Source organism: Suricata suricatta, chromosome 6 (genome assembly GCF_006229205.1).
Source record: "Suricata suricatta isolate VVHF042 chromosome 6, meerkat_22Aug2017_6uvM2_HiC, whole genome shotgun sequence".
Taxonomy (NCBI): domain Eukaryota; kingdom Metazoa; phylum Chordata; class Mammalia; order Carnivora; family Herpestidae; genus Suricata; species Suricata suricatta.
The window spans coordinates 112,550,043-112,622,131 of record NC_043705.1 but is presented as its reverse complement, the minus strand read 5'-3'; positions in this window follow the sequence as shown (position 1 = coordinate 112,622,131).

Here is a 72,089-nt window from a genome sequence, read left to right as displayed (position 1 = left end):
TTTATTTATTAAAAATGTTTTCTTGATTGAAAGTCATCTTTATTGCTAGTTAAATTAGATTTTTTTCATATAGTTTAGGTTTTCATATGACACCCAGTGCTCTTCCCCACAAGTGCCCTCCTCCATGCCCATCACCCCCTTCCCCTTTCCCCCTCCCCCTTCAGGCCTCAGTTGGTTTTCAGTATTCAAGAGTCTCTCATGATTTGCCTCCCTCCCTGTCCCTGACTCTTTTTCCCCCTTCCCCTCCCCATGGTCCTCTGTTAGGTTTCTCAACAGGAGTTCTGTTCTTAAGGAGATTCCATATTACCAAGAAAAAAAAAAGAAAGAAAAAAAAAGTTTTTCTTAAATAAAATTCCTGATTCCATTGATTTGTTCTGATTATATATATATACACACACACACACACACACACACACACACACACGTACTATTTGGGGTACATTTAGAAATGCTTTATCCTTATCTTATTCCTAATATTACCTGTAAAGTTTAGGTAGTGTAGCAAAACTTCACAAATTAAGATTTCATTCAAGTTCTATCATCTAATATGAATCTGCCTGTGAATAGACCTTTCTGAATTCTTCTTTTAGCCATTTATTCATCCATAAATTTTTTATCCTTTACCATGGGCTGGATCCTATTTTAAGTGCTGAAGATACAAAGCAAGTGGAGCCAAAAAAAACCGTGACTTTATGGAGCTGGTGTTCAGCCCAGTTTTGTAAGAAGGAACTACAAAAAAGAGGAAAGGCCATGGGAAGTGACATAAATCAAAGCCTCAGTGTCGTGGACAGATGAAGGAAAATGCTAATAATAATAATACTGCAATTTATTATTTCCCTCAAAAAGTGCACCTTTGCTTCAAATTTTATTACTGTCAAAGTATAAAAATGACATTAGAAAGGCAATACTTGAGATCAAGATGGGAATCTGTATTAAACTTTATAAAACAGTGGGACAGAAATGATTATATTTTAAAATTTCTAGTGAGTGATATTTCATTTTTTAATTCACATAATCCCAAGTACCTTCCAAGAAATGTGAATAATATACAGTCCATACTCATACCTCAGTGCACTCACCATAACTAATGTTTATTCACTGGGTTTTGTGAATGAATGACCTAGACTATTTCTTTCTCTTAAATTTAAATGAAATAGAATATTGTGATTTGTGCTTATGTCAAATTTCCTGGTAAGTTTTTTTTTTAATTCTCATGTATGTCCCTCCCTAGAGTACATTTTAATAATAAGGCTTATAACCATTAAATTTTTCTCTCATTCTTTTGTTTGGTTTGATTTTGTTTGTTTTTGCATGGAGATTTAAGAGTAGATTGGGTGTTTTTAGTTTTATTTATTTATTTTGAGAGAGAGCAAGTAGGAGAGGGGCAGAGAGAAGGAGAGAGAGAGAGGATCCCAAGCAGACTCTGCACTGTCAGCATGAAGCCCAATGTGGGGCTCAAGCCCATGAACCACCAGATTGTGACCCAAGCCAAAGCCAAGAGTTGGACGCTTAATCTACTGAATCACCGAATGCCCCAAGAGTAAATTAAAAAAAATTTTTTTAAATGTTTATTTATTTTTGAGAGACAGAGAGACAGAGCATGAGTAGGAGAAGGGCAGAGAGAAAAGGAGACACAGAATATGAAGCAGGCTCCAGGCTCTGGGCTGTTAGCACAGAGCCGGATGCAGGGCTTGAACTCGGGAACTGTGAGATTGTGACCTGAGCTGAAATCAGCCACTTCACTAACTGAGCCCCCCAGGCATCCCAAGTAGATTGTATTTTTAAAAGAGATACTGACAGGAAGCATCCCAAGAACTTCTATTGTACCAAGTGAGACTGTATTAGTCAGGGTTCTCCAGAGAAAAAGAACCAATAGAAGATATCTATGTATCTATGAAGTATATCTACATTTATCTCTTTGATATTAATAAATCTATATTAAATAGATAAATATAGATACAGATTTATACATATTTAGATATATGATTATTATAAGAAATTGGTTCATGAAATTATGGAAGCTGGAAAGTCCCAAGATCTGTAGGGGGAGTAAGCAAGTTAGGGATCTAGGTGAGAGGATAGCACAGTTCTAGTTCATAAACTGTAGGCTTGAGACCAAGGAGGATTCAATGTTTCCGTGCGAGTCTGAAAGTAGAAAAAAGCTGATTATCTCAGTTCAGAAGCAGTCATACAGAATGAGTTCCTTCTTACTCAGCCTTTTTGGTGTATTAGCCCTTCAACTGATTGGATGAGGCCCATCCACATTAAGGAGGGCAATCTACTTCACTCAGTCTACTGATTCAAATGTTAATCTCATCCAAACAGTCTTACAGGAACATCCAAAGTAATGTTTCATGAAATATTTGGGCACCTGTGACCCAATCAAGTTGACACATAGAATCAACCATCATAAGCGACTTTCATTAGTTTTCTTTGCTTTCTCAAGCTAACAGATAATGCCATTGCATTTAGAGGAAAGAGGAAAAAGTTGCTGGGATAATTTTGTTCAGCCTCAGAGTAATTTTCTTGTTTCTTAGTCCCAGGAAAAATAAACAAAACAACCACAAACATCTTTACATAGATTTTCCTTTTTTCCTCTTTGCTTTTATGCAGAGTTTAGTCATCTCTGGGCTGCATAAAAAATGTTTTTGAACTTTTACCAATATATTTCAAAAATGATATCCTATCTGGACTTCATACTTGATTGGATATTTTTAGTTTGTTTCTCTTAAAAAATACCTATCAAATGTGAAACAGTGTTCCCTCCTGCCATTGCAAGCTATTTTTAAATTGTCCAGGTGGTGCCTTCATCAGCATTTTGCCTGTTCATTATGCATATGTCATATTCATCGTTTTGTGTTTCTTACAAGCTTTATAATTTTTCCTAAAATACTGATATCCTGCTGAGATGCTTCAAGTATGGATACATGCTGCTTTAAAAAAACTTTTTAACCATCTGCTAATTATAAAAATCAAACTATAGCTAGAAGCAATACCTGTACATAGTAGGAATTTGGTAACTAATGAATGGAGGAATAAGTGAATGAATGAAGGTTAAATGCAGCAATGCAGGGGGGGAGGTATTGATTATACTTGTGGTTGATCCAAAAAAATTTCAAAAGATAAATATCTTTGGTAAGATATACCTTGTATCTTGGTCATCATCAAACTAGAACTACAAATAGAGTAGTGATGATTTTAAATTTGTATCACGTGATACATAAATCTATTCTCTGTGTAAAGATGTTTAAATATTGTAGATAAGATTAAGGTGCCATGAACACTACCCCACAGACAATAGTACAATATTGTTTTGTAGAACTGTGGATTTTTTTTTCCTCAGTGAACTCTGAGTAGATGTTTTATAACAGGAATGAGGGACAAAACGAGGGAAGACTATCCACATAGCAATAATAGAAATAGCTAATATCTACTAAATTCCAGTCATTTTTCTAAATACTGTGCTCACATTAACACACGCAAGCCTTTCAAGGACACATGCATGTCATTATTATGTACACTCCATTATTCCCATTGTGCCGATGAGTAAAGATCCATTTTCCCCCCCAATTTTCCATAATTTCTCCAGAATCATGGACTTGCATGTGGTGGAGCTGGGATTTGAACCTAAGTAGTGTGGCTCCTGTGCTTGCTCAAAACCACCACATAGTATAAAAAATAGGTAGAGAAAAAGGGAACCTGGGGTTGAGTACTATTGTACAACCATCTGCATGTGCCCTGGTACAAAGCAAACGCCCAGCCTGGTCCACTCATGTTTCTCACTTGACTACCAGATACTCTAGCAGACTCTCGGATTTATATTCTACTTTCTAAATCGCTGCTCTTCTCTTATATGGGAATCCCGCTTCAGTTCTCAAGTGTGGTTCTCGATAAGTAACTGAACTGAACTAACAAGTGAGGACTCGGATAACCCCAAGGTCTTCTCACTCCAACTTTGTGAATCAATATTAACATACTCTTCTTCAACATAGAGGGTCCCAACTAAGCATCATTTCCATTAAGCTGTGCAACCCGTGTTAGGTGCCTTCGCTGTGTCTTCTTTTGATAGTTTACATGTTAACACCTATTTATCCTTCAAACTCTTGCTAGGGTGCAATGGCCTCAGTGAAGCTTTCCTTATATGTATTATTTCCATCTATTTTGCCTTCTATCACTACTGCACTGTCAGTCTTCCTTAAAAAAGAGAAGAAGAATTCTACCAACTAAAGACCTTCACAAATATTGTAGTAGCAAATTTTATGTTATTTAAAATATTGCACCTTAGCAGTATAGAAGACAGAGGCTAATTTTACCAAAATGAGCTCACTAGCAATGGTTATTTCCTTTAAGGGATAATTTCTCTCTTCAAATAATTTTTCCTGACTATAAAGCTAGATAAAACTCTCATTTTTCACAGGGTAACTGACAGAGATAACTGGAAACCTTACCAAAGGTAATACCAAGATATGGCAGATAGAACAAACCAAACTTATTTTTAAATGCATAGCTAAATTTTCAACAAAGAGAGGAAAATTTGTCAGTTCCAGAAATAAAATAGAAACCGAAAACCAAAGGGTAAGCATGTGAGTGGAACCTGAGTGTGTCCTGTGATAGCCTTCTCTGTCTAGCACTTCAGGGACTCAAGTTCTATTTCCCACGTGAGAAAAGGGACGGGCCCGGCCCTACACGTGAAGAAAATTGGGACTAAGAGACCTGAACAGAGCTGGGACCCTCACCTGTCCATACATTTGGTGGATCATTTAAATTTTAAATTGTCTGGAGTCACAAAGAAACATGTCTGCTTCAGCTATGTTGGAAAAAAATAGAACCCCAAATAAAGTGAAGTTCTACTTTATTTCCACAGGCTACTGTGGGCTTGAGGATAAAATTAGCATATTGTTAACATTAACAATATGCACTATGTTGTTCTTGAGACCATGATTACCATTAGGCCACCTGGCAAAGCGAACGCAAAGCTGTTCCTTAAAGCCACTCCACAATATTATCTGAAAAATAAAGAGAGGAAGAAAGGCTCACTAAAATAGGCAATTAACAAGTAACAGCATGTATGGAAATCACAGAAATAAACCATCATGAATGAGACTAAGCACACAAGATAGGAGGATTACAGACTCAAGAACTTGAGACATAAAAAGGTAATCTAAAAAAGAATATACAATAAACAATATATATCAATATAAAAAGATTTTTTAATTACACAGAGGTAGAAACATGGCTGCATTGAACAGTGAAGGTGACAGGATCAGACCAGCTAGACAAGGAGAAAGTAGTATCCAAAGCAGTTAGGACATAGGGGACATGACTCGTGTGAGGGGAAACAGTGTAAAGGTGAAGAATGTAGTAAAAACAGCCTAATTTGGGGCATATTATAGAACTATGAAGGATGAGGTTGACTAGATAGAATGAGTCCATTTCTTTTTTTTTAATGTTTTTTTAAATTTATTTTTGATACAGAGAGAGACAGAGCATGAGAGTGGGAGGCGCAGAGAGAGAAGGAGACACAGAACCAGAAACAGGCTCCAGGCTCTGAGCCAGCGGTTAGCACAGAGCCTGATGGGGGGCTCGAACCCACAAAGGTGAGATCTGACCTGAGCCGAAGTCGGAGGCTTAACCGACTGAGCCACCCAGGCGCCCCAGAATGAGTCCATTTCAGTAAGTAGTACAGTTCATTTCCAAATGGATCCTATCATTTCCCTAATCAGTATTGTGTGATTTGGGAATCGAACTCAGTTTTGAGGGGGTCTGATTTGCCCACCGCTTTCCTCCCCAACCCATATCTGACCTACAACGCAACGCTTTAATTGTAAGGATTATGCCTGCCCACAACCCACTGCTACCCTGTGTCTCTGTAAATTCCCATGCTCTGCTTCTATCCATTTTGTTTTCCAGAATTTACAGTGTCCAACTGGACCAAAAAAAAAAAAAATAGCACAAATAAAAGATTTGAAAATGCCTGTTGGCTTAGAAACTGCAGTAGAGTAACCACCGTGTAGCGTTCTGATTGCTGCAATGGTGGGAAGGGAGCGGAGGTAGGATGAGTGCTGTGCTGACAAACGTTTAACAACTCGCGGGGGGAAATGGGCTGACTTGTAGCCTGGGATGATTTCTGTGATATAAATACTCCCACCAGGGCTGATTTCGAGCCTCAGTGGAACAACCATCCTGCAAAATCCCTGATAAAGTAATAGTTGTCTGTCTGGAGCCACTGTGAGCTGCTCCAGAACGCCACTGCTCCCAGCCCACCTTTAGAAGGCAGTGTTGCACCGTTTCATGTGCTCTTTCCAGGCAAGTCGGCCGCTGCCATTTTCTAGCTGGTTGTAGCAGCCTATGGATGCTAAACATTCTCAGGTTCTAGCAATCGCGGGGGTTATGGCCATTTAGGTGTTGATGGCAGTGTGGGCTTTGGTTTTTTCTTCATACATATTTTAATGAGGAGTTAGGGCAGAATAAACCAAACGCTATTTCAAATTGGAATCCCAGACTATAAAATGTTAACAATATTTCTAAATTTATTAGTCATTTATTCAATGAAAATGTATTAAGCACTTTCTTGGCACAGTTTGAGCTAGAAAGGATTGAGAAGTGAGGAAAAAGTACAATGATTAAAACCAAACAATTTCTTCTCCTCTGCTTTCCAAAAGTTCTTTCCTCATTCGGTTTTAAAATATTCCATTGCTTTCTTTTATGTAGTTGAATACAAACAGTATCTATATACAATGATCTTATTTTCAATGTATAAATTTTAGAAGTAAATAAATCTCAAACATAAAAACATGGCAAGCCCTGATAAAACATCTCCAAGTAGAATTAAAAAAATTTTTTTTATGTCTATTTTATTTTGAGAGAGAGAGAGAGAGGCAGAGAGCAAGTGGGGAAGGGGCAGAGAGAGAGGGAGACACAGAATCTGAAGCAGGCTCCAGGCTCTGAGCTAGCTGTCAGCACAGAGCCTGACATGAGGCCTGACCCCACAGACCGTGAGATCATGACCTGAGCTGAAGTCGAACGTCCAACCAATTGAGCCACCCAGGTGCCCCTCCAAGTAGAATTTTTATCTTAAACAAACCGCCTTAATTATGATAAGTCACAGGATCAAGAATCCACCTATTACAGAAAATAAAATAATTAATGGCAGCATGTTTTTGCAAGAGAAAAAAATTGAAAACATCTGAAATGCTCATTAATTGGAAAATAGACAAGTAAATTGTGACAGACTCATACAATGCAATGGTTTCATACTATGTTTTATTTTATTTTATTTTATTTGCTTTATTTTATTTTATTTTAAGAGAGAGAGAGAGAGAGAGAGCTAGAGAGAGCGCTGAAGAGAGTGTCAGAGGGAGAGAAAGAGAATCTTAAGTAGGCTCAACACAGAGCCCCACATGGGGCTTGATCCCATGATCCGGGGATCATGACCAGAACTGAAATCAAGAGTTGCATGCTCAACTGACTGAGCCACCCAAGCACCTCCATTTATTTATTTATTTTGAGAGAGAGAGAGAATGCACACACATGCTCATGTGTGTATGGGGGAGAGGGAGGAACAGAAAAAGAGGGAGAGAGAGAGACTCCCAAGCAGGCTCTGCACTGTCAGCACAGAGCCTGACTCAGGGCTGGATTTCACAAGCTGTGAGATCATGACCTGAGTCAAAACCAAGAGTCAGAGGTTTAACCTGAAGAGTCACCTCAGTGCCCCTATACAGTGAAATGTTACATAGCAGAGAAGATGAATAAATCCAAGCTCTACAAATCCAATGGGTGGACCTTACAAATTTAATGTTGAATAAAAACTGCCAAAAAATATATAGTATAATGCTTTTTAAATTTTTTTATGTTTTTTATTTATATTTGAGAGACAGAGAGAGGCAGCGGGAGCAGAGGAGGGTCAGAGAGAGAGGGAGACACAGAATTTGAAACAGGCTCCAGGCTCTGAGCTGTCAGCACAGAGCCCGACGCGGGGCTCAAACCCACAAACTGCAAGATCATGACCTGAGCCAAAGCCGGATGCTAACCGACTGAGCCACCCAGGCACCCCTAATGCTTTTTAAATAAAAATTGTAAAATGTTTTTATATACACATATATGTATGTGTGTATATATACATGCATATTTCTATCTTATGTGTATTTACACATATACATAAAATCTGCCAACATGGTAATAATAAACACCAAATTGCATGCAAGTAGTGATCTCAGAAGCTGAAGGAAATATGATGCTGTTAAAAAGAGATTCATAATCAGCTTTAACTATATCAGAATGTTTTATTTCTAAGCTGAGTCATGTATAGATTTTTGTTGACTTTTTGTTCCTTTGGAATTATGAAATATTCCATAATACATTTTAACAATTAAGAATTATAAACCCAGGGGCTCCTGGGTGGTTCAGTCAGTTAAGTTAAGCTTGGTCTCAGCTCAGATCTTAGCTCAGGGTTGTGAGTTCAAACCCCACACTGGCCATGGAGCTTACCTTAAAAAAAAATTAAAGTCATTGACTAAACATTTGTCACTTCACAAATATTTGTGTGATTTGAGCACTAGTCAAGAATATCTTGTACATAAACACCCTCATGAATCTTCCTGTTTTCAAGTTTGGGAATTACTTTCCTTGATATTTAATTATTAATATGTCACTAATGTTGTTAAGAACTTTCTACCCAACTTCAAATCATAACATGGAGAATAATACATGCACAAAAATTAGAATTAATATTTAGGAATAAGAGACAGATACCATCTCACCTGGAATAATTATAATAATGACACAAATTCAAATTCTATTAGCCATGTTTTGTCTCAGGAAGATCTTCCAGGTTTTTTATAATCATGAAAGTTTATGATGTGTGTGTGTGTGTGTGTGTGTGTGTGTGTGTGTGTCTGTGTGGGTACAAGCATGTGTGTGCACAAATGTATGTGTGCAGGCTTGAGTCTGACCTAGAAATACCTGTATTGCCAACCACAGAACTGAAATTATATATTGGATGTAAATACTGTTGACGTAGCTCTTAGTGAGGCTGAGGAGAATATTGCCTCTCCTTCTATTGAATTCTAAGGTGAGATCCAGGGAAAAATTGCCTTGTGATAGAATGGGCTGTTGGGAGAACAAAATATAGTTAGCCATAGAGTTTCAAAATTCTAGATCTCTTAAAAAGAATTCTAGATCTTTTTTGGTCACTGACTAGATTTTTTACCTTACTTCTCCTATCTTACTCTTCTGCATCTCTTTCTTTTCTCACTTGTATGAAATATCTGGCATTTTATGTGTCATTATGTAATCCATACCAATTATATTCATTTGCTACAAATAGTAGTAGAATTTGTTTTCCCAAAGCAACCCATGACTTAACATGTGCCCCAGAAATTCCCTCAGAGATAAAAGTTTCCTAGTACTACAAAAAATGAAACAAGATGTTTCCTCTGGTTTATTCTTGGTCAAAAAAGACGAACAAACCTAGATTACTTGGGACCTGAAAGATCCCAAAGTACGTGCAGATGTACTTTCCCCAAAATGGCAACAAATTTTGAGGAGAAATGGCAGAAAGGAGAAGAAACATTCAGGTTTTACTATGTTTGGGCTTTTCTTTTTTTTAAGTTTATATTTATTTTAGGAGAGAGCGAGAAAGAGAGAAGTGCGCGTGCACGCACACACAAATGGGGGAAGGGCAGAGAGAGAGAAGGAGAGAGAGAACCCCAAATTGACTCCATGCTGAGGGTATAGAGCCCAACACAAGGTTCAGTCACACGACCCTGGGATTATCACCTGAGGGGAAATCAAGAGCTGGATCCCCAACCAACTAAGCCACCCAGGTGCTCCCAAACTTTTCTACTTAGTTAGGGCCATGTAGTTTTTCTCAGGACTATATAAACTGACTTTACCAAATTCTAGCACAATTATATTTTAAGGAAGGAAACTATTTACAAGACTCTGCATGGATAAATTTTGATATGCAAAAATTATAAATTAAGTAGTATTTGTTTACTTTCAATTGGACTTAGCCTAATATTTAAAAATATTATTTAATTTATAAAAAGTAAATCTCCATTGAAACTTTAAGGTGAATATTTATTGCTTAAGGCAGTGTTCTGCTGCATTTGAAATAAAATTCATATTAATTCACATCGTGCATACATAAAATGATGTTATGGTAATTTTGTTTTGTTTTGTTTTCATTTTTAACTAAGGCTTGAGTTCCGAATGTGTTTGAAGCAAAATCTTAATACTGATCCTTGTTGATGAATATTCTGAAGTGTGCAACTTGGTAAGTTTAACGAACTAGTGTAGATAGGCTTATGGTGGAAATAAATTTTAATAGTAACATCTAAAGGAAATTTAACATGTCCCTTCATAGGCGATGTCAATTCTTTTTTTAAGACTTTAGTTTTAAGTAATCTCTAAAACCAGTGTGGGGCTCAAACTCACAACTCCTAGATCAAGAGTTGTATGTTCTTCAATTAAGCCAGCCAGGTGCCCATAGATGTCAATTCTTTTAAGGAAAAATACCTAGTTACCAAATATTATTAGTTTGAAGCAATAAAACTCTTTCCCAGAGTAATCCAGGAAGAAATTTTTTTCTTTCTTTCCTTAACACCACCACCAAATTTCCCCCAAACTTGGAAGGTAAATTATCCTACAGTTACAAATGTTCAATTGGCTTCTAGAGTTTTCCAACCCAGAGTATAGAACCCGCTTCATGTGCCTTCCCAGATTCCCACATTCACATCTGTCCTCCCAGACTTGAGCAGTTTGCTCATTAGAATGTTCCGCTGCCATCACCACTGGTGCGTGGTCTGCTCACACTGCCAGCTGTCTCAGCCCTGGTGGTGTCAGCGGACCCAGCCCAGCCTTCATGCTCTGTCCCCAAGGCCGCTGCAGCAGCCTCCGCTCCCAGGCCAAACCGAGAGGACTCGCAGTGGCTCTGGTTCTTCCCATCATGTCCACATTCAGATAAGTATCGTGCCATGGGAGGTGGAAGAGGGCTTCCCCAGCACCTAAGAATACAACTCAGAAGCGTGGAGGGTTCATGTCCTATGGACAATCTGAAACTAATAGAGTCAGGAAAATGGAAAGAGCCCTCAGTTAAATTCCGCTCTTTTCCTTCTCTCTTAGACTGTTCCAAGTGGCAAGGGTTTCCTAAGATACTCTTCAAAGACTTCCATACTGATGTGAGAAATATGTTGTGCTTTCAAAATTCTGACGCTGTGGCCTGTTGGGCCACATACCACCTACCTTCCTTCAGCTCCCTCTCTCTCCTTACTGTTGCTATCCTGGCATTAGATTTCCCAATAAAGTCTTATGACTTTGGCTTTGACTCAGGCTCTATTTTCATGGAACTTTAAGACATCCTCTTTGGGGCATATCTAATCTTAAGCCAGTAAGAAACCTCAAATGCTATGATAATAATATTAAAGCTTTCTGTAAGATTCCCTTGAATATCCATTGTTAACACTCTTTAACAACAACATGCCAAATTAAAACAAAATAATAATAATAATAGGGCAAAGATCTGAATGCCTATAAATTAATATAGTTCAGGAGATCACATTTTTTCAAAACTCTGTGCCATGTAATATAAAATACTAATAATAATTATTAAAAACTTACAAACAATAATGATGAACATTAATAAAAACAAATTTGTTCAGTTTCTTTTCAGTGGACTTATTGAGGTATAATTTATATACAATACAATGCACCCATTTTAAGTATACAGGCCAGTTGGTTCTGACAAATATCTGTACCAATATTACCACCATCACAATCAAGATTTGAAATATTTGCATCACCCCAAATAGATTCCTCATGACCCTTTGCAGCAAAAATTTCCCACTCTTAGCTTTGGGCAAGTGCTAGCCTCACCAGTTTTCACTTTCTGTCACCATAGAGTAATTTTGTCCCTTCTAGAATTTCTCATAAATAAAATCATCATATACACGTATCGTGTGGGTATGTGTATGCTAGGCTTCTTTCTCTCACCATGTTTTTGAGGTTCTTCTATCTAGTTGCATGTGTAAGTCGTTTATTCCTTTTTTCTTGCAGAGGATTATGCCATTTTATTGATATACCACATGTTAATGGACCTTTGCATTGTTTCCAATTTTTGCCTATTACTAATAAAACTGCTATGAATAGCTGTATGCAGGCTTTCTGTAGTTATATCTTTTCATGTATTTGGGTGAATGTTGAGTAATGGAATTGCTGTATCGAGGGTAAGTGTATATTTAACTTTACAAGAACCTACCGAATTATTTTCTAAAGTAGTTGTACCCATAAGCACACGCAAGGCTTCCAGCATTCCCTAGCCCTCTCAGAACTTGACATTATCAGTTTTCATCATTGTAGTCAGCTTAGTGGGCAGTGTTTTCTCCTGGTATTTTTAATTTGCACTTCCTTTTTTTTTTAAGTAGTTTATGGTCAAATTGGTTTCCATACAACACCCACAAGTGCCCTCCTCCATGCCCATTACCCCCTTCCCCTTTCCCCCTCCCCCTTCATCCCTCAGTTCCTTTTCAGTATTCAATAGTCTCTTGAGTTTTGCATCCCTCTCTCTCCCCAACTCTCTTTCCCTCTTCCCCTCCTCCTGGACCTCCATTAAATTTCTCCTGTTCTCCGGTTAGACCTATGAGAATTTGCACTTCCTTGCTGTATAATGGTATTGAGCATCTTTTCATGTGCTTATTTACCGTGTTCTATCCTTTTGTGAAAATCTTTTATTCATTTTTATTGGTTTTTGTCTCCTCATTCACTTTTAAACAGTGAAAAGCCTTCAGAATCCACTCAGGGGTCTTGTGGTTTGCAAATATGCCAGGGCATTTTAATTAAATTCAGGAAAAAAAGAACAATTAATTACCTCATTTTCTGCTTTTATCTTCCTTCCTCAGGAAGCTCCAGCTAGCCTAGCCTTCTACCTGTTCTTAGAACAGGCCTTGTTCTTATCCCCGCCTCACATTGCTCTAGCAATTAGCTCTGCTTGAAATTCTGCTTCCCTCCCCCCTCCTGAGACTGGATCCTTCTCATCCTTCAGCTCTAGGCTCAAATGTCACAGTCTTAGCAGTAACTTCCCGGACCACCCGATCTGAACTAAAGCCCTTTATGCCATTTCCGATCATAGCCCCTTGTTTCATCACTTAGCATCAGCAGTGAAAGGTTTTTATTTATTTGCTTACTTGCTTATTATCTTCCTTCATACTCACTTGTGCCCCCTTCAGAGTGGAGACCATGCCCAGCCTGGGTTGGGTTTCTGGGATCCCTCCAGCACACTGTGCAGAAAAAAATTCACATTGGAAGTTGAGTAAGTATTTGCTGCTCAACACATTAATACCTCAGCTCCCCATGAGTTGTTAAATTGGAAGGTCAGTATATGTAGAGAAATCATCTCCTACAGTTTCTGTTGAAGTCTGACACAGCTAGCAATGATTCACAAATGGGGATATCCTTGAAATCTTTCTATTTAACTCCTTACCAGAAGATTCCTAGGATAAAAGAGGTTTCATGAGCTTTCCTAGATGACTGTGAGCAACTATGGGAATTCCAAGAAGCCATAGTTAAGGGAGCCTGGATGGCTAAATGTCCACTTTCAGCTCAGGTCATGATCTCACGGTTCATGGCTTTGAGTACCATGTTGGGCTCTGTGTTGACAGCTCAGAGCCTGGAGCCTGCTTCAGATTCTGTTTCCTTCTCTCTCTCTGCCCTTCCCCTGCTCATCCTCTTTCTCTCTGTGTGTCTCAAAAATGAATAAACCTTAAAAAACATAAAAATTTTAAAAAAAAAGAAGCCACAATACAGTGCTTAGCTTTTGGGGACTCCATATCAATGCCGAAACTTTTCATAAGTTTACAGGTCTGAGAACTATCCTACAGATATGCTCAGAATAAACAGGCTTATCCAAGTTTTTAGGGCTACTTTGGGGTTCACTGAGAAGGTAGGCAAATCACACAATAAGTAAACCGTGCCCAATTGAAACAACAAGGAATAGTGGGTAGTTTGGTGAGCACCAAGTCCAGTTCAGTGTCTGAAATGCAGGACCCATTTTCCCCAATCTCATTTGTAAATGAATAAGTGAATGAAGACCTGAACTCACATATGGGCTCTGTCTCTTAGGAATCATATAAATATTGCCAAGTTACTTAATCTCCGTGTATTTTAGTTTCTTTATCTTTAAAGTAAGGATATAGTATCTAATTTATAAACTGTTTTCTGTATTAAGTAGAATGCTAATAGAGTTCTTGACATATATTAGAAATTTTATTTTTTTGTTTTTTATTTTAATTCCTTTCAGCTTACATATATTAGAAAGCACACATTTCCCAAAGACATACTGTATTCAGTTCTCTATTTAAATTGCTACTTAATAAATACTTACTGATAGCATTAGTGGGCATAGGAACAAATAGGTAGCAATTATATAATCTAGAGGCTGCCGCAGCAAATAAATGATAAATCTCATTATTAAAAAACAGGTGCCAAGGGGCATCTGGGGGGCTCAGTCTCTTAAGCATCTGACTTTGGCTCAGGTCATGATCTCACGGCTCATGTGTTCAAGCTCCACACCAGACTCTCTGCTGTCAGTGCAGAGTCCACTTCTGATCCTCTGTCCACCCCCCCTCCTGCTTCTCTCCTGGTTTCATGTTCTCTCTCTCTTTCTCTCAATAAAATAAAATAAAATAAAATAAAATAAAATAAAATAAAATAAACATTGAAAACAAAACAAACAAAACCCCCCAAAGACCCTAAATGCATGTTACTAACTGAAAGAAGCTAATCTGAGAAGGCACATACTGTATGATCCCAACATATCATGTTCTGGAAAAGGCAAAACCATGGAAACAATAAAAAGATCAGTGATTGCAAGGGTGAAGCAGGGAAAGGAGAGACGAACAGGTGGATCACTGGGGACTTTAGGGCAGTAAAAATACTCAGTGTGAAATTATAATCTTAGACATATGTCATTATATATTTTTGTCCAAACCCACAGAACATACAGCATCAAGAGTAAACCCTTGGGACGCCTGGGTGGCTCAGTTGGTTAAGTCTCCAACTTCAGCTCAGGTCAGATCTCATGTTTGTGGGTTCGAGCCCCGCATCAGGCTCTGTGCTGACAGTTAGCTCAGAGCCTGGAGCCTGCTTCCTGTTCTGTGTCTCCTTCTCTCTCTGCCCCTCCTACTCTCATGCTCTCTCTCTCTCTGTATCAAAAATAAATAAAACATTAAAAAAAAGTAAAAAAAAAAAGAATAAACACTTTGTGTGGTCAGCAATGGACTTTGTTGATCAGGATATATCTATTCTATGGACTTTGTGTGATTACAGTACACTGATGTAGGTTCATCCTTAGTTTAAAAAAATATCATTCTGGTAAGTGGTGTTAACTGTGGGAACTGGAGGCATACAAGAAATCTCTGGACCTCCTTCTAAATGTTGCAAGCCTAAGACTGCTCTAAAAATAGTCTTTAAAAAAAAGGAAAGGGGAGCAAAAGCAAAAATAAACATTTGGGACTACATCAAACTAAAATACTTTTGTATAGTGAAGGAATTCAGTGAAGGTGATATGCTGAATGGGAGAAGTTATTTATAAAGGATATATCTGATAAGGGGTTGATATCCAAAATATGTAAAGATTTCATACAATTCAATAACAAAAAACCTAATTAAAAAATGAACAGAGGACCTGAATAGATATTTTCCAAAGAAGACATACAGATGGCTAACAGACATGTGAAAAGATGCTCAACATCACTAATCATCAAAGAAATGCAAATCAAAACCACAATGAGATGCTACCTCCTACCTGTCAGAATGGCTACAGTTCAAAAGACTAGAAAAAACAAGTGCCAACAAGGATGTAAAGAAAAGGGAACCTACATGCACAGTTGGTGGGCATGTAAATTGATGCAGCCATTATGGGAAACAGTATGGAAGTTCCTCAAAAAATTAAAAATAGAACAACCAGAGGGGCACCTGATGGCTCAGTCAGTTAAGAATTTGACTCATGACTTTGGCTCAGGTCATAATCTCACAGTTCATGGGATCAAACCCTGCATCAGGCTCTGTGCTGACAGTGTGGAGCCTGCTTGGGATTCTCTCTTTTCCTGTCTTTCTGCCCCTGCCCCACTGGCTCATGCACACACATGCGTGTATTCTCTCTCTCTCTCTCTCTCTCTCTCTGTCTCTCTCTCTCAAAAATAAACATGAAAAAATAGAGCAACCATAAAAATCCAGTAATCTGTCTTCTGGGTATTTATCTGAACAAAACAAAACATTAATTCAAAAAGACATATGCAACTCCATGTTCACCTGTAGCATTATTTATAATAGCAAAGGTATGGAGGCAACCCAAGTGTCCATCAATAAATGAATTAGTAAAGAACATATTGCATATGTTTTTTATTGTATACTTATCTTTTTTATTGTATACTCTCACCTGCCCACGCACCCACACACACACTCACACATAACGAAGTATTATTAAACTAGAAAAAAGCAAATGAAAATTTGCCATTTGTGACAACATGGATAGATCTAGAGGGTAATACACTAAGTGAAATAAGTCAGACAGAGAAAAATAAATACTGTAAAGTTTCACTTATATGTGGAATTTAAAAAATAAAACAAATGAGCAAACAAAACCAAGATAGATTTATAGATACAGAGAATGAACTGGTGATTGCCAGAGAGGAGGGGAATGGGAGACAGGCAAAATAGGTAAAAGGGATTAAGAGATACAAACTTACAGTTATAAAATAAATAAATAATGAGGATATAATGTGCAGTATAGGAATATAGTCCGTAATGTTGTAATAACTCTGTATAGTAACCATGGCAACTTTCCCTGTTGAGATATTATCATTTCACAGTTGGGGCATCTGACTGACTTAGTCCGTTGAGCTTCTGACTCTTGATTTCAACTCAGGTCATGATCCCAGAGTCATGGGATCAAGCCCCACTCTGGGCTCCATACTGAGTTTGGAGCTTGCTTGAGATTCTCTCTCTCTCTTCCTCTGGCTCTCTCTCTTGCTCATGCTCTCGTCTCTCTCAAAAAGAAAAGAGAGAGAGAGATGATCATTTAAAGATATATAAAATATATATTAAAACAATATGTTGTACACCTGAAACTAATACTGTATATCTCTTATAATTTAATAAAAAAGAGAGAAGGGAGGAAGGAAGAAGGAAAGAAAGAATGAATGAATGAAAAATGAAAGAAGAAAAGAAAGGGAAAAACGAAGATAGAAAAGATGTACAATATTTCAAGGAAAAAAATTCATAATCAATTTAATAGAGCAGATTCAGACAAACTTGAAAAATAATTATTTCAAGATATTAAACATTCTCCAAAGAATAAGAAGATTATATAATTTGTGCTTGACTTAAGTTGAACACCACTTTTTTGGTAATATAATGGACATACATATTACATTTTACATTTATTCTCCAGATGTTCAAATCTTTCTCCACGAAATTTCCTTTTAAAATAACTTTGTCTCACATAAAATTAGAAATGCTGATGCAGGTATTATTACATAGCAACTGGTATCAGAGATTAAGCAACCTGTTCGAAGTTAAACAAATTCCATCTTAGATCTTTCAGGATAGGAAAGGAAAGAAAATTGACTAAATAAAATAAGTTCAAAAATCACATCTAAAATCAATGCATATATGACTGAAGTCAGCACTTGCATGCAAATGTGTTGAGTCCTTCTGATCACGTATATTCCATCTTCATGCTGACCATGTATATTTATATATCTTGTCACCGTAAACTCAGCAGCTTAGAAGAAATGTCTTTATCTCTGCAAAAAAGTTTCATTTTCTCAATCAAGATCCATTTTTATTTTCTCAATCATCAGGACAATCATTTACCTTTCATTCTTTATTTGATTTCAAACCTCATGCTTAACCAGTTACTAAGTTCTGACATTTTTCTATGAGATAAGAAGTATTGGTGGCTATTTCCTTTCTTAAGCCTCAACCCAGAAAGAGGAAAGGAAAGTCTAAATGTAACAACCGCAGTTCAACCATTTGCTTCTCATTGGAAGAAGGAGCCTCTGATTTTAAAAATAGCCCTTGCCTGGAGTCAAGTGATCAAAATGTATTCTTGTCTCAGCTACTAACTAGCCTTCCGACATCACAGAAGACACTTCCCCTCCTTGCTTCAGTTACCGGATCTTCAAAATGGGGGGGAAGTGGGTGGTATTCTAAAATACCTTTCCATTCTAAAATGTTGTGTAGTTCTCAATTTGTTTCTTTCTTTCCATTCCCACTGTAACCAGTCCACATATAGGCATTTATTACTTTGTAGATGTTTATATTACTTCAAAAACCATTGCAGCTCTTTGCCTAACATCTATCTTTGACCTTGCCGACAGATTTAACTTCCTAAAACAATTTTCTTTGTTATTGCCTTCCCTGAATTGGCTGGCCGTGTTAATTAGATAAAGTCATATGCCAGATCTTTCCAGTCACCTGCCACTGAAATTTCTTACTACACGAACCTCTCACATAATCAGCCTTTCTGCTTCAAGTCAACCCAGATCACTCATTAATAGAAAAACATGCACTAGACTTTCCCATTTCTACTCTTTTGTCCATTTTATGTGTACCAGTCTTCTCCACCTGGAATGTTCTCTTCATTTCTTGCTACCCACTGTAATTTTGCCCTGTTGATATTTCACATTCTCTAAAAAGTCTACTCTGATTACCCCAAACCAAAACAATCTGTCTTGCATGTGAACCCTCAGGTCAAATGAAAAGTGTTAAAAGATTGGGTGAAGGGGAGTTCTCAGACCCTCAGGGATAGAGAGCCTTCCCAAGATGGATGCCCGGGTTGTAGGGGGATCCCCATTGTGATTCTCCCTCCCTCCCTCCAGCGGAAGCATTTAAAAACAACAGCAACAACAATAAGTAGGTCCTCTAGTGTAGATTGTTGGGGCCCCGCATCACTCATCTGTATGATGCAAGTCAACAGCTGCTTACTGGAAGGACCTGGAATTCTCTAGCTGAGGACTGCCTTTGGCTCCTATGCAGAGTGGGGCCACAAGTTTCAGGGAACTAGTACCTCCAGGAGAAACCCTCCACAAATGAAGGATAAGAGTTTGTGGATACATATCTTAGTTTCATTGTTCCTCAACTGGCATAATTCTGAAACGTATTTCACACAGACTTTCAGAAGCCTTCAGGGAGACCAAGCCTCAATTACTGCTATTGGTAACCCATCCAGGATTGTTCTCACTTTGCCTTCACTTTCTACACGTCACCAGTGCTTTGGGAAGTCGACTCCTATACAAACTACTTGCGGCCAGATATTTGCCTTGAGGTCTGCTTTTGAGGGAAATGTATAGGCTTTCTATGTATTTTGTTTATCTTTTAAAATTTGCCTTGGTTTGATTTACATAATTCAATCTTTTGAGATAATTACAATTTCATTTATGGTTTCAGATTTGTTAATAATTACTTATTCATTATGTTATAAGTTAAAAAAACTTCTAATGTAGGTTCAGGTTATGTCTTTCTCCTTCTTAATGCTATGTGCTTTTATCCTCTAGTTCTATTTACCATTTTATAAGAGTATCTATTTTATTTGTCTTTTCAATGATCTGTTAGTTCTATTGATCATCATTTCTGATTTTTAGTTGTTATTCCTTCTGTTACTATTATTTTCTATTTTATTAATTTTTACTTTTTTTAAGTTTATTTATCTTGAGAGAGATTGAGCAAGCACAAGTGGGGCAGAGAGAGAGGGAGAGAGAGAGAGAGAGAGAGAGAGAAAGAGAGAGAGAGAGAGAATGCCAAGCAGGCCTCAAGCTGTCAGCACAGAGCCTGACTCTGGAATTGATCTTACCAACTGTGAGATTATGATCTGAGACAAAATCAAGCCATACCCTAACTGAGTGAGTCACTCAGACTCCCTTATTAATTTTTACTTTTATCTGTGGTGTTTCTTTGTCAACATTCTTTTGGCTTACTACAATTTTAACTCTTTGAGACAATTGCTAAATTTATTTACTCTCAATTTTGTCTTATCTTTTAATTAGTGGATGTGAAATTATACATTTCCATCCAAATATTGATTTTTGGACCACCAGTTTGGACACAATATACCTTTTCTGTTCATTTTATTTTTAATTTTTAAAATGTTTATTTTTGAGAGAGAGAGAGACAGAGTGTGAGCAAGAGAAGGGCAGAGAGAAGGAGACACAGAACCTGAAGCAGGCTCCAGGCTCTGAGCTGTTAGCACTGAGCCTGATATAGGGCTCAAACCCCCAAACCACGAGATCATGATCCGAGTCAAAGTCGGATGCTTAACCGACTGAGCCACCCAAGTCCCCCTTTGTTTATATTTTAAATATTTAAAAATCTTCATTGTTATTTTTCTAGCAGTGTGTATTATTTGGCAATGTGATATTTTATTTCCAAAATTATTCTCTTTTATTAGATGTGTTTGGTTGCTAATTTTAAATTTCATTTACTGTTTTTACTAAAGAGTTGTGGGCTGTTTAATATTTTTTCCTTAATTTCTTAAAACTTCTTTCTAAAGTAATCATTCATTTTATAAAAGTACAAAATATATGCTTAAAGGTACATAATACCACCTGGGTGACTCTGTCGGTTAAGCATCCAACATCAGTTCAGGTCATGATCTTGCAGTCCGTTTGTTTGAGACTTACATCAGGCTCTGTGCTGACAGCTGAGAGACCGGAGCCTCCTTCTGATTCTGTGTCTCCCTCTCTCTCTCTGCCTCTCCCCCACTCATATTCTGTCTCTCTCTCTCTCTTTTTCAAAAATAAATAAACATTAAAAATATTCATTCTGTATTAGGTGAATAGTTCTCCAAAATATCTATTGGTTAAAAATTATTAATCAGGTTTGAGTATTTCAAGAACCACTTTTTGCCTGCTTAATTTATCAGTTTATTAATTAGCTGGTTAAAGTATCCCACCCAAATTGTAGATATGGGATTTTTCCTCTTTAAATCTGTCAGTCTTGCTTTATATCCTGCAAAGCTCTGTTTCAGTGAACATACGTTTTAATTGTCATATTTTAGTGCATTGGTCATTTTATCATCATGAAATATTTTCATTTGTCACTTTTAATGCATTCCTTCTTCTGGCCTCAAAGATGTTTCCCAGTTCTGATTCCCCACTGTATGGAGGGCCCAGAAATGTGGCTTCTCTTCCTATGCAGGTGCCAACACCTTAGCCACTGTGGGTTTGCTAGGTGATGGTCACTCACTGCATGGGCCTAATGGCTTCAAATCTGGATTAGTGCTGTATGCCCCTTTTCTGTTTCTGGTATCTAAACATTTAGACACTTTATCTTTTTTTTTTTTTTTTTTTTTTTAGAGTGGGGGGGTAGAGAGTGTGCCTGAGCAGTGGAGAGGGATGGGAGAGAGAGAAACAATCTTATGCAGGCTCCACACTCAGCATAAAGCCGGGGTCAGGGCTTGATCCCATAACCTTGGGATTGTGACCTGAGCTGCAGTTAAGAGTCAGACACTCAATAGACTGAGGTCCCTGGAGCCCAGAGACTTTTCTTTTTTTATTCTGACATTGGAGATTCTATATCTATATCGATACCATTATCTATCTCCTGTTGTATATACATGCATATACATATACAGGTATACATAGCAGGAAGAGATGCACACATGCATGTGATATATTCAGAAAGAGAAAGCAAGAGAGCACACAAAAAGGGGAGTTTTAACATGTGTTTCTTCTGCCATCCTGAAGTTAAAGTATACCTAATCTTTCTTTTCTTTCTTTTTTTAAGTTTATCCATTACTTGTGAGAAAAAGAACCAGGAGGTTCGGGGGAGGGCAGCAGAGGGAGGATCCAAAGCTGTGCTGACAGCAGAGAGCTGGATGTGGGGCTCGTTATGACCTGAGCCAATGTTGGATGCTTAACTGACTGAGCTACTCAGGCACTGCCCTAATCTTTTCTTAAATAGAAAATGTGACTGATCGGCATTACTATTTAATTTCTTGAATTGCAGATGTGTCTCTTTCGTTTGGAATTAACTTTCCTGAGTAGTTTCATGAATAGCCTCATTGCTTTCCTGTGAAAGTTGTCCAAAGATTTCTGTAAAATCTGAGTCCTTTCACTGGATATGCATAGCTCCCCTCGAGCAATACTACTGAGGTATTTCTATAGAAGGCCTTGTTAAGTGCTTGCTGCTTTTAGAAAGAGCACCTGGGCTCATGCCCAAGCTTACATTAAGGAAATAGTATTAATGTGCCCTTAAAAAAACATCTTTTATAGCCTGGCAGGAAGAAAAATCACTTCACTTTCATAATTTGCTTTATGTATTGCTGTTATCATCACTAATTATAGTATCGCAATAAAGTATTTATTTACTAAGTCTCTTTAGTTTGCCTTCCTCTATTAGTAAAATTTATTTCCCTCTCTTAGTAGAATTTCTTGCTTCCTATTAAAATTTTAAGTCATTTGATTAGATAAAGAATATGGATGATGACCAAAATAATTAATGGCAGAGAGACTGGTTAAGTTAATGCTTTGTTTTCTTTTGTCATTCTATTTAGACTTAAAAATTCAAGCTTTCTTTCTCTTTAAACTCAAACAAGACTTAAGGAGTTCTAAATCTCATTTAGTCAGACACATCCACTTATATCTTTAACAATTTTGAATGTGTCTTGACAGATTTTCTTTCTTTCTTTGCCATGTACATTATAAGTTATGGTTTCATTTCACAGCAGTTAAATATTATAGTCATTTTCAGGAAGAGAAAAAAAGTTGCCATAATCTAGCTACCTTTATACTGTTACACATGAATCATTTAGAAAATTTTAGGAAGCTGTCCAACAGCATTTTCTCATAAAACAATGCCAAGACTTATCTCGGTGGAGCTTAGAAAATTGGGAAAATTGAGACAACTAAGTAAAACAAAAGAAATTAAATGAAGCACATTTTGCAGTACCATTGTGACCATGCAACTTGAACGAAGCCTACTAAAGAAAATTTTGTTCAAATGCAATGAGCAATAAAAATAATTACTTTGGTCATATCTTAGAACATATTGGTCTCTTCCAATTGTATCATTGACTCTCTTTGATCTTAAAATGTTAACAATATTCATAATTCCTTGAAAATATCATTGTGCTTCATTCTTTAGGCATGTTCCTTGTGTGGTGATTTCCTCACCAAGCCAAAAAGAGTAGATATAGCCAGACTTTCAGAAGTCTTCAGTGGAGCTCTATGTTTAAAGATATCTACATGCTCATTGTCTCTTCTTCAACTTTGACCCACTGTTTCATTTTGAGTCTTCTTACCCGCTGGACAATGATGTCCTATTACAGAGGGTGCTCATGAGTCAGTATTTCTTCATTGTCAAGAGAAAACCATTTGGAAGTATGGAACTCAATAAAGAAAATAGCACAGTGAACCACCCAGGCACCCCATAGTTTATTTAAAGTTACCTTATAGACTTATTGAAATAGTATAGCTTGTTTTTATTGTATTTTTATATGATTTACACAAATTTAAAAAGGGTTTTTTGGGGGTGCCTGGGTGGCTCAGGTGGCTCAGGTCATATCTCACGGTTTGAGAGAGCCATGTCAGGCTCTGCACTGGACAGCTCAGAGCCTGGAACCTGCTTTGGATTCTGTGTCTCCCTCTCTTTCTGCCCCTTACCCTCTAATTCTCTGTGTCTCTCCTTCCTTCAAAAATAAATAAAATATTTTAAAAAGGGTTTTGTGATTTAATGCACTAGACAATTTGGGTTATAGATAAGAAAACGTTTTCTGTTAGCATGTGTCCTGACACCTGACCTTGAAGTGTATCTAATCTTTTCTTCAGCAGAACAATGTGATTAATTGGCATTAGCCTTAAATTAACCTGATGAGATGGTTATTAGTCTACATATATTTTCTAATCTTTGTTTGTTATTTTTAATTTTTGCCTGGGCTTGATTAATTCATTCTCCTGAGAAAATTGTGACTTCCTGTATATTTTGAAGTTTACTGGCATATATTTACTCATTATGTTGTCTTATAATTTTTTTAATTGTTAATATACCTTTAGTTTATGTCTGTTTTTATTTGCAGTGGAAATGGTTATTATCATTTGCAATGAGCAATAAAAATAATTATTTTGGTCATATCTTAGAACATATTAATCTCTTCCAATTGTATCATTGACTTTCTTTGATCTTAAAATGTTAACAATTACCATCATCTTTTTTTACTATAAAATGCATTTACTGAAATTACTTTCCTGTTTACTAAATGCTCAAAGAGCTTCAGATGAAAAGATATTGCAGGAAATGGTTTCACTTTCAGTTCAACTAAAGTGTGGATTTCCTCTCATATTAGTAAAATTTCTGAATGCATTACTTATTTTTATCAGTGATTATTTTTCTTTATGCCAATATATTCCAAATTGCTTGAAAATGTCATTGTGCTATTTTCTTTATTGGAGTTTCGTACTTCCAAATGGTTTTCTCTTGACAACTAAGAAATACTGACTCATGAGCACCCTCTGTAATAGGACATCATTGTCCAGTGGGTAAGAAGACTCAAAATGAAACAGTGGGTCAAAGCTGAAGAGGAGACAATAAGCATATAGATATCTTTAAATATAGAGCTCCACTGAAGACTTCTGAAAGCCTGGCTATATCTACTCTTTTTGGCTCAGTGTGGAAATTACCACACAAGGAACGTGCCTAAAGAATGAAGGAGGAATTATGAATGGGATCAGTTTCTTGATTTCTCTTTCCTCTGCTTCATTATTGGTGAATAAGAATGCAGCTGATTTCTGTACATTGATTTTGTAACCCACAAATTTACTGAATTCATTGATCAGCTCTAGAAGGCTTTTGGGGGAGTAGATCGGGTTTTCCATGTAGAGTATCATGTCATCTGCGAAAAGTAAAAGTTTGACTTCTTCTTTGCTGATTCTGATGCCTTTTATTTCCTTTTGTTGTCTGATTGCTGATGCTAGGCCTTCTAGCACTGAGTACTAAATGGCAATAAGAAAGAATGAAATACGGCCATTTGTAGCAAAGTGGATGGACCTCGAGGGTGTCATGCTAAGTGAAATAAGTCAGGCGGAGAAGGACAGATACCATATGTTTGCATTCATAGGTCTAACAGGAGAGATCTAGTAGAGGACCATGGGGAAGGGATGGGGGAAAGAGAGTTGGGAAGAGAGAGGGATGCAAAACCTGAGAGAAGGTATGGAAGGTTGAAGGGGGAGGGGAGGGGAAAGGGAAGTGGTGGTCATGGAGGAGGGCACTTGTGGGGAAGAGCACCAGTGTTATATGGAAACCAATTTGACAATAAACTATTAAAAAATAATAATAACAAAAAGAATGAAGGAGGAAATAGAGGAGGAAAAGAAGGGGAAAATAGAAAGGTAACTGGTAATTTCATATAAATTTTTAAAATTATATTACAGAATTTCTTTTAGTTGCTCAGGCTCTGTCTCTGTCTCAGAATAAATACAGTCATAACTTTAGCAAAGTGATAGCTTTGTAATTCACAAGTAAAGGGAAAGACTTCATACTTCATCTATTTCAAATTGTTTTCAACATTAAGAACAGGCAGCACAGACTGTCGCAAATACGAACACCACAGTGCACTCAATACGACTTGGCCATTAAGCTTTTACTTTGCTTTATTTTTTGTTAATAGAAAAGCTGTTGCCTGGCAGTCTCTCTATAAATACTTGAATGTAAATGAGAGTACCTTTGAATTTGAAACAGACAATAGTCCTGACATTGTGACAGGCCATTCATATTACACTTTTATAACTACTCTCCAATAAGCATTGGAAGCTCTGCAATCTCAATATATTATTAAATAATATAAAATTATTTATATTTATATTAAATTATTTAATATAAATATAAATATTAAAACTGCAATCTCAATATATTATTAAATAGTCAGGTTGAAGCAAGATACTTTAAATAAAATCACATTTCTCATGATTTGGACTTGAGCTTTAGGCTTCAGCAGAAATTACTTGGACATTAGTAAAATCTATGTGCGTCTTCCCATAGTGTCCAGATTGTTAACATATACAAATCTTACTTTAATAAAATTAAACAACCTATATCCTTGAAAATGGTTTCCCAAGGTCACATTCCTTAACAAAACCTTATTGAGCCTAAAGGTTCAAGCCTGTGGCTCTCCCATGTTGCTGCGTGGCAGCCATAGTGAGCATCTTCTAGTTCTTCCAAAGTTCCACAGTCCTCAGGTTCTCACCTTTGTGTTGCCTACTTTTTGCTGAATTGTATCCACTACCCTTTTACTAACCCTACTTCATGTGTGAGTAAAAACTTTTACTCCTTGGACCCCCCATATTAGAACAATCCCCTCTGTCACATGCACATTTAGGTCTCAATATTTCCTTTCATATCACTTGTCACAGTTTGACGTTGAGTGAGGATAAATATATATCCACTGTTACAAATTGCAGTATAAGGTCCATTTTATCTTCATAACCTAGTACTGTTCTTAGGATCTAGTAGGTGCACAAGAAATCATTTTGACTGAATGAATATATATGCCACATGGTCACTATAACTTTTTTTATGTGGATGAAAAAGCACATATAGAACTTCCCTTGTTTTGTAATTTATATAGGTGAATTCAGATAGTCCAAGAGTGCTATCATGTTTGCAATGGACACAAGACTAATTTTTGTGAAAATTCAGTAGTTCCCTTTTATCCACAGTTTTACTATCTGCAGTTTCCATTACCTGTAATCAGCGATGGTCCGAGAGCAGGTGATCCTACTTCTGAAGTATCCTGTGGTCAATATCAGCCTAACGCTATGTCACAATGCCTACGGCATTCATCTGGCTTCCTCTCATCAAGCAGGCATTTTATCATCCCACATCATCACAAGAAGGGTAAGGACAGTACAATATGATATGCTGAGAGAAAGAGAGACCACCTTCACATAATTTTAGGTATATTGATATTATTTTTCCACTTAAGTATTACTTTTTGTTAATCTTACTGTGCCTAATTTATAAATTAAACTTTATCATAGGCACAGAAGTATAGGAAAAAAGCAGCATATTTAGGGTTCTGTACTATCCACCGCTTCAGCCATCCAGTGGGGGTCTCGGAACATATCCCCCACCTAAAGAGAGGACCCCTGTGGTGGTAGCAAGTGCCCTTTCTATTCTCTTTTCTTTCCACCATGTTTAGAATTTTCAAGTATTTTAGAAAATACATAATGAGAGAATGTGATTGTCTTAGTTTGAATTTCACCACAAGTAAACCCTAGAAAAGGGATACGATTATAAATAATTTAGATGGGAAACACTGGTAACAGAGTGAAAAGACAAACTTAATAGTATATGACATAATAATTTAACAAAAGATCAAGAGTGTTTTATTAGGCAAATTACCGTTGTATGCTTTGGGAACCAATGTCGAACATGTACTTCATTCAAACTGAAGGACGAAGGGAGCTGGGGTACTAAACACTGTCTTTCATCAGTTGTGGCTGCTTGGGGGTTTGTAAATTTCCTGGGGCTTTCAGACTGCTACTGTGCAGCAGCAGAACAGACCCAGACTGCCAGAGAAGCCTTCAGACAGACGTACCTGCTGCCTTTGCAAGTCTACTGGTGTGTGTGACAAGGCTCGGAACCTAGGGATACGGCAGGGCACAGAATCTGCCTACAATAGGATTCATAAGTATTTCTCAGTACACAATACCGTATTTTTTCAAATTTTGGTATTATTTGTTCTAGTTCTGTGAAAAATGCTGTTGATATTTTTATAGGGATTGCATTAAATCTCTAGATTCCTGTGGGAAATGTGGACATTTTAACAATATTGGTTCTTCTGATGAAAGAGCATGGAATATCCTTCCATTTATTTGAGTCATCTTCAATTTCTTTCATCAACATTTTATAGTTCTCAGAGTCTTTCACCTCCTTGGTTAAGTTTATTGCTAGGTATTTTATTCTTTTTGGTGCAATTGTAGGTGGGATTATTTTCCTGATTTCCCTTTCTGCAACTTAATTACTAGTGTATTGAAATGCAGTGAATTTCCATATATTAATTTTATATCCCGCAGCTTTACTGAATTCATTTATCAGTTCTAGTAGAGTTTTTCTGATGGAGTCTTTAAGTTTTCTATATATAGTATTCATGTATTCTGCAAATATTTATGCTTTACTTTTTCCTTACCAATTTGAATGCCTTTTTCTTTTCCTTTTTCTGGTCTGATGGTCGTTGGCCAGGACTTCCAGTGCTAGGTTGAATGAGAGTGGGCATCTTTGTCTTTTCATGATCTTAGAGGAAAAGCTTTTGGCTTTTCACCATTGAGGATGAATTTAGCTCTGGGTTTTTCATATATGACCTTTATTATGTTGAGGTATGTTTCCTTTAAAACGTGTTTTGTTGAGAATTCTTATCATGAATGGCTATAAGTATTAATTCTTCTTCAAATGTTTGGTGGAATTCACTACGACTCTCTACAGTCCTGGGTTTTTGTTTATGAACAGTTTTTGGATTACTGATTCAATCACTGCTAGTAATAGGTCTGTTCAAATTTTCTACTTCTTCCTGATTCAGTTTTGGGAGTTCATATATTTCTAGGGATTTAGCCATTTCTTCTAGGTTGTCCAATATGTTAGGATCTAATTTTCCATAACATTCTCTTATAATCCTTTGTATTTCTGTTGTGTCAACTGTTATTTCTTGTTTCTCATTTCTGATTTGATTTGAGTCCTCTCTATTTTTTCTTGATGAGTCTGGCTAAAGGCTTATCAGTTTTATGTTTTAACAGAACCTGTTCCTGGTTTTATGTATCTTTTCTTTTAGTCTCTATTTCATTTATTTCTCCACATGTATTTTTATTTCCTCTTTGATTTTTTGGTTGATACATTTATTGTTTAGCAGCATATTATTTATCCTCCATGTATTTCTGTTCTTTCCAGATTGGTTTACACTATATTATATTTTATTATCTCAAAGTCCTTAACCTAGTTTTAATCATGATATTTTTGAATAAAGTGTTAAAAATTTTGGTGGTGCATTTTAAAATGTAACAATTTAAAAATCATAATAGGAATGGACAAGTATAGATTATAGCAACTGACTGGTAGCATTGCTGAAACTATACCTTAAAAATAGTTGGGGAAAGAAATCAGCACAATTTTTTAAGGTTTAATCAGAAACATAGTTTATAAAAATTCTTCTGGATCTATGTGAACACAGTTAGAAAAATAATTAGTCAAACAGAGGACTTTTTCTTTTCTTTTTTCCCTCACATGTTGGAATTGCTCAAGTGTACTCTCCAAGTGGTAGAAGCAAAATGGAAAACCAAATAAGCATTTGAGTCCTAAGGATATTAAGAGAACTGAAATGGAAGAAAAATCAAAATAAAGATATTGGTCACTTTATGACATTTTTCACATATGTAATGGATGTATGATAGAACTTGAAATTATTGTAGTGGAGTTACTCTTAGATACTTTACATGATACCATTAACTTTCCATCTAAAAATAAAATATAATAAAAGACTGATTAATGCCTACTGAATGAATAGCAAACTCACTTTATGTAAGTAAAATAAAATACTGAATTCATGTTGTGATTTTTAGTGAAATATTTTATACATTTTAAAAATTTCTTTATTTCAAGAGAGAGAGAACACCAGTGGAGTAGATGCAGAGAGAGAGAGGAGAGAGAGAATCCCAAGCAGGCTCTGTGCTAGTGGCACAGAGCCTGAGGCAGGCCTGAACTCATGAACTATTAGATCATGACCTGAGCCGAAATCAAGAGTCAGTTGGATGCTTAACTGTCTGATCTACCCAGGCACTCCTATTTGATACATATTTATAACTCTCATAATATTTTGAGATAATAAATGTTATTTGTCTGATAAAGGAATTGGAAACAATGCCACAAAGGAAAAAGACCTCACTGATTGTTCAAAAAATATGTAAGAGTATCCAAATTTACCAGGGTATTTCTGTAATGAAAATGATTAGTATAAACAACACTTTTAGTTTGTCATAATACTTTCACATCCATTAATTCAACCAGTTCTCAAAACATTCCATTTTAAAGTTAGGAAATGAAATCTAACACTAAATATCTATTTATGATCTTATGATCTTGTCTCCCTCCTTCACACACACACACACACACACACACACACACACACACACACACACGTCAATGGATTGAACCTACTTCAATTTCCCTCCTCCACAAAATCAAACAATTTTGTCTCTTTCTTTTTTATTTTGTTTTTAAAAATTTTTTTTTAATGTTTATATATTTTTGAGTGAGAGAGACAGAGTGTGAGCCAGCAAGGGGCAGAGAGAGGGAGACACAGAATCTATAGCAGGCTCCAGGCTCTGAGCTGGCAGTACAGAGCCCGATGCAGAGCTTGAACTCACAAACAGCGAGATCATGACCTGAGCCAAGTTGGACGCTCAACTGACTGAGCCACCCAGGTGCCCCAATTTCGTCTCTTTTTACATCATCTTCTCTTTCTTCAAAGTAGAATAAGGGAACTGAGCCCAGGCCTTTGACTGGTGCTCTAAATCAACTCTTCTTTTGCCTTCTTGAGGAATTGACACTACCAGTTATCCTTCTTCCTTGCTTCAGACATATCAGCCTTAAATATCTTCATGTCCTGACTATATTTAAAACCAATCAAAGCAAAAACACACAAAACAGATAAACCTCATCCTTAAATCCCTCTCCATATAGCCTTTCACAGGTAAACTCCTTGACTAAGTTGTCCATATTTGCTGTCTTCATTTTTTTCCCACTCATTTACTTCTCAATCTCTATTCTCTGCCCCATTAGACCATTCAAAAGGTTTTTCATCCTGATTTTATTTAATCCATTTGTAACATTTATGCCTGTTGACCACTGTCTTCCCTTGCCTTCATTGGTACTACTTATTCCCAGATTTCTTCTTATATTCTGGCTGCAACTACTCAAATTCTTTGTTAAGTTTATCTTACTTACCTACACATTAAATGTTTCAAGGCTGGAACTTTCTTTCTCCTCTATATGCTTTCTCTCACTAATTTCATTCCTGCCAAAGATTTCAATTACTATCTCCAAGTACTGACTCCCCAATTTATACCTTTAGTATCGGCATCTCTTTTTTGCTTTAGATCAATATATCCTGTTTTTCTTCTAGATATTTCCACCTACCTGGCTTAAAGTCATTCTTTTACTCAAACTAAACAAGTTAACTTGGTTAATGCCATCACCATCTACCCAATTTCACAAGCCAGAAAAGTTATCTTTTATCCACAAGGCCTGCAAAGTTCTCCTTGTCTAGCTCTTCCGCCTCATCTGATATCACTTTCTGTCTCACGTGCAGCTCCAGCCATGGTAGCCTTTCAGGTTTTTTAATCTCTACGTTCTGCTGCCCCAGTTCTTTGCATAGGATTTATCTCATCTTCGAACACCTCTTCTTCCCCAGATCCTCCAACTCATAATTTAGACTTCAGTTCAAATGATTAAGGTTCAAAGTCTTAACCTAACCACCCATTTTTACTTCTACGTAGATTCTTAGAAAAATATTCAGCTTTATCTTATGGTTCTTAGTAAGATTATGAATAAGTTTATTTTAAGAAAATATTTTGTTAATGTTTGTCTTTTCCCCCATTAGACTATCATAAAAACAGGATAATGAAACTAATTTTATTCACCATGGCCTCTGGAACATAGTCAGATTTGAATGGTTACTCTTTGTTAAATATATGAATAGTCATACCAGGGTCTTGATTTTAGTGTGAAACTCTGTCCACTCTACCCTGTATAGGAACTTTGCCATTGCAGACAAACCTATCATGTTTAAAATTTTTTCTGCATTTCTTTAAATTACATACTGCCTACTAACAGTGACAATAAAAATGGGGACTCTGTCCTCTTTGAAAACTTAATTTTAAATCCTCAGCTGTTTATAAGGTCTACCATACCAAAAAAAAAAAAAAAGGCCTATGTACTTAACTACATACATCTTATTACAGACCACTCTCTTTCACTTTCAAAATAAATATATCCAAGAGAAAACATCTATTCTATGAAAGCAAAGTAGAAGATTGTGTCTGGGAAAGTTATAACTAAAGAAAGATGTTTAAGTCATTCAAACAGACTATAGATTCTTCTGTTGCAAAGGCATTAATTATGTGAGACACTAGAAGGACTTCCAATGTGTCTAAGCTTTGTAGACAATAAATATATAGGAAGAAATAGAGAAACTGGCTACCATCTGTTTTTTTTTAACTATTCACATATATTAATGGATACATTAAGAAAACAACCTTAGATTTGAGAAAGCATTAGTTCATGGGAAGAAATATTACCTTTCTCTCTTTCTTCAAAGGAGTGGCCATATTAGATACACCTTGACATCTTATATTTCACAAAATGACTATCTTTACCAGATAAGTGCTTCTGCAGTGACACAATCCAGCTGCACTCTCCACCTTGTAAAAAAAACAATCTTGAGCTTCCCTTTATTTGATTGCTAACTACTCTAGAGACTTCCCTCAATAGCTCAAGTCCTGATTATTCTTTACCCTGTGCCCTTGAAATCCAAAATATAAATCAAACTCATGTGTATTACTTGTATCCCCTACTCATGTCATTACTTTGCAAGCACAGCATGGACTACTTGAACAGTATAAGTTACATGTATGAATACACCTGAAATAATTAGCAATCATTTTTCTGAGTATACTAAGAACACTGAATGATAAACTGCTGCTTTGGGCATTTTTCTATGCTAAAATGTATCCAAATATTACTTTTATCTTTCCTATTGTTTTTTAAAGCATATTTATTTACTTTGAGAGACAGAGAGAGAGAAAACACAGCAGAGGAGGGGCAGAAAGAGAGAGAGTAGGAGAGAAAGAATATCACACAGGCTCCACACTCAGCACAGAACCAGACGCAGGGCTTGATCTCATCAAGAGTCCAATGTTTAACTGACTGGGCCACCCAGGTGCCCCACCTTCGCTATTGTTTTATCCTGTGCCAAATAGGCTTGAAATCCAGGGTGTTGGGGTTTTTTTTAATTTACATTTTTGTACAAGGAAGTGCATATTTTATGCCATTAAAGCAATGGTTTCTAGAAACCATTACCTGACATATTTTCTAAATTTTCCTTAAAAGAATATTTTGGAATTTTGAAATTTTCTACCTAGAGACAGTCCATAATTGAGACATTAATGTATTTTAAGTTTTAGAATGCTAGCTCATTCTCACTAAAGTTTTATTATAATATTAGATATTTGTAGAACTTAAGGAATAGTAATATATTAAGACATTTATTCACAAGAGTTGTTGGTGCTAAACTTGAAAAAACTGATATGTTAATAAAATGCATAATCTGAAGAATTTGCTAAACTTTAATGATATTATTGCTTACCAAAAAATAAAGCATAGATATGTAAACTTTACGCTATTTGTTTTGCTTAGTAATTAATATAATGAACTGGGAAATATTTAACAAACATTAATACTTGCAAAGCTAGAAATGAAAATTTTTAACATATGAAATTTTCACAAAAGTTTTCATAATTCTTATTGAGAAAGAATGATGATGAATTTCCAGAAATGTGATCACTTAAGCTAGACATGATTGATTTATTCTATTGCCTTATTCTTGCTAACAGTGTTATTTCTTATTATGGTTATTTTGCTTGCACATTATCAATAAAGTATAGAGTCAGCTAAAAATGATAACTGATAATTTTTTCAAGATTGTAGAGCTTAGAGTTACAAGTCCCATTAATCTCGATATCAGCAATCCATAACATTCCAGTTTTTTAGCCTGTTTTCTAGTTAAATGTTTGTGAATATATCTAAACTTCTGCCATGCTTCTGCACAGTCTTAATGATTAGAAATTTAACTGCCTGAATAATGCCATTCTGAATAATAATATTGGAAATATTATTAAATATCATAATAAAGTTAGAAATTTAACTGTCCTGAATAATGTTATTCATCATTGAGATGCCTTAATTTGAGTCATTGCTTAACTGCTAGTTACATAGTTTGTTTCAACATCTTTGTTTTACTGTATAATGAACACTAAACTGAATTTTCCAGAAAATAACTGTTTAGAAGATTCATTTGAATTTGCAAGTACATTTTCCTTTTTAAAAATCAATTTTATTGAGACATAATTTAAATATATAAAATGCACAGTTTATAAAGATCAATGAGTTTTGAGAAATGTACATTTCCATATGACCATCAGTGCAGGCAGAATGTTTTCATCACCTCGGACAGTTCCCTCGAGCCTCTTGCAGTCAATCCCATCCTCCCCTCAAACTCCCCATCCCAAGGCCACTTACCAGTTTTCTATCACCACATGTTAGTTTGGCCTATTCTAGGATTAGATATAAATAATCATACAGTATTTATTTGAGCATCTGGCTCTTTGGGTTCAGTATATTTTTGAAGTTCATCCATGTCATTATCTGTACCAGTAGCTTGTTTCTCCGTATTGCTGAGTAGTATTCCACAGTATGAATTTGCTCATGCTTTCATGTGTTGAAGAACATTGGGTTGCCTCCAGTTTAGAAGATTTTGACTAAACCTTTGTCAACATTTTTATACAAGTCCTTTTGTGGACATAGTTTTTTGTTGTTGTTGTTATTGTTGTTTGTTTTCTCTTGGAAAAATACCTAAGAGTAGAATTTCTGAGACATAGAGTAGGTGTATGTTTATTTTATAAGAAAGTATTCAACCATTTTCCAAAGTAAGTTTACCCTTTCACATTCCAAACAGCAATATATGTGTTCCAGTTGTGCCACATTCTTGCCAACAGTTATCACTCCAACCATCGTAGGACTATAGGACAGTGAGACCACACAGCTCTATGTTTGGAGACTGCAGGATTTCTGAGATCAGAAAACAATGAAAATGCAAGACTTTTAAACTATGAGATTGTAAGGAGATGCAGTCTCTCAATTTTCTGGTCCAAGATTTGACTACTCAGTGAAATATTCATGTAAGACAATTTACTAGGGGAGAGCATTTTCTTTGCATTTGAAGCTTCCTCAGACTGACTCATATCAGCTCAAAAGTTTAAAAGATTAGTTCTTTTAGATTTATTTGTGCCTGTGAAACAGGATTTTCCACATAATGGTGGTATTGAACAAAAGTTTACATTTTTTGGCGTTTTGGGTCACTTGTATCAGTGGAAATGAAAGTCTTGCATGATTTTTTACATCCTAACTTTAAGTGAACTCTTACTTTTTTCTTTGGCCAATTTCAATGATTTTCTAAGGATACATTTCCAGAAGAACATTATTAAGTCAAGAATAATAAATGTTTTGTGACGATTGCCAGAATCATGGTAGTATGATAAGTATTATTTATCAAAGGAAAATTGTACTCTCTTTTTCACAATTACTCTTTCTCATATTACTCTACGGATCTGAAACAAGACTCATTGAATTTTATTGCATTCACTTTGTTAAAATATTTGTATCTTGCTCTCAAGCTTATTTGCATTTATCCTCTTCTCTCATCTATTTAACACTCATTTATTCAGGAGCAGTCTTAGTTACAGAATGACCTTTCCTTCACTTTTACAGACAAAATTAAATAAATGAGTGTAACTGCTAATGAGTATGGGGTTTCTTTTTGGAGTGATTCAAGTTTTCTAAAATTGATTGCATAGCTCTGAATATAATAAAATCACTGAATTATACACTTCAAATGGGTGAATTATATGGTATATGAATGTTATCACAATAAAGCTGTTATTTAAAAATAAAATAAGGGAACGAAATATGAATGTCAATGAAGCTTCTATGATATGTCTCCAACAACTGAATTCTTACCCTACTGAAAACCAAAATCAGCTTTATGAGGTAACTTCCAAGCACAGTGAGAAAAGAAAAAAATTATCTGATCTACCAGAACATTATCATAATAAATATAACAAGGATGAATTAGATTTCTATTTGAAATCAGGCACTGAGCTATACATTTTAAATAAATTAACTCATTTAATCCTTGTATGCACTCTCAAGAGTTACTGTTCTTTATTACATATCCTTATAGATGAAAAAACTGATATTTAAATCAAAGCAAGTAACTGAAAGATTCAGGGCTGAAATCTCAGCTTTGTCTGATTGAATTGTTATGGATCTTTTGCTTCCTAATATCAGAGCCTAACATTCAAGATGATTCCATTGCTGTTGATTGTGGCTAAAAACTCCACATATGCAGATATACACACTCAAAGTCATGCAATGGATAATAAACATTTTTCAGGCCAAGAAAAATTAGCCTGCTCTGTTGAAAACCTAGATCTAGAAATCCGAAAAGCTTAAATGGAGAAATCTTAAATTCCTTGGAGGTTAACTGAATGCAAGTTGCTGATATATCCTCCAACTTGACCTGGCTACAAGTTTATAGCTGTGCTCATATTCAATACCAGTTTAAAACCTCATCGATTTGGTGTCTAACCACAATAATAATATTTTAGGTTCTATGACACTTTATAATTAATGAAGATATTTTAATGGTTAAACTACTTATGACCAGCCTTTTGAGAATTATCAAATGTTAGTTTTGCAAGAAATCCTTGAAATTTTAATTTTTAATGGTTATTTATTTATTTATTTAGAGGCGGAGAATGTGCAAGCAGACAGAGAGAAAGGGACAGAGGGAGAGAGAACAGTAAGCAGAGTCCATGCTGTCAATACAGAGTTCTACAAGGGGCTCCGTTTCACAAACAAAAAGATTACCAGAGTGGAATCAAGAGTCAAACATCTAACCTACTGAGCCACCCAGGCACCTCTGAAATTTTATTTTATTAATAAGGATACATTTCCCAGAGAAGTAAAGGCAATTTTCCAAGGTAAAGCATCTTGAGAAAAAAAAAGTCAGGGATCTATCTCAGATGTCATGAAGCAGGGTCCAGGAATCCTTTTACCATATTGTATTGATTATTACTGATCAATAAACACTTGTACCCTTTCTCCTCTCCAGTTTCTACTAAACGCCCAACACTCACCCAATAATTACTCTCAATACTGCCTCCCTGGTTTCTAGTAGTCTGCTCTCTGCAAACAGTGGGAATGAACTTGGCATTATTCCAGACTCTGCTCCTGCCAAGTCCAATTTCATCAGGGAGTAATAAAGAACAACAATACACATTTTTACTTTAATGTTCAAAGAACACTTCTGGATCATTGAATTCTGGACAGCGTCTCATCTGTGGGATGCAAATTATCCTAATTACAACAAGTTTACCTTATTAAAAAAAAAGAACACCTGCTTTTTCAAGACAACATCCCCTAAACACTACTGAATTAAATAAAATTAAATTTGTTTGCATTTAATAGTAGTTAGGAAAGAATGAAAAAGAAACAAGGAATTGTGTTTGTTGCTGGGAAAAACACTGGGTAGCTAGTGAACTTTATTCAAGGAACATTTTAGAATTTTATATTGTGTACATTTCCACTGTGTGCACTCAATAAAGAATATACAAAGAAGTAATAGCATATAAACCTTGTAAACAATTTTAGGGTTGGCATTCCAAAAACGAACTACTCCTTTTAGAAATACACTTAACATCAAGAACTGGGAATTGCATTATACAGAGCAAATTATTCAGGTAACTAAGGCTTTTAGCTCCAAGGTGCATTAGTGTGTTTATTTCATTATTTGCTCTGTAAGTGTAAAGTCTACATAAGCCTACTGTGTTCGCCAAGCACTAGGCTAACCTTGTGGTACAACAGAAAACATGGTCCCCACCCTTATGGAATTTCTGTAATGCAAAATAGGATCATCACTGAAGATATTTTTGCCTCTTTAAACCAAGGGTAATTTATGTGTGTTCATATAGTCTTTATGGCTTTTGATGAACTTCCATTATTGACCTAAAGTACTAGGACTATATTTTAGACTTCATGTCTCTTTCTCCGAAACAGAAGTCTGCCAATTTCTATGGTGCCAACTGTGTACCCACTCACCAAACTTGTAGTATTTTTCATTCTTTCAGTTTTTAGTCACCCATGCAAGGTGAGACCAGATTAGCAAACTTGTTGAAAATTGTATGCTTGGTAAGTGGGATTCTGAAATAGGTCCCTGTAAAGTACCTGGCCACTTGCAGGGACTCTGGGAAACTTCTTCAGCATTTTGAAGAGACCTTTGGGTTCACATATTTGCTAACGTTTAGAGTCCCCTGTCAATGAAATTACCCATAGTTAACCCCATTCCCTGCATGATGTTAGACAAAGGGAAAATTGCTCCCTGGGCTGTTCAGGCTGCCCTAACCAAATACCACAGAGTGATCATCTTACACAACAGAAAGTTATTTTCTCTCTGTTCTGGAGGTTCAAAGTCCAGGATCTATGTCCAAGAGGATCAGTGTTCTGGGAAAACTGTCTTCCTGGTTTGCCAGGGTTCCCTTCTCACTGTGTCCTCACAAGGCAGAGACAGAGAATGAGCTCTCTGGGGTCTCATCAAAACACTAATTTTACCATACAAAGGCCTCTCTTTTATGACCTCATTATCTTAATTACTTCCTTAAGAGTTAGGGCTTTACCATAGGAATGGGGGAAGGGGGAGAAGAGGCACATAAATATCCGTAACAAGTGATTAAACTCAATAATATAATAACAATTATTATTATTTTAATAGTAATATGTATGGATATTTATTTTAGTGATATCTGGTTAAATTTGTAGTCAAACTCAGAAATGATGTCTATTCTTTGGATCTCTTATAAAAGAATATGAAAGGACTACAGCTTGCAGTTAATCTTTAGAATCAAAGATTTAAAGAGCCTGGGTGGCTCAGTTGGTTGAGCATCTGACTTTTGGTCATGATCTCAAGGTTGTGGGTTCAAGCCCAGCCTCGGGCTCTGTGCTGACAGCTCAGAGCCTGGAGCCTGCTTCGGAGTCTATGTCTTCTTCTCTCTCTGCCCCTCCCTTGTTCATGCTCTCTCTCCTCACCCCCTCCTCCCTCCAAAAAAACAAGAATCAAAGATTTTGGTTTTCATTGTATATTTTTAAATGCTACAGACATCAATGAGTTCAAAAATAACCTTATTTATTATCAAACACCTATGTTTCTCAAGGTCTGATTAAAAGCTGTATTAAGCATTTTCATTGTGAGACTGATATTACTACTCGATGAGGTGAGTGAAAGAGGAAAATTCACTGATCACATTTGTTTTTCAGTACAGTCTCCAAATAAGAATCAGGTTTGTTCGCTATGAGCTTTTCCACTTGCATCTTCTTTAAAAGGTTATAATGACAGTTTTCAATGTCCTTAATACAGTAGTTGTAAAACGAATCAAGTGTAGTGATCCTTCGTCTGGAAATTCCCCAGACTTCATCTAATTGATCTTTAAGTTGCTTGTCCAGACACAGGTCAATGAATTAGGCTAGTGGCTTTGTTGGTGGTGGTGTCTAACGGGATGATACAATTAACAAAAAACACTAGTTTTTCCTTCGGAGTAAATATATATTATCAATATTTTTATTTCTGTGTCGCAGAAGGGTGTCGCTCGTAGCATGAATACTCCTTGTCTTCAGTCAACAGACTGCTGAGTGACAGTGTTTGCTAAACCAGCTGAGCACTTAAATTTGCAGTGCTTTTTCAAACTTATTTTTTATGTTTATTTATTTCTAAGAGAGAGAGAAAAACATGAATGGGGGGCAGAAAGAGGGGGACAGAGGATCTGAGGTGGTCTCTGCGCTGACAGCAGAGAACCCAAATGCAAGGCTTGAACTCACTCGCCAAGCCGTGAGATCATGACCTGAGCCAAAGTTGGATGCTTAACCGACTGAGCCACCCAGGTGGCTTACATTTTTTAAAAAATTTTTAATGTTTTATTTATTTTTGATACAGAGAGACAGACCATAAGAAGGGGAGGGGCACACATGAGCATGAGAGAGAGAAGGAGACACAGAACCAGAAGCAGGTTCCAGGCTCTGAGCTGTCAGCACAGAGCCCGACACTGGGCTCAAACCCACGAACATGAGATCTGACCTGAGCCGAAGTCGGAGGCTTAACCAACTGAGCCACCCAGGCGCCCCTCCAGGTGCCCTACTTGCAGTGATTCTTAACATGTAATGTTAAATGATCCACCCAGAATATTGTTAAACTGCCCTTTTTAATTTTTGGATCAGCAAGTCCAGGGTAGATCCCCAAATTCTGCAGTTCTAGGGGTAGTACTGATATTATTGGACCAGACCACACTTTGAAGAATGAGGCTCTCAAAAGTCCAAGACAGTTGTTTCTGTTAAAAATCTACAAAACAGAAATTACTAAAATAACATTTCTATCCTAGTCTTTATGGGTGCTTGAGGGATTCATGAAGTTACATAGGTAAGGCAATTGGCACAAAAGAGTTTAAAAACAATGAAACCTATTAATTGGATAAACAAAGACATTGCCTTTTGTGGTGAATTTTATGCTGCTGAATTTACTTAGAGCAGAGAATTTGAAGGGTTTGTTATGGTAGCATGGGCATGTTGGTATGAGTTTATTGAAAACATTAAACTCTGGGGCACCTGGGTGGTTCAGTCAGTTAGTTAAGCATCTGACCCCTGATTTCGGCTCAAGTCATGATCTCATGGTTTGTGAGTTCGAACTTCGCATTGGGAATGTGCTTGGGATTCTCTTTGCCCCTCTCTTCCCCAATAAATAAATAAATGTATACAAGGAAAATATTAAACTCTAGAGATATGAGACTTTATTTCAAAGTGAGAGTAAACTTATCAGTGCCTTTCAGTCATGATAATGACAAAGTAAAAGTAAAATATCATTCCACGAAAGTAAAGTTTTGGAAACTCGTGTGAACATTGGTGCAGTAATATGGATTTGACTTTATGGGGCATGCTGGTTAATGGTGGAAATAATGACAATGTGAGACCAACAGATCCTGAGTGCCTCCTCTCAGCCAGGCACCACGCTCTACAGGAACTCCAGCTGCGTGGAAACCATCTCAGAGACTTTCAGAATGTATGCACACAGGGTCAGGCTTCTTGCTCATATTTCACCAGAATCTCTGCAGGAAGGGCCAAGCAAATCTTTCTAAAAGTTCCGTACAGCCTCTCCTCATGACACGTATACCAGTTTGCCCCTAAGACTTCTCCCCAACATTCCTATGAGGAGACCACCATTTTTTCCTTCACCAGTTCTCCTCCTCAAGATTGGCCACCTTCTTGTCATATCTCTCAGGGAAGAGGCAAACGGTTATGGCCGATATCCTGCCCTCTGCTCCCCTGACCGCCTTTTCTTTTTATTCTTAAAAGTCTAGATTGAAAGTAAAAGATATTTTTTAATTAATTGTGTTTCCTCTTCACCTCTCTGTTCACCCTAAATCCTCTAAGGCAGTTAAAATTCTCCAGATGTTCAAACAAGAAAGGGATGCACATGGTTCAATATATCAGGATCCTTTCTCGGAACAACAAATGGCCTGAGTCAGGGTGTGATTCCAGGACTGACCAAGTCCCAAGTACATATTTATTATTCCTACTCTGCCCTGCTGCCAAGTATTACAAGCTATCTAGGAAAAAGCAATTAAATTAATAATAACTTTTGTTTTCCTTTTCTAAGACAGGAAAGAAACAAGAGTCTATATTTCATCTCCCAAGAAATATACTTTGAAATATTAGGAAATACGGTGCCGTAACCAGAGCAACATCTTGATCTTGAGCTGTGAAGGTCTCACCACTGGTTCCATTTCATCTCCAACTTCTTGGTTCATAATATTTTTGGCCCAACTCAAATTTAAAACACTGAACATCACCTTTCTTATAGATCTTTCTCTCCTACTTCTGCCTTTTCCAAGTTTCTCTTATGTTGCTTATCTGTCTTGATCCGATCAGATCTCCCTTCTATCAGAACACAGTTTGTAAAGTTTGCTTCCTTTCAGCTTTCCTGAGCAGGAGAGTCAAGTACACTCAGTTTAAAATCTATGCATTAAAAGTCCTATCACATTCCTGAATCCCTTTGCAAAACTGGTGTTTCCTCAGTATGTATGTTCTCTTAATATATAGTCTTTTAAGGTTTTAAAAGCATATCGGATTGCATTGCTCTCTGATCACTTCTTTAGACCTTCTCTAAAATACGTCTGTCATGATTTCCTGGGAACAATGATTCGCAGCTCTCCCTACACATTGGAATCTTTTGAGGGCTTTAAAAACTATTGTTGCTTGGGCCTAATTCAGTCAGAATCTCTGGGGTGGGACTGAGTGTGAGTTTATTTTTAAATATCAGGATTAAGAATTGCGACTTTAGATCATACATTAATTCAAAAATGAAGGGTCTTTTTTCCCCCAAACACAAAAGCAAAAACAAACAAAAAACAACCTCAGGGCATAGGTTTAGCTAAAGGGAGCCCTGGAGGGGTTTGGAGGGCTCCAGGCAGGAGAGTTCCCAAGAGAAAAATTGGAAAGTCACAGAACCGGAAGACATAATTCACCCAAGGGTATTTATTCAGCTACTAGATATTGTGTTTATATTCCTCATTTCAGCTAAATCTTGCCAGCCTTTAGGAAGAACCTTTAGCTCAAAATCAATCTTTTAGTTGACTGAAGATCAATGATTTGTGTCTCTCTGGTCTGCAAGAAGGCTGTGGGGAGAAGAGCAGAGTCAGCTGTGCCTCAATTGTATCGTCTTCTTACTCTGTCATTCACATGGCCCCTGAACTTTTCAGGGTAAAGATGTTCTTTTCAGATTTATTAATCAAAGGTCCAGAGTTTCTAGCTAAATCCCTGCCCTAGAGGCCCCAGCACAGAGCATCCTGAGATAGCTTGTGGTTCAGAATTTGGGATTTGGCACCAGGAAACTACTCCTCATAATGTTGCTTTTTATTTTGAGCACGTCACTAACTAATATGTACCTCGATTTCCTCACAGGTCAAAAGGAGGTGGGATCAAGTGCTATACGTACCTCAAAGGATTTTGTGAAATAAGACAATCATAGAGCTAAATGTTGGAAAAACTACCAAGTACAATTCAAACCAAAAAATGATCGTTATCACTGTTATTATTTATGAATGATGAACTTGGCCATGTTCTTCTCTTTGTTGTCAACTTTTGAGACAGAATGGAATTTAAAAAGTAAAAACGAGGGAGGGGGAAGGCTCATTGCAGTACATCTAATGATATGAACCCAAAGAAAACAAATTGTTTTATGGGAAAAGAAAAGAAAGTATTTGTGTGTCCTGAGTATTTGTGATGACAATGAAAATATGAGGGGAGGAGAAACTCTTTTTTTATTTTGCCTTATTTACAATGTCTTCCTTCTGCTGAAATGCACCTGTTTGTTCTCTTGTTAGCAACCTAAGCATTGTTTAGGGCAGAAATGGCTGACTTTTAATTTAAGATGAATTCTCAAAACTCCAGAAGGAACTTTTGTTGCTTCTTAAGCCAAAATAAAAATTCAGTCTTTATCCTTATTATATTCTCCAGGGAAATTTCAGCTCCTCAGTGTAGCCCCAGGGACACGCTTCTGACAAGTTGTTTGGCTGCTTTGGAGAAAAAGATCTCAAACTTCCCCTGAGACACTGCTGTAACTGCTCACTTCATATATTTATACACAGAATGACTTTATTCTTAACATAATTTTTCAGAAACGTGTTTTCCAAGTGATCAATAGTATTAAAATTCTGTATCAGAAATTACTTACTGGTAAAGAGATGGACCTCATAACAGACCAGGAAGATTGTAAAATGTTTTATAAATACTTAAGGCTTTCATCACAAACAAGAAAATAATACACAAGGGAAAATGTGTTATAAAGCCATCAGAAAAAAATGCATTCCATTTAATTCCTATCATGGTTCCTACTCTATTCTGTTTGCCTTCAACATTTATGAAATTACTCAATGCTATATATGATTTTACTTTTATGATTAACCTTGGATGAGTGTTTATAAAGATCAATGAAACTTTTCCTCCTTAAAGGTAAAATTGCACATTATTCTATATGCACTAAATACATATTTGTAAATCACCTACTAACTTGAGTCATATAAAATTACCATTTTCAACCATCAAACATAATTCAGTAACAGCAATCTTATATGCTTAATCTCCTACAGACTAACTCTTGTCAACCACTTTTTCAAATATCAGGTCGTTTATATTGAATTTTTAAATATCTAAAAAATGTTTTCTCATCTATGTCAAAAGTTAAGCTAAGTTTTTTTTTCTGCTTAGGATAGACATTTGTACTTTATGTCAATTAAGTAATATTTCTTCATGACTATTTTAATGACTATTTCAAGTATTTTAAAAAATGTTTTCTTTTATAAGTCTTAATACTGTTCTTTATAATCTGTTGATTTTAATTACATTTATTTGATGTTATAGAGAAATATTTGAAGATAGGTAAATTGAACCAGAATACTTCAGCTTTGCTTTTTTCTCGGATTCTATATATAATCTATCTATCTATCTATCTTTCTATCTATCTATCACAAATTAGCTAACAACATTCTTAATTCTTTAATCTCATTTTCCAACTCTGTTCATACAAACTTGAAAGAGCAAATTTTCTAAATCCACGCTGCAACAAGTGCTTAGTCAAATATTTTTACCATTCTGTTAGTCAATCCTACTCTTTTCCTTCCCCTCCCTCCAACGTAAAAATACTGAAAATGTTTATTTCCCAATAAGAAGTATATGGATTTCCCTTTCAGTTAGTATCAGAAATCACAAATGATTTAATAATGTCTAACAAAGACATACTTAAGGCCTTTGCACATCTTTCATCATGGATTTAATTCAACTTTCATGATTTTCTTCTCACCATCAAACCAACAGAACCTCCACAAATAACAAATAACAAAACATTACAGAGACTACATCCAAATTGTCATCGCTTTCCCTCCACTGCCTTTTCCATTCTATTTTCTATTGTGTAGCTCACATTCTAAGATCATTTGTCTACCAAGTTATGCTTTCAAAATGCGGATGTCCTAAACAGCCTGTATTTCCCAGAGGGTAATTCTAGTGTTTTCCCTTTGCACTTACAAAAGATTCTTTGCCAATATAATGAGTCCACCTCCTCCTCATCCAATTTTCTGCCCTTTAGATTTGGTTTAGGCATATTTAGAGATTGTTTCTTTGTTCTCCATACTCTCCTCCTGGGCAAGTGCTTTTCCCTCCGTAGTTTTATGTGGACTTTATCTAGTGGCTATGCCGACACTTTAAGCATGAAGTTCTGCATGGCCCTCGTTCTAATGTCAGCAGCTACTTACAGATGGTCATTCACAGACCTAACCATTTCTCTCTTACATAGCTGAATCACCCTTGATATTTCTTTGCATGTATTTATTTCCCACTCTTTCCTCCATGGAAAGGGGGATAGGGAAAGTGGGAATGTAGCTTGGAGCAGGGAAGACGGAGGGGTAGAGGGCTGGGAAGGGGAGGTCAGAGTGGAAGGATGGGAGAGAGGACAGTGGGACAAAACTGGAGAATTAATTGTTTCCTCTGAGCCTGTTACTTATAAAGAGTACCCCCCCTTTCCAAAAGTTCTTAAGGCCAAGAGAAGGAAGACCAATAGGAAGCATTGTGACAATGGTGACGGAAAGATCAGCACTGCTCCAACAATGAACTGTGCAAATGAGGCAGTGAAAGAAAGACATGATATTAAATGCTTAGTTCTTCACCTTTTGAGGGGTTCTTCCTTGCGCACTCCCCCATGGCCCACCTCCAATTTATGCAAATACCCTGGCTGCATAATCTGACCAACTCTTGGAATTCGCCTCCAGTGTTTTCATGTTCTCTTCATACTGAAACTCATATCCTTTACATTGAAACTAACACCAAAACTGAAAACATTCTTACAGTGAATATTCTTGTCATTAATTCATGTCTTCGATAGCATAATTTTGAATAACAGCCGCATAAATTCACACTAGTTTTCTGCTGGATTGTCAAAATAATGTTGGATATCAACAGTTATATAGCTATTTTTAAGATCGATATAACAAACGAGAGAATTAAACTCGAATTGGGTCTGTAGATGTGAAAGAGAAAAATCTGTCTGGAAAAGAAACACTGAAAAAAGTATTTTTGTTAATCAAGCTGGGAGGACAGACACAAATGAAGCCACTGCAAAGAACAGGAAACTTTTTCCCAAGGTCTTGCAGTCCCTATAAGCCTCTCATGATCTCTTCTTTCTGTGACCACTGCTTTGTTACCAGTGAGGTTCTCAGACCTGCTTTGCTATCCCCACCCACCTACTACTGGGGATACCCAATTGCTAAATGCCCTCACATCATGACAGCAATCCCTAGTTAATTCCTCCTCCTCCTAATCCTGCTTCAGAAACAGCAACCAAGGGAGACTCCAAGATCTCCCTTCCCTTAGAGCTTCCTCAGAATGCTTCAGCAGGAATGTAATCCCTTCCAAAGACAGTGCTGTCTTCTCACCTAGAATTTGGGGAGGAGTATAAATTGTAAGAAAAAATGTCTTTAAAAAAAAAAATCAAGAGGCGCCTGGGTGGCTCAGTCAGTTAAGTGTCCGGCTTCTGGCTTCGGCTCAGGTCATGATCTCATGGTTCGTGGGCTAGAGCCCTGCGTCGGACTCTGCGCTGACAGCTCAGAGCCTGTAGCCTGCTTCAGATTCTGTGTCTCCCTCTCTGCCTTTCCCCTGCCCCCCTCACACTCTGTCTCTCAAAAATAAACAGTAAGGGGCGCCTGGGTGGCTCGGTCGGTTAAGCATCTGGCTTCAGCTCAGGTCATGATCTCACGGTTCGTGGGTTGGAGCCCCGCATTGGGCTCTGTGCTGACAGCTAGCTCAGAGCCTGGAGCCTGCTTCAGATTCTGTATCTCCCTCTCTCTCTGACCCTCCCCTGCTCGTGCTGTCTCTCTCTGTCTCTCAAAAATAAAAACATAAAAAAAATTTTTTTAAATCAAAACCTTTTGAGACATAATTAAATAAGTATCTGAGGCTTCATGATTTCATCCAAAACTGACAACTTTCAATAATAAATAATAAAAGTTATCAATAATGGAGACATAACTTTTCTAATAGGCTTGACCTTTTGGCTAAGAGGGAATAAATTTCCATCTAGTGTCTGATTTAATTTTTTGACAAGTTGAATTAACTCTGGGGTTTCTCTACTGCAGAAAGCTTTGGATCTCCTGACTAAGTACCTAAAGTAAACATTTATTTGCCTTAACTCTTTAAGTAGGTCCCATGTTGTATATATTTCATTCAGATGTATGTTCTGTATATGGCTATTTCTGATATATCTATTATGTTCCATAATTTGCTTATATATGCTTCTACTTCAGCATTATGCATTCCAGCTTCAAAATACATTTTATATCTGATGGGAAAATCCCTCCCTCTCTACCATTCTTTTATTTTTTTCAAAATGCTACCAAATACATTTTGTTAAAACTTGGTTTAATTCCAAAAGAAAATTATGTTAGAAATGTTCCTCATTGTGACTATCAAAAATTACATTAAACTTCTAAATTAATTCTGAGATAATTGAATTCTTAAATAATTGAACAGTCTCAGGACTTCTTTTTTCCAAATATTATTTTGTTTCTCACCAAAGTTCTTTTTTTAAAGATACGTACACAATATATTTACTGTTTTATTTAATTTTACTGTATTTTATTTTATTTTATTAAAAAAATTTAGGGGTATCTGGGTGACTCAGTCGGTTAAGCCTCTGACTTTGGCTCACATCATGATCTTGCAGTTGATGAGTTCGAGCCCAACGTCAGGCTCTGAGCTGTGAGCATAAACTCTGAGCTGTCTCGGGATCCTGCTTCAGAGCGAGGGAAGATGACACAATCTGAAGCAGGCTCCAGGCTCTGAATGTCACCACAGAGCCCATGAGATCATGACCTGAGCGCAAGTTGGATGCTTAACCATCTGAGCCACCCAGGTGCCCTTTTACTATTTTAAATACAAAATTTATTATTTTTCTCTAATGAAGATAACATGCATGATAGAAGTTGGAAAGTACAAAAAATATATGGTCATACTCTTCATGCTCCTACTAGGCCAGAGTATCAACATTATTCAGTGTTTTAAATTTATATATATTTTCACATTTGTATTAGGTTAGTGTTTGGCCACTTTATTCAATTAATTTCATTAGTATTTACAAGTTTTCTTAAGTTTTCTAGGTCATTATATTATTATCTCAAAAGATTAATAAGTATATCCCAGCTTCTTAAAAAATTCTCCTTTCTATTCCTATTTCATGTTGTGGTGAGCAGAATAATGGTCTTCCAGAGATGTCTATGTCCTAATCACAGAACTGGTAAATATGTCATGTACATGGCAAAAGGAGATTAAGGTTACAGATAGAATTAAGATTCTTAATCTTAAACAAATCGCCCTGATGACCCCAATCTAATCATGAGTCCTTAAAGAAAAAAACATCTTTATCAGCTTCAGTCTGAGAAGGATATGTTACAGAAGGTCAGAGAAATGAGACATTCAAAGGTTTCTCCCAGCCATTGCTGTTTGTGGAGATGAGGAAGGGAGCCGTGAGCTGAAGTGCAAGGGCGGCCTCTAAAAGCTGGAAGAGTCTTCTGCTGTAGAGCCTCCAGAAAGGACCGCAGCCTTGCCAACACCTTGTTTCACCCGGAACTATCCCTGCCAGGCTTCTGATCTATGGAACTGTAAGGTAATACATTTATACGCTTTATGTTACTAAGTTTGTGATAATTTGTTACTGAAGCAATAGGAAACTAATACACATGTCCTCTTACATTGATCTGAATAATGTTAAATAATAATGTCAAATTTTGGGTAGAGAAAGATATTAAAGTTGAAAAAAACAAATGAAGCTGTCCTCTCTCAGCAACAAATGATGTAGGAATTCTCTTCTACTTCATTAAATTTAATTAAATTTCTAACCTAGTTTTATTGATCTTGTTTTTAGTGATTCATTTTATGCTTCATATTTCATCTCTCTGGTTTACTTCATTTATTTTTATGTATTAATTTCTTGAAGTACCATTTTTAAAGTTTTATACAAGACTTTTCTTCATTCATTTTTTAAAGAAAGTTTATGTTGGCATCTTCTCCAGTGGGTTCTTATTTGAAATGCCTGATCCCTTTAAAATACTGGCCCCTTCTGGTACTTTGGTTATCATGTCTCTCAATATATACTATGACAAGAGTCAGGTATTGTATACATATTCTAATTTTCATGTCTTTTTTTTTTTGAGAGACAGAGAGACAGTGTGAGGAGGGGAGGGTCAGAGAGAGAGGGAGACACAGAATCCGAAGCAGGCTCCAGGCTCTGAGCTAGCTGTCAGCACAGAGCCTGACGCAGGGCTGAACCCACAAACTGTGAGATCATGACCTGAGCCAAAGCTGGACACTTAACCAACTGAGCCACCCAGGCGCCCCTCTAATTTTCATGTCTTAACATTTCTCACATTTAAGCTGTTTCTAAAGTTGGAATTCATAAACAGTACCCATAGCAAATGACCTTGCCCCATTCTCCTCAATTTCCTTCTCTACAGATTCTCTAATCCTGGATAGAATGAGTAGGGGACACTCTTCTCAGTAGCCCTTCCACCTCCTTTCTGGAATAGCACACAGTGGCCCACCCCTTCTGAACTAATAGGAATAAATAAAGCAAGATCTGTTTCTCCTGGGTGACTAGATCTTGACTAGAATGCCATGGCATTCTTGAAGTTGAGTTACTGGCATCAAAAAAAAAAAAAAACCCTCAATATTCAACTGAGATGCTGAAAGCTGTTGCACTTCTATTTTTTATGAGGCTTGATTATACTGTTTTTTTTCTTTTATTGTGTGAGCTAAGCAATATGCTTTTAAATACCCTTATTTACTTTTACCAGAGGCATTTTCTAATGTTTTCAACCAAAGACCTCTGGCTGATAACACAGATGACATTGGGCAAGATGATATAGAACACTGACAACTATTTCTGGATGTAATGGATGATTGCAAAAGTGTTTTTTTACGTGATCTCAGTTAAGAGTCTTTGGCTCTAGTGTAAGACTGGAAATAACGAGAAGGAAGAAGGTATGTCAAGTAAATAGAGAAAGGCATTAGAATAAGAAAATGTTCTAGTGGGATCTCCCCAGTGACTCCAGGGTTACCAAATGTGCCTTCCAATTAACTCCTGCTTTCTCCCAGCGTAAAAGACTGCTCAGTGGAGGCTGGAGTGAGATTAATGGCATAGTGTACCTTTTGGTTCCAATCTTACAGCAAGGATGTCAGCAAACACTTCCCAAGGCAGTCCTGTGCAACTCTCAAACTAAATAAAAAGGCTCTAGCAGCTATGTTTGTGTCAACTCATGCCAGCCCTCAACTGCTCAAGGGTGACATACAAGTGAGGTGACTTCTCCATAACACAGCTTAAATGGTCTACATGGCAGACAAGGCCAAGACATCCAATGGCAAGGAAATGAGTGGCAATGAGGGCAGCCCTGGGGGGAAAGCCAGAATGACATGTTGGCATCAGACGTGCTAAGTGATAGACATTAGGGAAGAAATTAGATTTATAGTGGATCTGTTACTTTGAGTTCTTTTGGACAGAAGAACCTCTCTCTAAACCATTAGAACACCCACTATCTTGTTCTCCAATGAACATTTATAAATCTGAGTTATAAATCCCTTTTCCTGAGATTAATCTATGGGAGAAAAGTTTCAGAGACAAGAAAGCGAAGGATATACAACTTCATTTATCATGCAGGGAGAATAAAACAATTTTCTAAAAAGTTACTCAGGCATCTGTGAGAATCTCAGGAAAGATTGGACCAACTCGTCATAAGAACGTCAGACACCAGTATAGCTTAGAGAAACTGAACTGGAGTTCATGGATCTCCCTTCTGCAGTTCTACCACAACTTTAATTTGATTCACAAAACTAGAGCTTTAAATATGTGAGAAATGGCTGTGAAAAGGCTTTAGAACAACAATCCTACCACAGGGCTCTCTGACATTCCATATAAGGTGTAAAATCCATTACTATTTGGGGCACCTGGGTGGCGCAGTCAGGTAGGCGTCCGGCTTTGGCTCAGGTCATGATCTCATGGTTCATGGGTTCGAGCCCTGCGTTGGGCTCTGTGCTGACAGCTAGCTCAGAGCCTGGATCCTGCTTCAGATTCTGTGTCTCCCTCTCTCTCTGATCCTCCCCTGCTTGCACTGCCTCTGTCTGTCTCTCAAACATAAAAAAACAAAACAAAGCCAAAAAAAACATTAAAAGCCATTACTCTTTGATTCTTATTCTCTTTGTATTTTATTTTTCTCTATGTCTTAGATCATTCAATTGCATTCTATACTTTTGAAAATGACATCTTCCACTTATTTTTTCTCTTCAAATTTTTATCCTATTTTAAATTCTTTTATTATTCTCCAAAATTGTTAATGTTAACAAGTATTAATAGTTTCTTTTCTGTTGTTATCTCTCCTTTATATACTTGATAGGTGAATTGTAAAAGTAAGATACAAAAACTAGGGTGAGTACCTCTTATTTTTATAAAAATAATGTGTATATATATAATAAATTTATACACCAAGTCTACATTTAAGTACTAGTTTGCAAAACATGTGAAAGAAAGAGGAACAGATAAGTCAAGTGACATCACAAGGAAGCAATCAACCAAATTCAGAATATGGGAAATTGTTCAGAAGAATGGACCTAATTTATTCAACAACAAACATCATAAAAGTTGGTGGAGGGAGAAATAATCAATTGTAGACTTAAAAATTTGGTCAAGTTTTATGCCTGGGTGGCTCAGTTGGTTGAGTGTCTGACTCTTGATTTTCACTCAGGTCAAGATCCCAGCATAGTGGAATCGAGCCCTGTATCAGTTTCCATGCAGAGTGGGTTTAAGATTCTCTCTCTGTCTCTAAAAGGGATATTAAAAAAATTTTTTTGTCACAAAATCCTCATAGATATCTCCAATTGTAAATAACAACAACTATTAAAATACAGTTTTGAGAAAATCAGGAAAATTATATTAAGAAATAATTATTAACATTGTTATGTGTGATAATGGCATTGTGGTTGTATTTTTAAAATTTTCAAATTATATTCTTAATTTTAAGTTTTTATTCTAATTCAAGTTAGTTAACATACAGTGTTATATTAGTTTCGGGTGTGCTGTATAGTAACCCAACACCCATACGCCATCTGCTGCTCATCAAGCAAGAGCACTCCTTAATCTCCATCACTGGTCTAACCCATCCCCTACCCACCTCCCCTCTGGTATCCATCAGTTTGTTGTGTATAATTAAGAGTCTGTTTCTTGGTTTGTCTTTCTCTCTCTCTAATTTTCCCCTTTGCTCATTTGTTTGTTTCTTAAATTCCGCATATGAGTGAAATCATATGGTGTTTATTTTTCTCTGATTTATTTTGTTTGGCATTGTACTCTCTAGTTCCATCATGTCCTTGCAAATAGCAATATTTCATTCTTTTTTAAGGCTGAATACTATTCCATCATATACACACACACACCACACACATGTATATACCACATCTTCTTTATCCATTCGTCAATCAATAGACACTCAAGCTGCATTCATAATTTAGCTCTTGTAAATAATGCTGCTATAAACATAAGGGGTGCATGTATCCTTTGAAATCGGGTGGGGTTTTTTTGTATTCTTTGGGTATATTTCCTGTAGTGCCATTGCTGGATCATAGGATAGTTCTATTTTTAACTTTTTGAGAAACCTCCATATTGTTTTCCAGAGTGGCCGCATCAGTTTGCATTCCCACCAACAGGGCATGAGTGTTCCTTTTCTCTACATCCTCGCCAACGTTTGTTGTTTCTTGTGTTTTTTATTTTAGCCATTCTGACAGGTGTGAGGTGATATCTCACTGCATTTTTTTAAGACTGTCTATTAGAGATGTGCATGGAAGTACTTTCTGGTAAAGTGTTAAGATGGGTGAAATTTGATTTAAAATATTCCACTACCACTTGTCAAAACTGCGTGTTGGGATGAGGGGGCGGCCACAGATGGCAAGATTGACAGAATGTTGGTGATTATTGCACATCGATGACGGGAACAAGGAGATACATTAATGCTCTCTCTCTACTTTTTAGAATGTTGAAAATTTCCATTAAAAGATGCTGAATTTATTTTTTTAATTTTTTAACATTTATTCATTTTTGAGAGACAGAGAGAGACAGGCCAAGTGGGGTTGGAGCAGAGAGAGAGGGAGACACAGAGTCTGAAGCAGGCTCCAGGCACAGAAGCTGACGTGGAGCTCAAACTCACAAACCAGGAGATCATGACCTGAGCCGAAGTTGGACGCTTAACCGACTGAGCCACCCAGATGCCCCAAAAAAGGTGGTGAGTTTATAGGTGACTAATCTTTCCTTCTCAATATGTTCAAATTTTTTACGATAATGATGTGTTAGTTGCACAGGAAAATGTAAAAATATTTTAAAAGTATGTCTTACATTTTCAATGTATTCCTATTTCTAATGCAATTTGTTCATCCTTTATGTGTTACTGACAATTTTTCAAGTTTTGAGAAATGAATTTTGACATTTTCAGGAGAGTTGCCATCTTCCATCACAAGGGGAGTTTTAAAGTTCAATTGAGATCACATTTCTGAAAATACAGTGTAGCCATCATGGTATTATCTAAATGTACTATAATTTGTTATCGACTTGCTTCTTGCTTTCCTTTTTTTTTTTTTTTTGTCTTTCCCTTTTTGTTATTACAACGCAGACTGTTGGCACACATATCCTAGCACGTGGACTTTCATGTTACATTACAGCATATTGTCTATTACTTGGCTTCAGAAGTTGCTTTACTTGCTTTGGTTCTATTCATTTTTCCCAGGATGCAGCTTAAATCTCCTTTGAATAATTGCTGTGTGCCAGGTAATTATCCTTGGATAACTCTTCATATTTCTCTTAAGAGTATGCCTGTTAGAAATTTTCATGTTCTCTTCTCAGTATAAAGCACCACGTTCTCAAGAGGTGAATAGATGCCTTGGAGCATGGGTAATACTGAGGTAGTGATCAATCATAACAACAATAGTAGTCATTTCCACTGTGTTCAAGTTCTCTCCTTCTGCTTCTTCCATTTGTGTCGGGCCCTATTGTGATTGCCTGGCTCATACAATCCTGTTATTCCAAATCTCACAGTCCATTCCACAAGGAATGTTAATCTTATTTCTTGGATTTTTTCCTCTATTGATTTATCCATCCATATACTCCCTTCCTCTTTCTTTCTGCCTTTCCACTGTTGGTATTAGACAAACCTTTCCTTAAAAAAGGCTAATCATGTAGTTGCTCTTTGCTCTATGCAGACTGTTTCATGTGCAGCCATGCTGTCTTTCTTCAGGTCACCTCTATCACCAGAAACCCATCGTCTTTGTTTTCTGTTTCATTTCTGGAGCCTCGACTCACTCTGCTACATAGTCTCATGTGGCCTCTTCTTTTAACAGTTGTTGCAGCAGAACTGGTCAATTTATTTCTTCAGACTCCGTTTTATTTACTGGCTTGAGACTGGCCTGATTGTGTCCCTCTCAGTTTTGTTTTGACCAGTTACTCAGAACCCAGAGAGCCCACAAAGAGACCCTTGGGGATTGTAAATCCAACTCCTTCATTTTGATGATGAGAAACCAGAAGCCCATGCTTCCTGATTTCTGGTCCAGGACTGGAATTCTTTTCATGACACCTCAATTCATCATCCATTTTAACAGCCATATTTTATATTTGCATAATACTTTTGTCCTTGTGATGGACTTTCACATCTATCTTTTCATTTGCCTGTAGTTTTAAAGCCACTTCTGACTACCTATTTCTTTTTTTTAATAATAGTTTATTGTCAAATTGGTTTCCATATAACACCCAGTGCTTTTTCCCCGCAAGTGCCTCCCTCCATAACCATCCCCTTCCCCCTCCCCCTCCCCCTTCAGCCCTCAGTTCATTTTCAGTATTCAAGAGTCTCTCATGATTTGTGTCCCTCTCTCTCCCCAACTCTCTTTCCCCTTTCCCCTCCCTATGGTCCTCTGTTAGGTTTCCCCTATTCTAATCATGGCATTCACAACCTTGGGATATTTCTGCCCTGTGGCTGCCCGTCCCTGTTCTGAGCCCTTAGGTAATAGCACAGAAACCTGCACTGTATTTTCCCAAATACTTTCTCACTGTCTGGAGAGCAAATTTTGTTATACGCTCCATCATTATAGTAATATTTGCCTTTAGTCTTATCAGGAAGCATTAAAAATATGCATAATATATATCCTTTAAAAGCTTACTTTAATAAACATCACTTGTGGTGGAGGTGAGGTAGACGAATAAAAGAAGGGTTTACTTCCTCCCAAACAAACCCATCAAGAACCTCCTGAAAAGAACTCAGACAACAATCCAGATGAAGTAGGTTCGCTTCAACACCAAAAGCAAACAACCAAGAAAGATATTCTTAGATGTAACCTTTCTGTAGCACTAGGGTTTTCTAAACCTTCTCACAGATTGATCTCTTTTCTTCGTTGGTTATCTCTTTTTTCCTTCTCTGGTGCCCCATTCTAGCCTATACATGTTTCTTTTTTCTAGAAATTAGCTACGTCCTTTTCTTCCAAACATGTAGCACTTTTTGGTTTTGGTTTTTGACTGACAGCACATGTCCAAAAGGATGGAAGGAAAAGAAACCTCTTCCGTCTGCTCCCCAGCCTGCAGTCGACACAGGCAGGAACAGTGGTTTTCACCCAGGCACCTGCCAGGAGCCCCTTGGACGGAGGAGATGCGTGGCGTGTGCAGATCAGTGAAGAAAGGAAAGATCTTGAGGGGACTTTCATGGCGTACCCACTTTGCACAATTTCTCATACAGCCCGACTATCTCTAGAATTTGTTCCAGCCATTTCAGAAATTTACCAGTTGCTGACAGTTTATCACTGAGACCACGTTGCCTTCATCTCACTGCATATGGATCCTCAATACAGCCCCTTCAGGAAAGCAGGGAACTTTACAAAAGAAAGGGGGTTAGAAAGAGAGAAATTAAGCCATTTGTTCAAAATCACCCAACAAGCTGGTGACAAAGCCTGAAGGCGTTCGAACTCAAGTCGCTGGCCCAGAGTTCAGTGCCCTTTTCATTGGAACCACACAGCTTCTTAAAAGTAGAGCAACCTTAATGATAAAACTTGCACAGTGCAGTGTGACTGATAAGCTAGTATGGAGACCAAGATACAGCACAGGAAGCACTTGGCCTTGCATCATCCTGGCCCCCCTCCTATCTTTTGTTTATGGCAGGCAGGTAGCGCAACAGCTGTCAGAATGAATTGAGGCCAGTTTTTTGTTGCTGAATGTGTTGAGTCATTTCCCTCAGTTCACACTTCTGCCTCACTCTGTCTTCTAAGTTATTATCATGGCTTTAATCTCTCCTTTATTTTGACAGTTGGGATTTTCTTGGAGACATTATTCAAATGCAATATTGATTCTCACTTATGAGACTCTAATCCTTCCCTAGTGGAAATGACTGTTTCCTAGATACAATAGTTAAACCTGTGGGATTAAAAATGCTTTTACAAAGACATTAAAAAGTTGTTTACCAAAAAGATAGTTAATTTAAAGAAAATAGAAATTGAAACTGGAAATGACTGCCATCAGCTTTTCTCTAATGTTTTTCTCTAATCTTTTTCCCTGCGATGTAAATTGAAATACTTCTTTTTTTAAAGACTGTTTTCAGGTGATGAAAAAATCAGCCAAAACACTGAATTAGTTGGTAGTCTTACAATCCCTAGTCACCAACTATGTTTATATTCTTTTGTGATATGCTTATTATCTGTTCAGCTCTCTCTAATACTGTATTTAACTAATCTCCAAGTAGGGAAACTCTAATTTCCCTATTATTTATCATTCCCTGATTTTAATCTTTTATTTGACTATAAAAACAGCTTTTTTATATATAAATATATATAGTAGTCTAAAATACCATTGCTCAATGAACAGGATGCATTAGCTTGGAAAATAGAGAATCAGGTAATCACCATTGGGGAAATCAGCAAATCGAACAATCCTGTCCAGCTGAGGGAAGTCAGGCAGGGCTCCAGCATGAAAATATTGGAGAAGCTTGTTGGAAGGGCAAGACCTAATATAGTTTACCTTTACACTTTTAGAAGATTTTGTTTCTTGCCTCTGCTTGAATGCCCTCTGTCATTTATTATAACTGGATTTATTGTTTCAATAGTGTTGTACCTAGAGTTTTGACCACAGTCAAAACAAACAAATCACTGGATATAGCCAAAGCCATAGATAAATGACATAATAGGGATTCATGCACAGATTTGCTCCACTGCCCTCTCACATTCTTGTACCATCAATCTAGCTGGTGCTCTCTGAGGGTCATCAAAGGTCAATATAGTTTCAATAAGGTTTGTTTCTTTAAATTTCAGTAAGGTTTTCACTGAAAGGCAGCCTTAACATTCAGTGAACTTCAAGCATATTTATAACCAAAAAGCCACTCCCCCTGGGAAATATTCACCCTCTACAGAAGTCACCCAGCCTGTGCCACATTTCCTAATAGAGCTCATGCTCGATACATTGACCATTGATTCCCATAAGCCCAGCTGCCTCCAACACTGATGATCCAAATAATCTCATTTGTCTGCCTGGACTTGTCAAAGTCATCTCATTTCTTGTCTTTATGTTTTTGCTTACACTGTTTCTATGTGGACTGCCTGTATGCATCTACTTCATTTTCCACCTCATCATTCCACCATCCATATGCTCTAGGAACTATCCATCATCAGAACTGCTCTTAGCTGACTCTCCACCAAAAAGCTTTCCCTGAACTCATCTTGAAATGACATTTTTTTCTGCTAAATTATCATTTGTCATGTATTAGTGCGTGGCTTCTCTAACTGTCATGAAATGGGATAGATGGGAGAAGATGGAACTTGAAAGGAAATCTGCTCTTTTCAGGTAGGCCCTGGGGAAATAGGCCTGACTGGAGGTGATGTACAGTCTAGATGATGTTTTCAGGATCTGGAGATGGTAACAACCAAAAAACCAGTGTGAACCCAGACAAGCTGTTAGTGCCGGTCCTAAAACTAGATGTTTGAACGAATGGACAAATCTACTTGGAGTACTGTGTCAGTAAATTGAGGAACGACAGTCAGGGGTGCAGTGCAAGGCTATTGAGGGAAAATGACTAAGAGATAGCAAAACTAGGGCTGCCTGGGTGGATTGGTCATTTGAGCATCCAACTTCAGCTCAGGACATGATTTCATGGTACATGAGTTCAAGCACCACATCAGGCTCTGTGCTGACAGCTCAGAACCCGAAGCCTACTTCAGATTCTGTGTCTCCATCTCCTTCTCTGTTCTTTCCCTGCTTATACTCTGTCTTTTTCCCTCTGTCTCTTTCAAAAGTAAATAAACATTTAAAAGAGAGACATAGCAGGACTAACACATGGCCTAAATTGTTGAGAACTTAAAGCTATTACTAAATCATTGAATCAATTATAGGGGCATAAGACAATACAAGAACAGAACTTAAGTCAAGATTAGCAGTAGGGCAAACTAATATTGAGCCTTGAAACACTGAGCTAGAAGTATTAAAATCCTTCTTCCCAAAGGTAAATGTAAAGGGTATGTATTGGTTCAGGGTAAATTTCAGGTCTTTTGTAAAGAAGGTTAGAACAAAAATATTCTTTTCCCCTGGAAGGGAACAGTGAAGCATAAAACCCCAAATATAGCTGCAGCTTCCATCACCTGCTGATTTGTGTGTATGGAGCATGAAAGGAAGGCTCAGAAACAAAAGTCTATAGGAAAAAAACAGAAGGCAGCATTTACTTGCAAAGAAATGTGAGGAAGTCAGACTTCAGAAGAACTGGTCCAACAAATTAAAAAATAGGACAAGTATTTTTAAACAAACAAACAATATTATGAATGCCAGAGTTCACATCAGTCTGTGCATGGTGGAAGACACTAGTTTTATGATGGTTACCATATTCACCAAGTTCATAACCTATCTTCAGACAACAGCATTGCAAACGTCAAGGATAAAGTCATTTTCACTTAGGAGTTAGCAACCTGCAGGGAATACGCAAGGTTTCATTTGGAGGACAGATCTAGACAGAGAGATCTTTTTGTTTTTTATTTATGTAAGAGTGGAATGTTGAGGGTTTTTTTTTTTTTTTTATTCGTGGTGAGACTTGGGGCACATGCTTACACTGGTGACAGTGCCAGGTGTCACTTTCTGTTTTTGCAGTCCTTCCTGTGGTCGTGATTCCCTGCCCCCCATAGGACATATTTGTCTGCCTACATTTGCTTAACAATTTTTCAGTCACTATTACTTATTTCATATTTTACTTTGACTCATTTTATTTGCATAAATATAACAAGAAATGTTGATTAATATATAATCACCTCCTTATATTTTTTTTAATGAAACCATATGATACCAAAACTAAGTAAACCAGAGTTTACTTCTGGTTGTAGGTTTGTGAAGCCTTTATGATTCTAATTTATTTCTATGTGTTAATTAGCTCAATTGAGAGCAGACTCCACCATCTAGTTCGCCTCCGCTTGATTACATCTATGGTGCTTGTAATTGTAAGGCTGTCCTTTTCCCAAAACATGCCCAGATGTCTCAGTAACCACAGCCTGCCAAAAAGTGACATTCTTTTCCACCTTCAGAGCTGAGATTCCCTAGTCCATCAGGGCAAGTACCAGATGAGTTTCCTAAAGCATGCTATCGGCTTCACTCTGTATGCAAAACACAGAGTTGTTATTACTGAATTTTTCTCATCTACTTGAGTGTAATTTGTAGCCTGATTATGTTAAAATTTTATTTTCCCATCATATGATGGTAGAAAAGAGGACAGGTTCTTATTGAAGCAGTACAAATAATTAGACTCTCATGTAAAGTAAAAGTTTTCAGAGGCGTCTGGGTGGCTCAGTAGGTTAAGCGCTGACTCTTGATTTTGGCTCAGGTCATGATCTCACCACTCGTGGGATAGAGCTTCCATGTCGAGTTCTGCACTGACAGCCTGAGGCCTGCTTGGGATTCTCTCTCTCCCTCTTTCTCTCAAAATAAATATTTTTAAAATGTTATCTTCCATTAAAAAGAAGTTTTTATTAAGAGTAAATTTATATGATGTTGAACTATTGTAACTAATTTATACCTTTGCTATATTAATCTCAAAATTTTAAATTTCCAAATCAATTATAAACCTGTCAACCCAGAGGTATTTTTGTTGATGTTTCTCAGAACCCAGGACATATTATTCTGACTTTAAACTTTTTATTTTCTAGTTAATGGTGGCAAATAATCTATTTGATGACAAACCAATCTAGAAGTAAGTAGTTACTTACACAGCAGATACAGAAAAATTTTCTACAGTTACATTAAATGCAACACTCTATTTACCTATAATTAAGGCTTTCTAAACTCCTTTTTAGACAGACCAAAAATGATATTAGGGGAGAATGGTCATGTTGATGTTTAAAGCTGGTTTACCATTCAGCACCTCACTCTTATATGGAAACTTGACTATTTTACCACAAAAATACATACTTAACATTTAACATTTCTTGCAAGGATTTAGAGGAGAATCCTTATTCCCTCAGATGGCAATATTGCTATGGGTGTGAAAGAATTGACTCCAGAAGGACTATTTCTAATCTGGTAGAACACTACCAAAAACACTAGAAAACATGGTGCATGTTAGGCATACTTGTGATTTCAAACTCTCCAATTGCTCTAGGGTTCTGAAAAACTAATTAATTTTTAGCCGGACAAGAAGTCATAACTGTCTCCACTCAGGCTTGCTGTCTAAGGCTCTAAATCTAAGGAAAAATGTCTCAGTCAGTTAAGTGGAAGACTCTTGGTTTCAGCTCCAATCATGACTCCATGGTTTGTCGAATCAAGCCCCATATTGGGCTCCACGCTGACAGTGAATGCTTCTGCTTCTGATTCTCTCTCTCCCTCACTCTCTGACCCTCCCCCACTCATGCTTACTTTCTCAAAAATAAATAAACTTAAAAAATTCTATACCTAGAGGAAAATTAATAGATTTCAAAAGAAGTGTCAGAGGATAGAAACATGAATGTAAGTTATAAGCCTCTAAGGGCAATAGATGGTAGAAGCTTAAAACAAGCATAGTGATAAGAAACCCTGATTATCAGATACAATAAGATAAAATGATTATCAGACGAGATCAGCGCATTCAGGGTAGTATGGCCATAGACAATAAAATGATTATCAAAAGTGTACAATACTTTATTAAAGAGTTATTCAAATTTATAGCAGAGACAAAATGTTATAAGTACCATGACTAAATGAAAATCCTTTGCTATCTGGAAGAAAATAACTTTTTACTACTTTTACTAAGAGCAGGGTGGTATATAAAGGTTGATTTATCATTTTATCAGAAAGAAAACCCAAAACTATTGCTTTTTTAGATCATCTATGTAAGAAATTGCAGTAAAAGATTCAAAAGCCTTTTTATGTTTTATACATAACTCATTAATATTGAATCCACTTTGTGGGGAAATTGTAAATATTTTATTGCTCATCAAAACTCATTTTTCAGGTATTATAAACTATAATGAATAAAGTTTATTTCCCTCAGATATTCTATAATTATTACACACCCCCCAAATTTGTATTCTTTTTTTTAAGTTTATTTTTTTATTTTGAGAGAGAGAGAGAGAAAATGGGGGAGCAGCCGAAAGAGAGAGAGGGAATCCCAAGTGGGCTCTGGCAGCACAGAGCCTGATGTGCGGCTCAAACTCAGGAAATATGAGATCATGACTTGAGCCAACATCCGACATGTAACTGACTGAGCCACCCCGGTACCCCCCAAATTTGTATTTTAAAGTCCAACTGCATATCCTGGCACAACCATAACAATTTTGCTTTTAGAAAAAATTACTCCTGTTTTTCCCTGATATACAAAGCACATTAATATCTTGCATCCATTTTCCCATGCATCACACAGACTTAAATTGTTAAAGAATGAACACATGTATTAATAAGTGCTAAAGGTATTTGTACATACTGTTCATTTTCTTATCTGATAGTCATTCTATAATGTATAAAAATAAGGGGTATGGATATGTTACAGGTTTTTCTTGCCTATGCAGGGATTATTCATTAATTATAGCAGTATAATATTTATCAAATTTCTCAAAGCTAACTAGTATAACAAAGCTGACAGGCTGACACATAGAAACAAAAATTTATATTAATATTGTGTCATCTCAGAGCCTAGAACCTGCTTCAAATTCTGTGTCTCCTTCTCTCTGCCCCTCTTCCACCCACTCTCTGTCTCTCTCTCAAAAAACAAATAAATGTTAAAAATAATTTATTTAATAAATAAAAAAATAAACTTTTGTCAGATATGAAATTTGAAAAGATGTTCCCAGACAAAGTAAGTGTGATTTTACCTACACAGTATAATGATTTGTAGCCTTATTTCAAGTTAGAGGAACACAACTTCTTAAAAGACAGTAGTTATTATAATTCAATTTAATTGAACCATAAGGCCAGCATGGGACATTTTGAGAGTTCTGATTAATTAGGGTATTTTGTACGTTAGAAAAAAAATGCTTACATTAATTTTAACATTGTGATAAAGTCAGGAAGAAAATGTATAATTTATTTAAGCCAAAATTATTAAACCGTATGCATTTATCCAAAGATTTCCCATTATTAGAAATATTACTGAACTTTATTTTAATCAAATAGAAAAATCTTCCAAATTTTGTTTTAAAAGTAATAAAGTTCTGCAACACCTGGGTGGTTCAGGTTGAGTGTTCAACTCTTGATTTTGGCTCTGGTCATGATCTCAGGGTTGTGAGATCGAGTCCCACATTGGGCTCTGCACTGACAGTGTGGATTCTGCTTGAGATTCTCTGTCTTCTCTCTCTCTGCACCTCCCCAGCAGGTGCATGCTCTCTCCCTGTCTCTCTCTCTCAAAGGAAATAAATAAACTTTAAAATAAAATAAAGTAACAAAGTCCTTAGCATTTTGTGGCTCCTCTAATGTACCTGCCTTCCCTTGTTTCTTTATCCTTTCACATAGCAATCAATTTCATTAATTCAACTTGGAATTAAATCTCGAAATCTTTTCCCTCTGAACTCAGTTCAGCAAGTCATCTGTGTTTATATAAGTAAGCAAATGAAAAGAGCTCCATTAAGTTTAAGACTTGTTTAACCTCATTCATTCATTTTCTCCAGAGATAGTAAAATATATAAGAATTTGTTCAAAAAATATATCATACAACAAGAGGTCATTATTAAATTCTGGGAGACTGATGATTTTCTCCCTGTTTTATGACATGCTTTTATGTGCTGTTTGTTTATAGTCCTCATCCAGTCAGATTGTGAGTCTGGGACATAATTATTGAGGTTAAGTAATACCTTATAGTTGGTATACAGAACGTTTCTTGCATCTTCTTGTGACTCATTTTTTATACGTGAGATTTTCTTGGTTTTTGTTTCTGGTTTTTTGAGAGAAGGAGAGAAGAATTTACACACTTGAAACTCTTTAGAATTTTCAGACGGGCTTGCAACTCTAGACAAGTCAAAAGCAACATTTTTCACTGAAAAACGTATTTAGGCTCGCTAAAGTTAGATTTAGACAAATTAAGCAAAACTCTTTCAAAAGTTAGAACTCTCCAGGGTACCTGGGTGGCTTAGTTGGTTAATTAAACATTTGACACTTGGTTTTGGCTCAGGTCATCTGGGGTCATCCCGGGATCATGGGTTCAAGCCCTGAGTCAAGCTCCCCGAGGAGGTCCCCACCCCTGTTCAGCCCCCATTGAGCCAGGGCTCTGCACTGGGAACAGAGCCTGCTTGAGATCTCTCTCTCTCTCTCTCTACCCCTCTCCTCTGCTGACACATGCTCTCTCTCTCTCTTTCTTAAATTAAAAATTAAATAAAAAATTAAAATAAAAGTCGGAACTCTGTTTTACAAGTCATGTGAATTTGCCCTTCCTAGTTATTGCTACAATTAGTGATTCAATTTGCAAAAGCATTAAGAATCACCTGAAAGGCTTTTTTTTTTAATTTATAATAGTTTATTGTCAAAGTGGTTTCCATATAACACTCCGTGCTTCTACCCACAAGTGCCTGCCTAAAATGCACATTTCTTGGCCCTCACCAGGCAGTATGTGCTTCAGTAGGTAAGGTCCGAGAATCTGCGTTTCCAAGTTCCTGGATAATGCTGGGAAAGCTGGACTAGGGACCATCTTGAAAACTAATGTCCTAGAATGTTTGTTACATGACCAATTTCTGTGCCCATTTAGTCTGCCAAAATTTCCTGAGAGAAAAAAAAATGAAGAATAGTAACACTTAAAAACAGACAAATCCCTATAAAGGCTAATCAATCTTTTTCATAAGAATGGGGGGAAACTGTAGTTCACTTCACACCCACAAAAAACTTTAAAATCTAATTCGTGTGTCAGAAGGAAGCACAGAGCCAAAGTGTCACTGAGCCAGATCTCACAGGAAGATCGGAGGTTCAGAGGCTCTTCATTCCAATATGCATGAAAATTTTGAGCAAAAATTAAAAACACAAAGGATGCTGGAAGATATCAAAGTCTTCGACACAATCAGACCAAAAAATGATTAAAAACAGGAAGGCGCCTGGGTGGCTCAGTCGGTTGCATGTTGGATTTCAGCTCAGGTCACGATCTTACAGCCCATGAATTTGAGTCCCACATTCGGATCCGTGCTGACAGCTCAGAGCCTGCAGCCTGCTTCAGATTCTGTCTCCCACTGTCTCTGCCCCTCCCCCACTCACGCTCTGTCTCTCAAAAATGAATAAACCTTTAAAAAAAAAACATTAAAAACAGGTATAAAAGGGGGCGCCTGGGTGGCTCAGTCAGTTAAGCCTCCGACTTCGGCTCAGGTCAGATCTCACATTCGTGGGTTCAAGCCCTGCATCAGGCTCTGTGCTGACAGCTAGCTCAGAGCCTGGAGCCTGCTTCAGATTCTGTGTCTCCTTCTCTCTCTGCCCCTCCCCCTCTCATGCTCTGTCTCTCTCTGTATTAAAAATAAACAAAACATTAAAAAATTAAAAAAAAAAAACAGGTATAAAAGATTATCTCTGCTAGATTCCCCAACCTTTGTTTCCCAAGAAAGAATGTCTCTCCTAATATTACCCATCAAAGTCAAAGAACTGTGGCCTGATGATCAATCCTTACAGGAGTCTTGGACATGGAGGCTTCAAATCAGAACATGTAGACCACGCTCCAGACCATGCCAGTCCCATTGTTTTCTCAGTCTTTGCTATTTAAGAATTCTAATATTTTGGAATTTCTTCCAGGAAGACATAAACACATGAATACAGTAAAATTTGTTATTCCTGATTCCTTGAAATTTCATTAAGAATTCCAGAATAGTACAAGCTGAGGGTTATTGGAGAAGAGGTGGGCAGGGGGATGGGTTCAATAAGTGATAGAGATGAAGGAGGACACTTGTGATGAGCACCGGGTGATGTATGTAAATGATAAATCCCTAGATTTCACACCTGAAACTAACACTGTTACACTGTATGTTAACTAATGGTATTTAAATAAGGACTTGAAAGAGAAAAAAATAAGAAGAACTCCAGAGTAAAAGAAACCTTCACTTTCCAACCTTTTTTATCTAGTGGTGCAAAAATAAGGATGAGTGGTCATGAGTTCTTTAATTGCCTCAACACAGACTGACCCTTTCAGTGCTATAATGGAGGATAGATTGGAAGCAATGTCTCCAGGGTCACAAAAATAGGCTGTGTGGAGTGGTTCACCATGGTTTGTTAACAATTTTCAAGAAATTTATGTTTAAATTTTTGCCCTTCATAAAAACTATGATGAATTCAATAAATGTAATTTGACTTTGCCACTTCAACTCATATAAACAAATTGCTTTACTTCCTATACCTAAGAAGGTTCCTCCAGGACAAGAAACAAAAAGTTACAATTGTTGTATAACTGTGTAATTTTTACATATGGATATAAATAGTATATATGTGTGTATATGTATATATGCATATGGGTGTATGAATGTATATATGTGCATGTAACTAAATTCTACAAATCATGTAATCATTCTCCTATTGATGGAAATTTACCATGGTCCCATATATTTTGCTGCTATAAACAAAGCAGCAATAAACATTTTAACTTTCCGGAATATGTATTCTTTCACACTGGTTCTTTAATTTCCGTAGGCTCAAGTACCAAAAATCGAACTGCAAAGTCAAAATGGTTCTTGTCTTTAAAAATAATAGTAATAATTATTGCCAGATGATTTTACAAAACATTGTAAATTCACATTTCCACCAACAATGTATAATGTTGGTATCCCTGGATCCTCACCAGCACTAAATTTTTTTAATATAATCCAATGGAATAAAAAAATAGTTTCCTTTTCAATTTGAAATTTCCTGATACTACTGAAATTAACTATCAACATTTTCCCTTTCAAATTCAAATGCTGGAAATATGTATAACTATAATCAATGTCAAGGGTCTAATAGTCAAGAGTCCTGGTAAATTACACATTAGAATACCTAAGTGAGCACAGCACTGGAGCCGGAAAGTTCCTATATAAATCCTAGCTTTTCTACCTACCACATTGTAAATGTTGGTTAAGTTGCTTAACTTTTCTAAGTTTTAGTTTCTAAAACTAAATTGGACTAAATTGGACTAAATCATCCCCCCTACTTCTTAAGGTGCTGTGATAATGTTGAGAAGGAACATTGGCTAAAGTGGTTAGCACAATTCCTGGCACCTAGAAAGCAACAATAAACATCGACTAGTATTACAAGGATGCTTACCACCTTCCAATATGCTTTCACTTCTTTTCTTTCTAGGATCTTGAGTGAAACATGGTTACAGAATAAAGCAGAATGATATCAACTGATGACCTCAATGTATTCACATTTGAAATAACTTAAAATATTTTGCTGGCAACACAAAAGACATCTACTGTCTTAATGGGCACTGACGCTTTCTTTAAATTACATATACAACGATTTTGTAAAGTGAGACCAGCAGTGCCAAAAAAAAAAAACCAAAAACCAAAACCAAAACCAAACAGAATGAAGCAAAACACAAGAAAACACATAAACCTTAATAGTGAGTTCATGAAATTCTTAATGGTGAGATGGCAATGTTTTGAGGATTACAATGTCTTCAGAAATGAATAGGTAGCCCCCGTGAAACCGTGTTATCAGTTCGCCCATTCACTCACCCACTGTTCCTCTTTCCACTATTTTTACATCTTTGCTCTTTGTCTCTATAAATTCACTAATTCTTTCCAATGTTATGTTCTTACACTTTGAGCCATTTTTATCAATTTACAATAAACTTGATCAAATAGTAGTTTGCATTTGTTCATCCTTGGCTGATTCAAAGCACTTGGTATAATTTCCTTGAAATCATCTCCTCCCATTTCACAACATTGCATTTTTTTCAATTAATTCCCAATAAACTCTTAATTGTCCATGCTCTGATAGAGCTACCAGTTAATTTCTGTTTAAACTAATGGGTTCAATGTCTTCAACAAACAAATCTTTCACGAAAGCTGCTGACAACCCTGAGTATTAACTGAATCTAGTTTAATTATTCCCACTTTCCTTGATCTTTCTCTCTCTTATTGTTTGGGGAAATAGTCGTGGCATACTGGTGCTACTATATAATATGATAAAGACTAGAGAACACAGTGTGAAGAGTCAAACTATTCTCCTTAAAGTTGATGTGATCCTTCTTGTATACCAAGCTTCAGATGACAAGTCCATAATGTGCATAGTAGTACTTTGTAAGCTCATTCTCAGCCATAAGGCAGAATCCGAACACATCTGACAATGTATGATTTCACTCATACCTTAGACAAGTGCCATAATAAGAAAGCACTGTTGTAGCAAATAAAACAATACATTTTTCAATTAGAATTAATTTTTCAAAATGAAAAAACTTAACTGCTATTTTTATTATAAGAGTAAATGTATTCATCATTTTTAAAAAGTACAGAAATGTCAAAAAGAAAAGGGTAAAAATTACCACCTGTCCTACATCCCAGAGACAGTCACTGTTAACATATAGATGTGAAATATCCAAACATTTGGATAATATAGATAAAATTATTTTTCCAACAAAATACTAGACATGTTAATTTGAGTAAACTGTTTTCCTAATTGTATAGAGCATAAAATAAATGTCATCACTTGACAATATAAACTAACCTATTGTTTTATTTTTATTAAATGTCTATTCCCTTTATCTGGAGGGGCAGAGAGTCGTCAGGGGGGTGGGGGGGAAGAGAGAATCCCAAAGCAGGCTCCACACCATTAGCACAGAGTCTGACATGGGGCTCGAACTTATAAATCAAAAGTCAGATGCTTAAACGCCTGGGCCACCCAGGCACCCCAATCCATTCTTTTACACAGCAAGGTACATTTCATTGTGTAATGTACCTAATATACCATAATGTATTTACTGAGGCCTCAGGATGGGAACTTAAGTTGCTTATAATTTTCCTATTATAATTATAAACATTATAAAAATAATCTTTGCAAAATTTTTTCTATGTTATTTGTATAGGAAAATTACTAGAATGAGAACTGCTATATCAGAGATTTATAAAAATTTAAATTTCAAGATATTGGGACTAACTGTCCCTCAAAATATTGCACAAATTGTATTTTTGAGTTTCTTTCTTTCATTTTCTCTATAGCCAATCATTTTAGTTTTTCCCAATCTCTGAGACAGAAAAGAAATTCAATACAATAATATACAAATGAGATAAGTAGATGGAAAAAGAAACAAATGGCCAAGAGAAATAAGAGATGGTCAACATCAGTCCAATCAGAATAGCAGAACTTTTAAAAGTGCAATAATACTCAGTGTTAGCAAGTGTGAGAATTAGACATTCTCATGGACATGGTATTGGTAGGAATATAAACCAGGGCCTTGTTTTGGAAGCATATTTGATCACAACAACAAAAAATGTTATTCATATATTCCACAGAAGTTTCACTGAGGAATTTATCATAGAGATAATCTTGAAAACGTACATAAACCAAGATATGTTATTGACATTACTGTTAGAAGATTATTTAAATAAATTAAGACATACTCATATAGTACAGTTTTTAAAACTAATAATATCTTGAAGAAAAATTACTTACAGAACTCAACCAAGTTTTCATAATATATATGCATATCAAATTATTATTAAGTACACCTTAAAGTTATATAATATTATTATATATTATTATATAATATATATTATTTGTTAATTGTTATTGCTGGAAGAAAAATGTAAAGATTAGATTCAGAACATCCTTTTGTATAATTCTAAAAGATAGAGTTGTATTTGGGGGGCACCTGGGTGGCTCAGTTGGTTCAATGTCAGACTCTTGATTTCAGCTCAGGTTGTGATCTCACATTCGTGGGGTCCAGGCCTGCATCAGGCTCTGTGCTGACAGTGCATATTGTACTTGGGTTTCTCTCTCTCCCTGTCTCTCTGCTCCTCCCCTGCTCATGCTCTCCCTCTCTCAAAATCAATAAATAAACATTAAAAAATTGTATAAATTTTTATAAATTTGTTTAAGATATATATTCTACAATGGGGATATGTATTAAAGTCCTTTTTAGAAAGACATTCAAGAAACCATCAACTGTCAAAGAGTGCACCAATGATGTGGTTTCACAGGGAGTGCTTATTCATCTAGAACCTTCGGGCGACATTTTAGATGTCTGGTGGTGGAAGACTAGAGGAGGAGAATTTTAATTTTATTTTTACACTTATTTCTTAGATTTCTTTTACCAGGTGCATGATTTATATTTTTATGTCAGCATGCGTTATCAGCTAAATAAAATTTGAGCCATTTTTGTATTTCCCATTCATTTTTGTGTATAAATAAAGAAAACTAAGGCTTGTCTTTTTTAAATTTGATAATTCTAAGTCTGTAATTTTCATGAAGACCTCTGCTAACTTCGTACGTCCTTTCACAAATATTTTTTGTGTTGTACAATAGCTATTTGCTCAAGACAAATCTTATAAGGTAAATACAAAATGTGGCACACATTTTCTGGGTCAAACTAATTTCATGTAATGAACAAAATTGTGTAATATCAATTTTTAGGACCTTTTTGTGATCTATCAATCTACCGAGTTAAATAGCTGAAATCACTTCCAAAACAAATCCTTTTGCAGTCAGCAAAATGAAGCAATTACATGAATAAGTTTTTCCACTTGGCCTATTTTTCTGCCTATGGTTATTAATCAGTCTCACTGACTACATTTTCCATTTTACATCCACTTTCAGGCACGACTCCAGGTGACCAAACATTTCACATTACGAAATAAAATAAAACAAAACCTTTGCCCATTGAGCAAATGGATGTACTTCAGACCTAACTCTTCCAGCCTCTCTCAAATCATTCAGAAAACACAATATAGGTTCTATAAAAGGACACTCAATATTTTCATTTTATTTGGCTAACTGGAATTTGCTTAAGTGAAATTTTGCTCCAGCTGATCTTACCCAGATAGCTGAAATTAATTTACGCTGATGCCCTGTTTTATCTCATGGCTCTTTGAGACCTTTGGCTTGATTGTCTGTTGCTTTGCTTTGTCTCCTCTTCTGAATCCAAAGTCTGGGGAGTGCCTGTCTGAAACAGCTGTGTCACATAATGCCTCTCGCAGATGCCAGTTCTTCCCCCTTGCTACCCATCAGAGTCACTATTTCTTTATATTAATACTCTAGACACAATCAGGTGGCGATTCAGACTTAACTGGGCCCAAGTGGGGTCAGGGCAATATTTTAAACCTCCAAATGTGATTCTGTTGTGCCCGTACATCCTGGCTCTCAAGCAGGGTCAAATATTACTCTATGTTAATGATAGGTCTCTTCAGGTGAAGCCAGGCCCTTACAGCCAAAAGATTTCTGGAGGCTGATCTGCCCTGCGTGAGAACAGGGCTGCAACAAATCTATTCACAACATCCGTGTTCTTCACAGGAATTCCAGTGCTATAAAGATGAATGGTTCGTAGGCCTCGGGGCTTTTTGTTTTGGTTTTTTGTTTTTTGTTTGTTTGTTTGTTTGTTTGTTTGAGGGCTTTAGAAAAATAATAATGCTGTACCCCTCCCAAAGTCTAAAGTGTGACCTGGGCATTGAGATTCTTTTTTTTTTTAATTTGTAATGTGTTTTATTTATTTTTGAGAGACAGAGAGAGACAGCACTAGCAGGGGAGGGTCAGAGAGAGTGGGAGACACAGAATCTGAAGCAGGCTCCAGGCTCTGAGCTGTCAGCACAGAGCCCAATGCGGGGCTCGAACCCGTGAACTGTGAGATCCCATGAACCGTGAGATCATGACCTGAGCTGAAGCCGGACGCTTAACCTACTGAGCCACCCAGGCGCCCGGGTATTGAGATTCTTTAAATTTTTCCCAAGTGATGCTAATGTGTAGCCAAGGTTGAGAACGACCATATAGGGCCAAGATATTTAAAAAAATTCAAGTCCTGCCTTTTCAAATGCAGTATCCCTCTTTCCCAGAGAGATTCCCAGGGGATAACTTAACCATGGGATAATGACCACAGGAAATTATCCACAACTATTATATATATATATATATATATATATATACATATATATATATATATATATACATATATACACACACACACACATATTCTCCTTTCAAATTTGGCTTGAAAACATCTGTGTTAGAGTTCATTCCTAGAACTCTATACAGGGGCAGTCTTAGGGGAGAAAAATGAAACTAGAAAATATTTTCCATGGCCCCTCAGCTTCTTTTATCAATTTTCCTCATTTCTCTACCCAGGAACCTCTCTTACTTCACAGCCTCTGAGGGCTTCACTCTCAGCTAATTAGCTAAGACATTAGCTTTCAGAAGCATAGGATGTTTTCTCACAAAGATGTAGAGAGTCTGTATTTAATAGGACAGGCTATGGAAATATTTTAATCCTTTCCAGGAACACTACATCTCCTCACCCTATTCATCAGAATAGTCAGAGTTTTAGACCAAGATTGAAATTTACTGTTAAAAAGTAAATTCCTGTATGACTTTTCTACAGCTCTAGTGTGCTCAGTATTGTCTTGATTTTAGCAACAAAAATTGCTGAGTAAATGGGGATATTGATCACTTTTTCCCCTATGTCTCTCCCTTTCATGACTGGCTCATAAGCATG